This window comes from Grammomys surdaster, unplaced genomic scaffold (assembly GCF_004785775.1).
Source record: "Grammomys surdaster isolate TR1022 unplaced genomic scaffold, NIH_TR_1.0 187, whole genome shotgun sequence".
NCBI lineage: Eukaryota > Metazoa > Chordata > Mammalia > Rodentia > Muridae > Grammomys > Grammomys surdaster.
Genome location: NW_021604632.1, coordinates 5,961,303 through 6,032,287, shown reverse-complemented (window position 1 = coordinate 6,032,287; position 70,985 = coordinate 5,961,303). Strand labels below are relative to the sequence as shown.

At 44.9% G+C, this 70,985-nt stretch overlaps 3 protein-coding genes across 10 annotated transcripts in view; 1 reads left to right on the top strand and 2 right to left on the bottom strand.

Annotated features, from left to right (window-relative positions):
* The window catches only part of Ist1 (IST1 factor associated with ESCRT-III), a 7,435-nt gene extending 4,778 nt beyond the window's left edge, over nucleotides 1–2,657 (bottom strand). The window contains exons 1-3 of the mRNA XM_028768766.1: nucleotides 2,570–2,657; nucleotides 1,673–1,853; nucleotides 1,184–1,271 (exon numbers count right to left, since the gene is read on the bottom strand). Of these exons, the coding sequence (XP_028624599.1) occupies nucleotides 1,184–1,271; nucleotides 1,673–1,853; nucleotides 2,570–2,657 (357 nt within the window). The remainder of the gene's footprint in view (nucleotides 1–1,183; nucleotides 1,272–1,672; nucleotides 1,854–2,569) is intronic.
* A 17,304-nt stretch (nucleotides 2,658–19,961) lies between these two features.
* On the top strand, nucleotides 19,962–39,038 carry Znf821 (zinc finger protein 821). 7 transcript variants are annotated; one of them, XM_028768594.1, is made up of 8 exons: nucleotides 19,962–20,090; nucleotides 21,501–21,563; nucleotides 24,435–24,551; nucleotides 32,300–32,425; nucleotides 35,156–35,304; nucleotides 35,758–35,862; nucleotides 36,953–37,119; nucleotides 38,072–39,038. In XM_028768594.1, the coding sequence occupies exons 3-8, from the start codon at nucleotides 24,512–24,514 to the stop codon at nucleotides 38,724–38,726; spliced, it is 1,242 nt and encodes a 413-aa protein (XP_028624427.1). In that variant the 5' UTR covers nucleotides 19,962–20,090; nucleotides 21,501–21,563; nucleotides 24,435–24,511; the 3' UTR covers nucleotides 38,727–39,038. The 7 variants fall into 7 exon arrangements, with proteins under 7 accessions (XP_028624427.1, XP_028624425.1, XP_028624431.1 ...); XM_028768592.1 differs by lacking the exon at nucleotides 19,962–20,090 and adding an exon at nucleotides 20,716–21,028; XM_028768598.1 differs by lacking the exon at nucleotides 19,962–20,090 and adding an exon at nucleotides 20,716–21,028 and having other exon boundaries at nucleotides 32,300–32,444.
* A 1,689-nt stretch (nucleotides 39,039–40,727) lies between these two features.
* Nucleotides 40,728–52,251, bottom strand: Atxn1l (ataxin 1 like). Of its 2 annotated transcripts, none has more exons than XM_028768714.1 (3): nucleotides 52,150–52,251; nucleotides 49,515–49,576; nucleotides 40,728–48,102 (listed from the first exon to the last, which is right to left on the bottom strand). In XM_028768714.1, the coding sequence occupies exon 3, from the start codon at nucleotides 47,980–47,982 to the stop codon at nucleotides 45,919–45,921; it is 2,064 nt and encodes a 687-aa protein (XP_028624547.1). In that variant the 5' UTR covers nucleotides 47,983–48,102; nucleotides 49,515–49,576; nucleotides 52,150–52,251; the 3' UTR covers nucleotides 40,728–45,918. The 2 variants fall into 2 exon arrangements, with proteins under 2 accessions (XP_028624547.1, XP_028624546.1); XM_028768713.1 differs by having other exon boundaries at nucleotides 40,728–48,099.
* Nucleotides 52,252–70,985: the final 18,734 nt, after the last annotated feature.

Below are 70,985 nucleotides of genomic sequence, written 5' to 3'. Positions count from 1 at the left end.
GCGGCTCAGAACTGCCTATAACTCCAGTTCTAGGGAACCTGAACTCTTGTAGCTTCTGCAGAAACCAAGCATGGACATGATGCACAGATATACATGCAGACTGGCAAACACGCTTACACAGAAAGAGCTTAAAAACAACAACAATAAAAATGTTCTGGAGATGGGCGCAGCTCAGTAATAGAGACCTGCTCAGTGTGTGTGAGTACGGACATAGCTGTGTGAGGGCCTAGGTTTGACTCCCAGCACCACAAAAACAAGATAACAGAAAGCAAAATACGTATCAAGCAAATGAATGTGTCTAATATATGTTGTTCTCTCTGTCCCTCCCCGCACTCCTGTCTCTTGCCTCAGCCTCCAAAGTACAGGGACTATATGCATAGACTACTGCACCCAACTAAAAACTAATTAAAGGTACTATACTGGCTGGTTTTGTGTGTCAACTTGACACAAGCTAGAGTCATCAGAAAGGAAGGAGCCTCAGTTCAGGAAATGCCTCCATGAGACACAGCTGTAAGGCATTTTCTTAGTTTCCTCAAGGGGTGTGGGGGCACTGTGAGTGGTGCCATCCCATGGCTGGTAGTCCTGGGTTCTATAAAAACACAAGCTGAGCAAGCTAGGGAAAGCAATCCAGTAAGCAGCATCCCTCCACGGCCTCTGCATCAGCTCCTGCCTCCAGGTTCCTGCCCTGTGTGAGTTCCTGTCTTGACTTCCTTTGGTGGTGAACAGCAATGTAGAAGTGTAAGCTGAATAAATTCTTTCCTCCCCAACTTGCTTCTTGGTCATAACATTTTGTGCAGCAATAGAAACTCTGACTAAGACAGACAACAACCTTTACATAAATGTAGCCCTTTAGAAAGTTGTTCAAATTCTCAAAACAATTTCTATGCTATGAACATCTGAAAAGTAGTAACTGATTAACAAAGCCTGTTTCAAAGCCAGATGCTATGTACAAGTTACCCAGCTAAATAAACAGACTTTACTAATGATACAAAAGAACTACACAGGCTGGGCATGGTGGCATTTCCTTTAATTCCAGCACTCAGAGGCAGAGAAGAGTAGATTTCTGTGCGTTCTAGGTTTAGATATAAGTGTGAGGCCAGCAAGACAGGCCAGAGACACAATGAGACTTTGTCTACAACAAAACCAAAAACTTACAGACATTATGGAAATTGCTTATACTCACTATTTTCAACTCGGCCACTTCTGACTGCAGCCGAGGAGCAGCCCAGATCAGTGTAGACACAGATTCAGCTAGACCAGAGTCTAGCTCCCTAATGAAAAAAAATACGCAATTTAACATCCTTTAAAACAAACCAACGAAAGCCATCGTCGTTATGTCACATACCAGATGACATCCACAGTTACTTCACAATTGCACTGGCTTCTGGAAACTGGCATTCTAGTGATTTCACTTCCCTATTTTGCTTTTGGAGAAACTAAAAGTAAGTGACACGCCCAAGTGCACTAACCTCAGAGAAGCTGACCCAAGTGAGACTCAAACCTGGGACACTGGACTTCAGAGTCTGCTTTCTTTTCACTATCAGGCAACAGATCCTTGGGTATGTGAAAGAACCTCTCAGTGTTAGCCTGCTGCAGATCCACGTAGACTAAGAAAATACTACTCCATCCTCAAATTGCAGATATGTTTAGCCTCTGAGGCAAGATATCTTACTTCATAGACTGGATAAGGCCAAACCGAGCCAGCAGCAGGTCACAGTACAGCTCCAGGATCTCCATGGCCTCCACAAGGTAGTCTTCCCGGATTATGTGCTCCACACGGATGCGTGCTCGCTCATCCTTCCCAGCAGCCAGATAGTCAGCAATCTCCTTCCTTGCTTTCTGGGCCAGTTCCGCTGGGACACAAACCCCACTCCAGTCACACAGCAGGAACCTGGCCAGGGGGCAGACCTCCACCCACCAGAGGACACTGAGAAGATGGTGCTGGAATCTACAGTATCCTAGCTCATACCCCCTTAGCACATCTACTCTCTTTATTACTGCTCTAGAATCTCCCATCCTGTACAGATAGGACTAGGACACTGGCTGACATTTCTGACTCAGGAGCCATGGCTCCAGGATGCCTATGTATACCACAACAAAGAGGTTTGAGTGCCTAAGACATAGAAAATGGCAAAAAATGTGCACATGATCTATGCTTAGCCTCCTGTATACTTTTAACCTCATTTAAATTACTTATACTGAACTATAGAAATGCTACATAAATGGTTGTTATAATGTACTTTTTGGAATGATGAGAGAATTCTGTACACAGTACAGATGCATTTTTTTTTCCCTCTGAATACTTCTGATCAGCATTCATCTGAATGCATGGATGGGAAACCCAAGGATGCAGAGCATACAAATACAGAGGGGTCAACATTATGTCCCGTTCTCTGCAACAGAGCATCTCAGTTTAACTATATACAAGAGGCAGACATGTATCCTAACTACACAGCTATGAGAAAGACTCCAAAGTACTAGCCTGAAAGATCCATCTTGGGATGCTGGCACCCCATAAAAGAAAGGAGGTTGGGTGGGGGTGTGAGGTTGGTACAGTAACAGTACTCACTTTTTTTCTTCTCCAACAGTTTAAGACGATTTATAACTAATCTCAAATTGACTCGTAAGCGCTCAGCTTTGAAACCAGAGCCCAGCATGTTGTCCTGCTCCTCCTGGAAAAACTATCAGCACAATGAAGAGTCCAAATTAGTTCAGGAACTAGCACTACTTAGAGGCGCATTAATAACCTAGACCAGAGTGGTCTCTTTCCTTTTTTCTTTTTGGTGTTGGGAATTGAACCTAGGGCTGTGTACATGCTAAGCACATCTCTACCCACTGAGCTATCCCTTCAACCCCTAGAGTTTTTCTAAAACAATGACATGATCTAAACATCTTGTTTACATATTATTTTACCACTGTTCAAAGAACTGAGTGAACAGGAACAAGTAGATATGAAATCTAAAAGAATGCACTAAAAGACAAAATCAGTATATAGGCATTGGCCACAGGAGCAGGGTGATTAAAAAGATAAGGTAGCCAGGCATCACCGGTGGTGCACACCTTAGTCCCAGCACATAGGAAGCAGAGGCAGACAGATCTCTTGTGAGTTTGAAGCCAGTCTGGACTACATAATAAGTTCCACGACAGCCATTGCTACAGAGACAGACTGTCTCAAAAACCAAAACAACAAAAACAAGGCAGGAAGTATTCCATTAAAAAAAAAATATCTTTCAGCCAGGCAGTAGTGGCGCACGCCTTTAATCCCAGCACTTGAGAGGCAGAGGCAGGCGGATTTCTGAGTTCGAAGCCAGCCTGGTCTACAGAGTGAGTTCCAGGACAGCCAGGGCTACATAGAGAAACTCTGTCTCGAAAAAACAAAAAACAAAAAAAATAATAAATAAATAAATAAATATTGCTACTAAATCTGAGTCTTTGAGAAAAGTTGTTGTCTGGTACCTCAAAAATGTCATTAGCATTTACTCAGACACAAAGTGCTATACAAGGGCGTGAAAGTACCAACCTGCTTTATGAAGTTCTACAACAGAGTGCTATTTACCAAAACTTGTACCAAGCAGCCATTACAATTAGTGTGTCAGGGCACATACTGTGCATATGCTGTCTCATGACAGTATAATTTCTATTTCTCTCAATTTTATTTCTGGACTCAAAACTTTAAAGTAATATAATATCCAAGCAGAAGCTAATCTGACAAAGTAAATAAGGAAAAGAAAAATAAAACAAATAGTACAAACAGTAGGACTAGTATTTGCTTGTGTAAAAAGCACTGTCAGAAGATAACAGTATACTTTCTTTTGTGAAATGGCCTCCAGAACCTTTATACTACACTGGATAACTTCTATCCAAAGTCAGAAAGTATCTCTGACCCATTATGCTGAAATACGATCCATCCATTCAACAAGAATTTATTGATTATGTGTCAGAACCTAGCTAGATACTGGAAATTAGGAGAGTAAGTACAGCCTCTGATTCACATAAGGAAATTATAGTCTACTAAAGGAAAAAAATAATTAAAATCCAGAAAGCTATCATAGTATTTGAAAAAACAAACCTATAATCCTAGAGTCTCTCAATTGGGAGTGACTGGAGACATCTGCATTGTCATAACTGGAGAGGAAGCTATCAGCAACTAGTGGGCAGAGGCCTAGGATCCCATTAAACATACAAGAATGAACAAGACAGTGGTCCAATATCTGCCCCAAACCTCAACAGAACTAAGACTGAGAAACCTATAATAAAGAAACAACCCGCCGGGCGGTGGTGGCGCACACCTTTAATCCCAGCACTTGGGAGGCAGAGGCAGGTGGATTTCTGAGTTCAAGAGTTCGAGGCTAGCCTGGTCTACAGAGTGAGTTCCAGGACAGCCAGGGCTACACAGAGAAACCCTGTCTCAAAAAAGCCAAAAAAAAAAAAAAAAAAAAAGAAACAACCCAAATTCTTAGGACAATCACAATAAAAGGTCCTCAAGATGGCAAACCCTAAGAAAGATGCATCTGAAAGAACAAACCAGGCATCTAAAAAGGAAGACTCTGCGTCTGATGTGGTAGTACAAGTTGACACATGTCAAGATGCTGTCTCAAACCAAAAACCTCCAAAGCACAAGGAGTTGTGTGTGTAAAACCCAGGTTCCAGAAAACAAGAAGCTTTCTGAGAGTTAGACTCCCAATACTCTACCAGAATATGTGTTGATAGATACAAACAGTATCAATAGTCTCAGGCACTCACAGCAGGGATGAATTGGAAGTAGGAAGAAAGACAAGCATTAACAACTATTACACTTTACTTTCTAGTAACCTGTACCAAGTCAGCCAGCAACAGTGGGTAGAACTGAGAATAAAACTTAAAACACAAGCCAAACATGGCATCTGTACCTCTAAACCCTGAAGAAAGAGGTGGTAGGATTCCTTAAGTTGTAATATTTCCAGCTTGGGCAATACAAGGAGACACACTAAACTAAAAGCTAAATTTATCTGAAACCAAATCCCAGATAAATGATCCATATCATGTACCACTGAGTCCTTTATTGCACTATAAACTATAATAGAGCTCAGATCACACATACAAGGCCCAGGAAAATGGACGTGTGCCCACAGAAGAGGGTGAGGAAGGATTGTAGAAGCCAGAGGGGTCAAGGAACCCACAAGAACATAGCCCACAGAATAAACCAAGCGGGTCTCATAGGAACTCACAGAAAAGGAAATGGCAAACATGGACCCTGTGTGGGTCTGAGTTAGGTCCTCTGCATACACCTTATGGTTGTAAAGCTTGGTGTTTTGTGGGACTTCCAATGACAGGGGTTGGTTCTGACTCTGTTGCCTATACTTAGGACTCTTTTTTCCTACTGGGTTGCCATGTCCAGCCATGACATGAGGGTTTATGGTCAGTCACTGTATCTCATTAGGCCATATTCAATGGAGATTCCTGGGAGGCCTTTTTTTTTTTTTTTTGTAAAGGGAAACAGAGGAATTGATCTAGGGAAGAGGGGAAGTGGGGGAGGAACTGGGAGGAGTGGAGGGAGGAGAAACCAAGGTTAGGATATAATGTATGAGAGAATAAATATTATTTTAAAAAGAAGAAAATGGGGGCACAGTGCGGGTACTGCAGAGACTGCATAGTTGGCAAAGTACTTGCTGCTCAGATCTAACAACCCGAGTTCAATCCCCAGCAACTACACAGAAAGCTGGGCAGGCAGAGACAGGCAGATCTCTGGGCTCAGAGAAGCCAGCCAGCCAGCCTTGCTTACCACATGAGCTCCAGGTTTTCAATTAAGAGCCTGTATTAAGGCCGGGCAGTGGTGGCGCACACCTTCATTCCCAGCACTTGGGAGGCAGAGGCAGGTGGATTTCTGAGTTCGAGGCCAGCCTGGTCTACAGAGTGAGTTCCAGGACAGCCAGGGCTACACAGAGAAACCCTGTCTCGAAAAACAAAACAAAACAAAACAAAAAGACAAGACAGCTACAGTGTACTCATATAAATAAACCTTCTAAAAAAAAAATTGTGATAAGGATGCTAAAGTATATCTCCACAACTGAGGGGGCTTCTGGGAGCAGGGGTCAAGGTGGGAATGTATGGATGGGGAACAGACCTTTTTTTGAGGGGCAGGCTACTGGGAATTTGACTATGCTCCAATGAGTATACAGATAACACAACTGAACTAACGTTGTGTGTTTTTTTCCCCCTTTTTTTGGGGGGGGGGTGTCAGAAGGGTGGGAGCAGTCATGGGAGGATGGGAAGTGTGATGGGGTGTGTGATGATTTGTACATGCTTGGCCCATGGAGTGGTACTGCTATGAGGTGTGGCCTTGTTGGAGTAGGTGTGTCACTGTTGGCATGGGCTTTAAGACTCCCTGAACCTGTAAACCAGCCCCAATTGAATGTTGTCCTTATATGAGTAGTCTTGGTCATGGTGTCTGTTCACAGCAGTAAAACTCTTAACTAAGACAGGGTACATGATGTGAAATTCCCAAATGATCAATATAGACATTATGAAAAAAATCTCATAAAAACGAACAAAACCGTAATTGGAGATGGCTCAGTGCTTGCTGTATAACCATGAGCAAGGGCGTTCTCATCCCAGCATGCATGTACAAAGCCAGACACCCAGCATAGGCCTGTGGTCCCAGCACTGAGCTAAGTGGACTTCACAGCATCCTTGTGTTTATTAAGTCATGCGGCTTCTTGACATTTTCATTTGATAGAAACACGATTTTCTTCCCCAGATTACTTTTTGTAGCCCTTCTCTTTTCTCCCTGGGCCTCTGGTTTCTAACAAGACCTGAGCCTCCTCTAGGATCCTTACGTAGACCCTGATCCACTTAATTTAAGCTACAATCAAGATCAAGTCCCCGTTATATATAACCTGTTGTGGTTTCAAGTAAAACTGCAAAACACTGCAAGACAAAGTGCAGTCTAAGTAAACGATTTCAAGTGGAACCCTTAAATTACTGATGAGGTTTCCTTTTCTTTTTTTCCTTTCAATATTTATTTTTATTTTATGTGTATGGTGTTCTGCCTAGACCCTTTGTCTAGGGTCCCAGGCATATCTGCATCATGAGTGTGCTTGGTGCTTGTAGAGTTCAAACAGCGTTTTAGATCCCCTGGAACTAGAGTTATTGGACAGTTGTGAGTCACCATGTGGGTGTTGAGAATTGAACCCAGGTCCTCTGCAAGTAAGCATCCTATAGGCTAGGCGCTGGACTGAATGAAGAGGAGGAAGGCTCCTGTGATGGCCACGTATTTAGAGGCTCTTGTGACCAAGCCTGATATGAGTTGATCCTCAGTACCTACATGGTAGAAAGAGTACCCACAATTGTTCCACACTTGTACTGTGTCCCTTGCCAACGCATGTGCACACACACACACATACACACAAATAAAATAAGGTTTGAAAATCCTTAAGTTGGCACTCTCAACTGTTTTCTTCACACTCATTACAACAGTTGTTAGTTTTGCTCATGTTCTGTCTGCTAGATTGATGAATTACCAAGGGGAATATATTGAGGCTTCTAACTATAAAATTGTCATTTTTTTTTTGGTACATGTCAATTTTTGTTTCATGTGTTTTGAATCCTTTCTCATGAGAGGCATTCAGAGTTACGGTTCTGTTTTCTTGGTGAACTCACCTATATATAAATGGAGTGGTCATCCAGGTAACAGTAATTAGTTGGTACTTTTTCTTTGGTTCATTGGGAAACTTTTGAGACAGGTTTATTGTATAGTCTAGGCTGGGTTATGCTCACGAGCCTCCTGCCTGTGTCTCATGCTAAGAACCAATATGCACCAGTACTCTGTTTTCCTCTTTTATGTGTATATGTATTTTCCCTCATGTATATCCATATCATCTGTATGCATGGTGCCCTTATAGGACAAAAAGAAGGCATCAGAACCCCCAGGAATGACACAGTTATGAGCCACCATGCAGGTCCAGAGAATACAACCCAGGGTAACGTGGACTAGCAGCCAGTGAATGCTCTTAACTGCCATGATAAGCCATCTCTTTAATGTCCTGGATCACCTGTTGTTCATTTTTTGTTTGGTTGGTTGGTTTGTTGTTTGTTTTGTTTATATGAGTACACTGTAGCTGTCTTTACCAGAAAAGGGCACTGGATCCCATTACAGATGGTTGTGAGCCACCATGTAGTTGCTGGGAATTGAACTCAGGACCTCTGGAAGAGCCGTCAATGCTCTTAAAGGTTGAGCCAACTTTCCAGCCCTTTTGTTGTCGTTGCTGCTGCTGCTGCTGCTTTTAAGAGTCTCATTATACAGCCCAAGCTGGTATGAAGCTTACTATGTAAACTGGACTGGCTTCAAAGTCAGATCCTCCAGCCTCTGCTTCCTAACTGCTGGTATTAAATTCCTTTGCCACCAGGTCTGGCTAATCATCTGTCTTTTAATGGTGTTTTTCCATTCACATTTAGTTAGAGACTCACTGTATATTTGGACGTCTGCTTACTTTTTTTTTTTTTTGGTTTTTCGAGACAGAGTTTCTCTGTGTAGCCCTGGCTGTCCTGGAACTCACTCTGTAGACCAGGCTGGCCTCAAACTCAGAAATCCGCCTGCCTCTGCCTCCCGAGTGCTGGGATTAAAGGCATGCTCGGCCTGACGTCTGCTTACTTTCCGTTTGGTCATTTTCTCACTGTTCCTACTACTCTGCTACCTCTAGGCTATTTGGTCACTTTCTAGTTTCCCAGTGTGTTTTAAAGTAGAGGTGGCTAAGGGGTGAAGGTGAAGTGTGCTTATTGCTTTTCTACACCCCAGTTTTGGTTCCCAGCACCCACTTCTGGTGTCTTACCTATAACTCTAGCTCTAAGGGATCTGTGATGGACTTTTCTGGCCTCTTGAGGACTCCCATCCCCATGTGGCTTACACCTACACAGACAACACATGAACAAAAATAAAAATCTTTAGGAGCTGGAGAGGTGGTGGCTCAGGGGCTAAGAGCACGGACTGCAATTCCAGAGGACCCTAATTCAATTCCCAGCATCCTCATGGCAGCTCACAACAGCCTGTAACTCTAAGATCTGACACCCTCACACAGACATGCATGCAGGCAAAACACCAGTGCACATAAAATAACAGTAAATAATTTAAAATAAACATCTTTAAAGTGTTATTTTGTGTGTGCATGTGTGTATGTATGATATTGCTCTTGACGTGATAGATGTGGCTATGTTTTTAGAGGCTCGGGTCTTATTAGAAACCAAAGGCACAAGAAGAAAAGGGCTACAAAAAGTAATCTGGGGAAGAAAACAGTGTTTCTATCAAGTGAAAATGTTAAGAAGCCGCATGACTTAATAAACACAAGGATACTGTCAAGTTTCCCACCAAGGTCAAAAACCTTCAAGGGTGTGAGATGTTAATAAATGTATCGACTAACGTTTTATTAAAACTGGAAAAAAGACACGCATAAGGAAAACTATGACTGAAACAATTAAACGTAAGTTAGATTGTTTGATGGAGGAACTATACTGTTTTGTTCTCATAATACTAAAATACAAACAAACAAAAAAATAGAACCAAACACCAGGAAGGCATAACAAAAGAAATGACAATCTCCTCCGAGAGCCATTCATCATCAGGCTGAACACAGAAAGCCCCCGGAGCCTCCCTCTGAGATCAGTCTACAACCCTGGTCCGGTCCGCATCCTAGCTCAAGTTCAAGGTACTGAATGCCACGCCTGACCCCAGGACCCGGAAGAGGAGCGCTAACTCGGGCTCTCCTGGTCTGACTCACCCCGCAGGGACCGCAGCAGTGGGGACAAAGCCTTCCTGAGGGTCCCGACCCGACGACACAGCAAAGAGGTGTGTCTCCTCAGAGCTCAGGTCATGCCGGGGGAACAGCGACGCCAGCACCCGCGTCGGCGGTCCCACCTCCTCCCACCGCCCGAGCCCGACCTCAAGCCTGACCCGGACTGACAGGGCTTCCCCCTTTCTTCCGCGCTGACACGGCGCGGATGGCTTGACATCACGGTCCTAACGCCGGCTGGAGTCCCGTAAAAGCAGGGCGTGTGAGGAAGAGAGAGACAAAGATGTCTATGTGTAAAGAAGGCACGCTCACCTGGAGGGATCCAGACGCGAAAACGGAGGCAGCAGACTTCCGATTAGCCGCTCAGCATCCAAAATGGCGAGTCCCTCGACCTCACCACAGCGGACTCGAGCGGAGGAATCCAAAGGGGCCGCGTTGGCCACGCCCTATCTTTCAGGGACTGGCTGTTCCGCACAACACAGGGCGGAGCTGGGGACTATTTCCCACGGCGGAGGCGCGGGACCTACCTTGCGACACCTAACGTCACGCAGTGGGTTGAGTCACTTGCTAGGGGCGCGCCTTGCAATTTGCCGGGGCGAGGCGAGGCGAGGCGGGTGAAGGTTTCTCCTGGAGTCCGTGCCCAGTACCCTTGTTCCAAATTCTTCCAGCCCCTGGAAAAACCGGATGCAGACTGCCTCGCAAACGCCCGCGGCTCCAAGCGGAGGCTGGCTCCCCAGCCTAGCTCAACGGTCGGTCGGTCCTGGGGCTCCGTCGTGGGGAGGTTGGGCCGGATTCAGCGCTGTGGAGCTTTCCCCCACCACCTCTCGGCTTCTGTCTACCGACACTGGTCCTCCCTTCCTCTCCCACGCTGAGTCTGATGTCCGCCCGCTCCTTCACTAATGTTCTCTCCGCATAGCCTCCACTCTCACCTTATTTGTATCTGTATTCAAGGCGTGAAAGAGCCTTCCAGTACTCTTCCTCTTGGCCCTGCTATAGAGGCCACAGCTATCAAGACCAATATTGTGGCTTGTCTTGGGTCAGTCGTAAAACGAGGACTGCGGGTTACCTTGAGAGGATTATATGAATTGAAAATAACCGGCTTGTAACCATGCATGGCATTTCAAAGCGCCAGGATTCCAGGACCTCAGAATACACAGTATTTAGTTCCCTTAAAAATGTTCGGATCGTTCCCCCAGCAAAATATTTGCATGTATAAATTGTAGTTCTGCATAAGATCATGGCATTTGTTGCTAAAACTTTATACACACATACACACACACACACACACACACACACACACAGTCCCAACAACAAAGTACAATGATAGGAAAATTTCCCCTGAAGCATAAATTAGTTTATTGGGCTCATTTACAGGCCATAGGTGACAAGTCACTTAACAGGCATGTGAGTAATCACTCTCCTTCAAAGAAGTTTGCACTGGAACGTTTCTCTAGTAGAAACGAAGGCTTTCCAGCATGCATGGAGGCCATTTCCCTACCGCTCTTTAGCCTACACTCTAGCCCCTCCCCAGGCCACATGCAACTAGAGTGGTATAGATTGCAGGCATACCCAGGTGAGGGTTTCAACACCCCCCGGGCCCCTCCCTCCTTCAACTAAGATGATGTTTGCCTGTGAGCACAGCTAAATTCCTGAAGATGGCTGTTGTTTGACTCCAATGATAGTAAAGAATCTGCATTTAAGGGGCAGATTGTTCAGATTTAAAGTGCCTAGACACCCCAACCAAAAGTGCAAATGTTTGTGGATGTTGTTTAGATAGTTTCAAACTAACCACTCATAAATGACTTTTCTTTTTCAGATGAATGACATTAGATAATGGACTAGGTGATATCAGATATTATTTTGTTACTTTGTATGAAATCTTTTCATGCAAGAAATGCCTATGTATATAAAGGTAAGATGGCGGCCAAAAAGCCTCAGTTGTTTAACCGGAGGTGATGAGTACCGGAGTGGCCTTACTAGCTTTAGTGTGTTTTCAGATACTAAAGTCAGGGCTTAAGAAATGGCACGGTGGCCAAGATTGAACACTGCCCTTCCAGAGGACAAGGGTTTGGTTTCCAGCACCTGTGACAGGTGGCTCACAGCCACCTAATTCCAATCCCAGGGGATCTCACACCCTCTTCTGGCCTTCTTGTGTACCTACAGAGACACAGTCACATAATTTAAAAAAAAAAAATGTTCAGAGTCATTAACCAAAAAGTAGGAATACATTTGCTGGGCTTGGTGGCACATCCTTTTAATCCCAGCACTGGGGAGGCAAAGGCAGGAGGATCTCTGTCAATTCAAGGCCGGCCTGGTCTACCCAGAGAGCTCCGGGATAGCCAAAACTTATTTGATAACTTTTAAGATAATACATTTATAAAACTTAAAAGGAAAAAGGAAAAAGAGCCCACCAGGAATGATGCTGCAGTCCTGTCATCTCAGTGCTTGGAAGGTAGAGGCAAGAAGAGCTGTAGTTTGTTGCTGCCTTTAACTACATAGGGAATTCAAAGCTAGCCTGGGCTAAAGAAGACCCGGGTGTTTTTTTTTTTTTTTTTTTAGACAGAGTTTCTCTGTGTAGTCCTGGCTGTCCTGGAACTCACTCTGTAGACCAGGCTGGCCTCAAACTCAGAAATCTGCCTGCCTCTGCCTCCCAAGTGCTGGGATTAAAGGTGTGCGCCACCACCGCCCGGCGGTTTTTTTTTTTTTTAATGGTTCTGAATTCTCATGATTTTAAATGAGTATATACTATTATATGTGAACCATAATATTTCTCTGAGACTGGGTTTTGCTATGTAGCCCAAGCTATCCTCTAACTCCCTATTTTCCTTTCTTTCTTTCTTTCTTTCTTTCTTTCTTTCTTTCTTTCTTTCGTGTGTGTGCGTGCATGCGCATGTGTGTGTGTGTGTGTGTGTGTGTGTGTGTGTGTGTCGGCCCTGCAGGCATGCACCACCACACCTGGCTTGGACCCTAATTATTTAAGTTCTATTGATGAGCATTCAGGGTATTTCCAATATATTGATTATGAACAAAGCAAGCAAGCAGACATTTACCAGCGTGAACTATACCTACTGGGTACATTCCCAGAAACAAAAGAACTGGGAAAAAGGGTAGGCACGATTTTATTCTAATAAATATTGCCTAATCGTCTTTCACAGAAATATCAGTCTATACAGCTAACACCAAAGCATGTCAATTTCTGTCTCCCCATGCCCATGGCAGCACAGTATAACAGGATAACTTTTAGGGTTGTTGACAGTATAGTAACCTTGACCAAACCCTAGAAGCATATCGACATTTTTTATACCTGTAATCTCAACACTGAAGCAGCTGAGGCGAGAGATTGCCGGGAGTTCCATGTTACTGTGCTGCAGCGTAAGACCCGGCCTTAAAGATGACTGTGAGCATGATGAATGGGGACCGACAGCTTGAGGCCATCCTCCCTGCATAGCAAGTTTGAAGCCAGCCAGCTACTAAAGATGTCATTAAGCTCCAGCCTAGAGTCTGGATTCATTTCAAAAGTAACTTCCTATTTAAGAGTCCTTTGGACTCAGTGATCATTGCCTTTACCTTGGGTCTTAGCAAAAGCCAGCGGTCTAACATTAGAGACTCTATAATATCTCAGTTATGAATTGTACTACAACCAGCCAAGGTGTTCAGGCACTATCTGGAGATGGGGTGGGGAGCTGTGCCCAGCTCTGGCTCAACAGACCAGTTTCACTCAGAAGCTAAATACAATCAAAAGTAAAGGGACTTACTCTTTCATTTGAAAATCTTTTTGTTGTAGGGCAAAAATTAACATATAAGGTTTCTTTTGTTAGCCATGCATTCTGTTTTGTGTAAGTCCTTATAATTGGTGGCTGTAACTAAAATCTTAACACAGTGTGAACTCAAAAAAAAAAAAAGTGACTTTCTCACTAGCAGGCCTGTCAGACCTGTTTTTGAAGATCCCCTCTAGCTAGGATTGGCTTTGTACATTGTTAAAGTGTTGGGAAAGGATGGTGGCAGGGACAGGGGGTGGTGACCTTACCTTTCCACAAAGCCTATTGTTTGTTTATTTTTGAGACAGAGTTTCTCTGTATAGCCCTGGTTGTCCTGGAACTCACTCTGTAGACCAGGCTGGCCTCGAACTCAGAAACCCGCCTGCCTCTGCCTCCCAAGTGCTGGGATTAAAGGCATGCGCCACCACTGCCCAGCTCCCCACCCCCCTACACACACTCACACACAAAGCCTAAAATATTTACCACTGGATCCTTTATAGAAAACATTTGCCAGCTCACACAATAAATGTATTGCACATTGTATAAAAGAAACATGATGGCACAGTTAAATGCATTGGTTTTGATTTTTGTTCGTTTTGTTGTTGTTTTAAGACAGTCTCATATAGCCTAGGCTGACCTCAAACAAAATATGTAACCAAGGATGGGCCTGAACTACTTACTCTTCCTGCTGCTATCTCCTATGTGCTGGGTTACACTCAAGCGGACCTGCATGCAGACCCTGTGCGCCCACGTAAAATGTTAGTGTCGTCTCCCTTGTCTGTGATCCTAGGTAGCAGGAAACAGAGATCAGAGCAGATTTGGAGCTCACTGCCCAACCCAGGTTGGCCAATTAGTAGACACTGTGTCTGGTGGGAGATCCTAGCCCCCCAAAAATAAAGTAGGGGACTGGAGAGACAGCTCAGTATTAAGCACACTGGCTGCTCTTGCAGAAGACCTGGGTTCTGTTTCCAGCACCCATATAGCAGCTTATAATTTTCTGTAATTCCTGTTCTATAGGATCAAGTTCCACAGAGGCTCTACTGGCCTCTGTGAGCACCAGCTACATAGACATAATACAGGCAAAATATTCATACACATAAAATAAATCTGTTTTTAAGTGAAGAACAAACCTGACATCTGATATAAACCATTGACCTCCATATGCACACACTCATATGCACCCATATGAACACATACACACATATTACATACATGCACATGTGTATCCACATGAATACATTACTTACTAAACACATCTGAGTTTTTTTAATGTGAGATTCTTGTTAAGACTATACAAGGCTGTCATAGCCATATTGACCAATGGAATAGAACTGGAAGTCCAGAGATTAAAACCATGTATTTTATGGCCAATTATTGCTAAACAAGGATATCAAGAGAATTCAATGGAAGAAGAAGTCTTTTCCAAAAGTCATCCTAGCTGGGGACAGTGACACATGGCTTTAGTCCCAGCACTTGGGAGGCAGAGGCTAGTGGATTTCTATGAGTTCTAGGTCAGCCTGGTCTACCTATCAAGATACAGACCAAGACCAGCCAAGGTTACCTAGACCCTGTATCAAAAAAAAAAATAGATAGCAAAATCATTTTGAATTTTAGATACAAAGTCTTGCTTTGTAGCCCAGGCTAGCTCAAACTCAAGATGCTCCCGCCTCAGCTTCCAAGTACTGGAGTTACTTCAGGTCTTCAGCAAGGCATCTAGTCACATGGAAGAGAGTGAAGGTGGATCTTTCTGCTTTACACTATACAAACACTGATTCAGGATGGACCAAGTATCTAACTAAAAGCTAAAGTTATAAAATTCTTTTTTTTAAAGATTTATTTATTTTACTTATAAGTACACTGTAGCTGGGAATTGAACTCGAGGCCTCTAGAAGAGCAGTCAGTGCTCTTAACTACTGAGCCATCTCTCCAGCCCATAAAATTCTTTTTTTTTTTAAGATTTATTTATTTTATGTACATGAGTACACTGTAGCTGCCTTCAGACACACTAGAGGGCACCAGATCCCATTACAGATGGTTGTGAGCCACCATGTGGTTGCTGGGAATTGAACTCAGGACCTCTGGAAGAGCAGTCAGTGCTCTTAACCACTGAGCCATTTCTCCAGCCCATAAAATTCTTTAAAGACATTACAAGTATAAATTTTCAGCACTCGGTGACAGTTCCTTAGATATGACAGCTATGACAGCCAAACCACTGCAGTTTAAGGAAAGAATCCCACATGATGGCACACAGCCATCTGCTACTCCAGTTCAGGTGACCTAATGCCCCCTTACGGCCTCCTTGGGCACCAAACATGCACATGTTGTGCAGATATACATGTAAGCAAAATACCCATACACATAGAAATAAAATAAGATGACAACTCAGGCACAGTGGCACACTCTTGTACCCAGCCCTCAAATTTAGGCAGAAGAGGCAGGCAGATTTCTGAGTTTGAGGCCAGCCTGGTCTACAGAGTGAGTTCCAAGACAGCCAGGGCTATACAGAGAAACCCTGTCTCGAGAAACCAAAAAAAAAAAAAATTAGAATGCATTAGGTTACTTGTAACAGTTAGCTTTAGCTGTTTACGTGACATAACCTAGAAGTATCTTGCCAAAGCTGGTGTGGCCCTGGTGGGGACAGTGACGTGGTGAGCCTCCATGAGTGTTGATGGTTGCTGTGGGTGTAAGGCTTGTTTGTAGAATAATCACATATTTTCACAGTCCTCTGAGGAATGTCCTCTCTGTTATTGTTAAGGACTCCATAATAATCTGAGACAGCATGAGTCCAGGAGCCAAAGGTGTGGCTAATTTCTCAGCAAAACAGTAAATGCTGGGGCCTTCAGGACAGGCCTTGAAGCTGTGGAAAAGAGCTCTAAGTACACGAGTTCAAAATATATATGATTCCTCAACTATGCAAAATATAAGGATGCAATATCAATTATGGGGGCTTCATGAATCTAAAGGAACAAAGGCAGCTACACTATGAGCCAGCTTGTCAGAAAGATACAAAGACAGGCAGATTCCTGAGTTCAAGATCAGCCTGGGACACACAGTAAGGTAGGCCCAGGTGTGGTAGAAATGGTAATTTCAGGGCAGAGTCCCACCCAGCTAGCTTATCATTTATGCTTAATGAAGACAGACAGATCTCTGAATTCATTTGCAATGTTAAGGAAAAAATGTATGCTTGCTGTCTCTTAAGAATCAAAGAGCTGGGCTGGAGAGATGGCTCAGCCGTTAAAGGCTAGGCTCACAACCAAAATATAAGAATCAAATAGCTGCCGGGCAGGGGTGGCACACGCCTTCATTCCCAGCACTTGGGAGGCAGAGGCAGGTGGATTTCTGAGTTCGAGGCCAGCCTGGTCTACAGAGTGAGTTCCAGGACAGCCAGGGCTACACAGAGAAACCCTGTCTTGAACCCCCACCCAAAAAAAAAAAAAAAATCAAAGAGCTGGGGTCTCTGGGTGCTGATTCAAAAAATAATCAAAAGGAAACCTGGAGTAAATGACTGGATTGATATGTAAATAAAAACCGGGCTCTGGTCTGCCTGAGGTGAGCTAGCAAAACCGATAGCAGCTCTTTAGAATTTTTACCAGTGAGAGCTGAGCAATCTGGAGATCTGGAGAGCAACATAGCTCTTCAGGAATTTTTTCTTAACAGGATTTCTGACTTGTTCAGAGGATCCAATAATTTTAATAGCAGTATTTCTGACTTGGTCAGAAAAGTCATCAGCTATCCAGATAGCTTTTAGAGTTTTTACTAGCAGAGAGAGCTGTCTCCACCAAAGTTTTTAGAATGGCAAGAAAAAGCTGTTTAGAGCAGAACAGAACACACACTGTCTCTCTCTTTCACACACACACACACACACACACACACACACACGGAGAGAGAGACAGAGACAGACAGACAGAGAGACAGAGTGAGAGAGTGAGAGAGAGAGAGAGAGAGCGCCTGGAAAGCCATCAGAACCTAAGCTGCCAGCTTGGACCTACGATTTGATTTCAAGTCATTTCTTTTCGACACTCCCAGACACCTCTTCTCTCAGAACCCCTCTCCATGCCAAAGATGGTCCTTGGCATTATCTGGGAAGAGAATCTAAACGAATTCTTTAGAAGACATTGGCTTGGCGGGCATGTCTGTGGAGGATTGTCTTGATTGTTAGTAGATGGTGGCACTGCTCCCTAGGTAGGTGATCTGAACTGCATCAGCAAACTAGCTGAGCAAAAACCTGCTTAGGAGCCTGCAAACAGCATCTTCCATAGTGTCTACTGAACTTCTTTGACTGTAAAGTGAATTCCTTGGTCTGAGGTAATACTGTGTGGTAACTATAAGCAGGCCAGCCTTCAAGTTCCTGTTTTGAATTCCCTGAATGATGGATGGACTGTGGTCTGGAACTGTAAGCCAAATAAACCCTTCATTTCTTAAGTTACTTTTGGTCAAGATGCTTTACCACAGCAGCAGAAATAAAACTAGAGTACTAGCCGGGCAGTGGTGGCGCACGCCTTTAATCCCAGCACTTGGGAGGCAGAGGCAGGCAGATTTCTGAGTTCGAGAGTTCGAGGCTAGCCTGGTCTACAGAGTGAGTTCCAGGACAGCCAGGGCTATACACAGAAACCCTGTCACGAAAAACCAAACCAAAACAACAACAACAACAACTAGAGTACTTATCTGTTGCTGAAACAAAACGCCTGACAAAAGCAACTTAAGGAAGGGTTTATTTTTGGCTCACAGTTCCAGGGTACAAGTCCATCTTGTTGGGGAAGGCAGGGAGGCAGGACCATGAGGGAGCTGGCCACTTTGCATCTATGGTTAGGAGGCACACAACAAATGAATGGTCTAAGATTCCAACCCAAGGACTGACACCACTCACATGTAGGATGGAGTTTCCTACTTTAATTAATCTAATCTTGATAATCCCTCAGAGGCATGCTCAGAATTTTTTTTCTTTACACCCAGAATCTAAACCCTATTAAGTTGGCAAGTTTAGCCATCACACAGGGTTACTGAGTTTGAGGCCAGGTCTCATTCTATAGCCAAGTACCAGGGCCAGCTAGGACTACAAAGTTTTGTTTTGTTTAAAAACAAACAAACAAACAAACAAACAGATGGGTAAGAGAGTTAACATGGGCTAACCATAGGTTCAGTCCCCAGTACAGAAATCAAACTAAACAGCAAAAGGGGAAAGATGGATTGGGAAGATATTTCAGCCCTGTGATCAAGATGGCATGACAAGTACTTGGCAAGCACAGTGACAAAGTGGGCAGGGTAAACCTGGGCCCAGGAGATGGCTGTTGGTAAGGTGCTCACTATCCCAAAGAACAATCCTGATAACCTGAGTTCAAATCACAGAACCAACACAAAAGCTGGATGTGGAAGCGAAAGCATCTCTAATGCTAGTACCCCTTGAGGTGGATGCGAGGAAGAGGCAGGAAAATCTCCAGAAGTCCCCAGGGCAGCTTGGTTGACAGAGTGGCAATGGGTTGTCTTGTGACCTGCACATTTATGGATGAGTGCTTGTACTCACGCACAAACCCATGCACCCGCATGTGCCATAGCACAAACATAGTAAAAAAAAAAACCAAAAAACAAAAAACTATCACTCTTTAGGAAGTCTTCCAGATCTAGAATGAGTTTAGGTGAAGCAGAGGTAAAGTGAGTATGCTTTTCACTATTTGATCATGGACCTGAATCACAACATTGTGGAGACATTTTAAGAACACAGGAAACTTACAAGAATAGCATTATTATCCCAAGTTATAAACAGACCAGCACCCCCTACACAATTGTTGTGGAGTGAACCCAGGTCCTGTCTACCCCTGAATTTAAGCTGTCTAACGTTACACAACAATTCAATAATAAACTCAAGACATTTCACTGGAGGCTGACTTTATCAGTCAGCTATTTTCTCGTTGAAAAGGTCTGCCAGGTCAATTTCAAAGTGATCTAACAAGGCCATGCTGCATCTCTTAAGTCTAGGTCATCAAGAATTACTGAGGTCTTAAAATTACTGTTATTTCAGCTTATATTCATACACAAAAGTCTAGAAGCCAGTTTGGTGAGAATATTTCATTTCCTAGGTATGTGTACAAATCAAATTCTTGAATTTGAAATGTTTTCTTGACTGATATTGAATAGTAACTCATATCTAAACATTCCAGTCATAATCAAGCAAGCAAGAGCAATTTACCTACAGCATTGTCAAGGACCAAGATTCTTCAATTCAGCCATTCTAGCACATTCTACAAGATACAGGCAATGGCATCTCGTTGGAGATTTCAGGAAGGAAGAATTTGCAAGAATGCTTTATGCAAATACTTTGACTAGTCATTTTATCAGCAAGAGTCAGCACTCTCGTTTGTTCTGCCTTTGTGAAGCTGCAAATCATAAGAGAACTTGCACAGGGCTTTCAGAGATTGTTTTACATGACTAGCACAACTCTCAAGAGGAGAGGGCCAGAACAGGGAAGTGACTTGCCCGAAGTGAACAGACTGGTCGGCGGCAGAGCTGGGACTGAAAGTTGGGCCTTCTATAAACAGGGCTCCTCTTTTTACTGCTCTACGGAGAGACTTCAGAGGTAGGTTTGGGGTTTCCGTCCAAATAAAGGGAAAGAAGTGAGGGCAACGGAGAAATAATGAAGCAGACAGTAACAGGAGTCGCGTTAGAACGAAGTGAGTCTAACCACGCTCAGCCTTTCCAAATATCCTTTAGATAGCAACAAGGACCACAAGCTACCTAGGTCCTGTGTCTATGACCACCTGACAGCTTAGTCCCTCTCACAGAAGCTGTGGGCCCTCTTTGGTTACATTAAATGCCTCGGGAGCAGAAGCCGTGGGACTTGTATGAGTGAAGAGGGCTTGTGACTATGGGACGGGTGGCTCAGGTTCGGCTACGGAGATGGGGAAACTTGCGGCGGAGCTGTGGTTGGGGGATGTGGGTTTTGTGGCTGAACTCAATGTTGGGAGAGGAAACCAGTGGGGAGATGACAGCCGAGTGGAGTTCACCCGCTCTAAAGGTGCGTGGCAGCGCTAGGGATACCTCCGAAAGCCCCCAGATGCTCGGCTGCGCGTCGCCAGGACGCGGGCGGGGCCCCCCCGGAACGCCCGCGATTGGATGCTCTCTAAGTCCCGCCTTCCCGGACCCTTTCCCCGAGGCCCCGCCCACAGCGCCAGGCGCGCGCCTCGAGAGCCGGGAGGGGTCGGGGCGGCGGCGGGAGGAGAGAGGTGAGGTTCCGGCACGCGCCCCACTCGCTGCGAGAGCGCGAACAGCGCGCTCCCGTCGTCCGCGTCGCCATCTTTTCCCCCTCCGTCCGTCTGTCTGCCGTTGGCTTTGTCTGTCCGCTGCGCCGCCCCTCGCCTCCCCGCCGCCGGCCCGGCCCGCAGCCACCCTCTGCCTGCCGGGGCCCGGTCCCAGGGAGCCCCGGCCCGGCTAGCCCGAGCTGTGGCCGGGGCCCATTGTCCCGCGATCTGTCCGTCCGGAGGCGGAGCCCAGGGACGCGGAGCGCCGAGGCTGCGGGTAAAGCGCCCCCGCGCCGGGAGCCAGCAGCCCGCATAGCTCCCGCCGGCCCGCGCCGCCGCCCGCCTTTTGTCTGCTCGCTCCTGGGAAGGGGCGGGCTGGGTGCTGCGGCGGCTGGGTGCGGGCCTCGCGGGCCGGCGTCTGACAGGCTGGGGTGGAGCTGGGGGAGGGGAGGATGGGCGTGGGAGAGCGGACGGGGCGGGGGGCCCCGGCAGTCCTGGCGCGGGCGGGAGGGCGGAGGAGCTACTAAATTTAGATTTCGGAGAAGGCTAAGTGGTCTGAGGGTTGGTCAGAGCCGCGTCGGGAGACCTCTGACTCCAGTCTGATTACCTGGGATTTCCTGTGCCCCTGTTTGAAAAAGCCAGAGACACCATCTCAATTGACGGCACACCCGGGCTCCAGCTCCGACCCGAGAGGACCCAGGCACAGTGAAACGTCTGTATGATCATCTTTCTTTTCTCCCTTTTGGCAGCTTCACATCACTCGGATTCGGGCGAGTTTACTTTGCTCCGTGGGAACCTCACCAGAGCTGGAGGTGGGAATGCACCCTCTTTTCTTAAGGCTGGAAAAGGGCACACACACCCACACCCACACACAAGTCTGTCGTGTGCCTTGGAAGCTGCATCCTAACACCTGTGAGAGAACAGAGCCAGAATGAAGGGGGGTTTGGGCAGTGCGTCCCTCCCGAGGACTCTTGACTGTGGCTCTATAGATGACAAAAACAAAAAAACAAAATCCCCTGTTCCCTTTAAAAGTCGAATTCCTTGTAGGTCAGATCCTCGTTTTACCGTTCTTCCCAGTTTCCTCCCAGCTGAAGATGTTCAGGCAGCAAGCTATCCAGTTACATCCCAAGCTTAAGTTTCACATTTGGGCAGTGCTGAAAGCAAAAGGGACCGAGTGACCTTTTGTACCGATGAGGTTTTGTTTTAATAAGGTTGCAACCTATAAAACTAACCTCAGATATTGTGTTGTTTGGGTCAGGAGTGGCCTTCCGGTACCATTTGTCTGCTTCCCTATGTATTTTCAAGGATTTCCCTCCTCCTCTGGGCTTTTTCTTTCTAGTGGGTGTTTCAATTATTGTGGCTTGGCTTTGTTTTGTGGGAAGGGAGGGTGTGTGTTTATTTTGCCGTGATCCCTCAGGTGTGAAGTCCCAGGAGGGACCATCTGGTCAGTTCCACATTGGGCCACTAGGAGGACGGTGAGAGGCAGAGGCTCTGCTGTGGCTGCAGGTTTCATCTGTTTGCCTTGTAGCTTTACTATTGCACCGGTGTCTTGCCAAGATGATCTAAACAGAGCCTGGCACTCCTCAGACAGACTTTATTACCTCAGTCTCATAGCTTCCATTCCTAATCTTTATAGAGGTAAATGTAGAGGAGGTTTCATTTGTCACACAGTAGAGAAGTGTAGACAAATAGCCAATCTAGCTGTCACTCAGCTTTCCCTTTGGGAGTCCGAAGACACAGAGAAAGACCTAAAGTGTGCTATTCATTCACAGCTTATATTAAGATGGCTCGGAAGAATAACCCAAGTGTAGTGATACCGCTAATCCCATTTAGTCAGAAGGCTGAGGCTGGAGAGTCATTGAGTCCAGGGGTTTGAGGTCAAGATACAATCTCTAAAAGGGGCAGGGGGAAAGGAATGACCACCCCCTACAACTGGGGGTGTAGCTTAGTTGGTAGAGTGCTTGCCCATTGTGCACAAAGACCTGTCTAGCATGCACAGTGCTTTAGGTGCAGTCCCCAGCCGGCACCATGTAAAGCTGGGCGTGGAGGCAGGGACAGCACCTGCCTGTATTCTGTTGAGGCAGGAATATCAGAAATTCAAGATCATTTTTGGCGATTTATCCAGTTCAAGATGAGTTAAGGATACATGAAACACTTATCTCCAAGAAAAAAAGAAAAAGAAAACTGAGAATACATACCCTCTTATTAGATGTCAGGATGCTGCTCTCTAAAATTTCTTCTGTTGTAGGTATTAGGAGTTATTTTCCTTTTTTTAATGGAAGGTCTGAAAAGCACTGTTTTGGTATGCAGATATGATAGAAGACTGCCTGAAAGCTGCTTCCTTTGCCACTTCCTGTGGAGGCCTGTCTTTGCCATTTGCGGTTTCTTTCTTCTTTTGGTAAGGGGAGGCAGGATCTGATTACAAGTTTGAGGGCCTTCTAGCTACTTAGAGGAGTTAGTTGGCATTTTCAGGTGAGCTTCCTTAACTGGAGTGCACAGTACAACTAGTAATTTGTCTTAAAGCAATGAACTATATATTTCTATATGTGAGTCCAATTTAAGACAGCAGGAACTGAAAGGAAACAGGGAATGACTAAACCCACATCCCTAACTTAGGTAGAAAAAAAGAATTTTACCTCTTCCGTTAACATTTGTTTACTCTGGTGTGTTTGTTTGTCTTGTTTTGTGGTGTTGGGAATTGAACCCAGAGCCTGACACATGCTAGGCAGGCGCTCTGCCAATATAACACATCCCCAGTCCTCATTCTGTCTTGTAAAGAAACGACCACAGCTTCTGCAAGTAATCCACTTCAGAGTCTCTTACAGTGCTATTAGCTGAACCAGTGTTGTCGTTAACAAAGAACCTCCAGGTTTAAGAATGTGTCTGCGTCTCCATCAGAAGGGCAGGTGCACATCTGTGCTGCTCTTCTTGTATAGGGAGCTTTGCTCTTTATTCCTCCCTGGTCTCCTTGCTACCCAGCAGAATTGAGAAGAGGCTATAAAATTAGGACTTTTGACTTCTCCAAAGCATCTGAGCAGGGGCAGTCGGTGTTCTACCTTGGGAGACTGAATTAGTACTCTAGCATGTGAAAGGCATCTACTCTTCTGGTGAGCCTGTCTTGAGTGGCAGAAGTTAGATTTGCTCTCGTGTCATGCTAGGGGCCTGGTAGTGTGCCTGTATTGCAGAAAAGTGATACCTTCACTACCTCTAAGCATCGTTCCTTAGAGAACTATCTAGAGATACAGACTGCAGGCCTTGACTTCCAGTTGCACATGTGACGGGTCAGCTGCTACTGGTCTTCTGTCGTCTTTTTCCTTTCTTTCACATCTGTGGGAGTAATCCTTTTATCCCACAATACTTCTAACCTTGATTGCCTGAATTCGCATCCTTTTCTGTCCTGTGATCTTGCCTGTGACCACTTAGTAGTAGTCTGGATTCCAAAGACGGCTTTATGGAAGAATTCTCATAAGTCTTCTAAAAGTAGTCACCTCTCAAGTTTCTTGGTCCTCCACTTTGGGTTCGAGATTTACTGTTTTCATTTCATTAGCTCAGTTATTTATATCTACTGAGTTTTATATGTTCAAGAGGTATTTTTTAAGGTCCTTAAATGTTCTAATTTTGTAATTTCTGGGAAGAATAACAGGCTAACAATATTGTTCTTTATTTTTTTTTTATTTTTGCAGGTCTGCACCTTATAAGGAGGTAGTGACCTGTCCAGGGGTGAAACTGGGAAAGAACTGAGCTTGTATATCAGGGAAACATGTCCCGTAGGAAACAGACAAATCCAAATAAAGTTCACTGTGAGTACTGGGCTTTGTCTTTTGAAACCTGGGTTGGAATGAAAGAGAAACCTAAATTTTCGGGGAGAGGACTACACTCATTTGTGGAAGAGAAGAAAGGGTTAAAGATTTCCAGTTATGGATTTGAAGTATGAAGTTACTGGAGTGATGTTTAACTTGTCCAAGGAGAATGTATAGGTTTGATTCATCCTTAATATTAATAATTACGGGAAACTTATTTTGTGAAAAAGTCTATTAGGTATTAAGGCTATAAAACAATATAACATAACTATAATGCAGCTACACATACATACACAAAAAACATAAAAATATATGCTATATGCCTAATAAGGGCAGTATAGATTACCACAGAAGTTACAAATAGGATTGTTTCAGTACCTGGGGTAGCAATGGAGTGCTTGATGGAGGAGGCCTAGACCGTGAACTTAAACAGGACCTTCGAGAAGGAAAGGTGGACCTAGAAAGAAAGGGAATGCGCGTGGTCTGCTGGAGAAGGAAGAGAGTTCTAGCAGAGGCTTTATTTGTTCAAAGTCACAGGCTAGGTGACCCAGAGTAAGACCCCATCCAGCTAAATTTTTAACTTGTGAAAAAGACTTAAGGAAAGCTTCAGCAGTGTATAGGAAAGCATCAGCAACAGAAAGCTGATACAAATATAATTGGACAGGGGCCCAAGTTCCAAGCTCCATCAAGCAGCAGAACTGGGCAGTTTTAGCCACATGGGTCTGGCTTTAAGGATATAAGAGAGGGGTTGTGGAATCCTCTCCTCAGCTAAGGAAAGCCCTGAGACTCTGTGTGTCAGTGTGTGTCCCTTCTATATAGTGCGAAACAGCAACAAAACCAAAAACCAAAACAAGTGCTTAGTGTACAAGAATGAGGACCTGAATTCAGGTCTCCAGAACCCATGTGAATAAAAGTAAAATAATTAAAAATAATAATTAAAAAAAAACCCTTAGGGGTCAGTGAGATGGCTCAACAGGTAACCTGCTTTGGCAGCTGATGTTTGGCAGTCTGAGTTTGATTTCTGGGACCAACACGGTAGAAGGAAAGAACCAACTCCTGTAAGTTGTCCTTTAGCCTGCTACATACATGCTCAAGTACATGCTCACATACATGTACAAGCATAATACATTTTTTTAAAAAAGATAGGTGTAATAGTATGAGTTTGTAACCGCTGTGCTGGAGGAGGGGCCAGAGACAGGTGGATTCTGGAGACCTGATGGTCAGATAGTCTAGACTACGCAGCAAGGTTTAGTTTCAGTTAAATACCCTGTCAAAAAACAGAGCAGTAGAGAGCTGCATTGACCTCTGTGCGCACACATACACACACACCAAATAATTAGTTACTATGAGATTGGTGATAATTAGACATTTTTCTGTTTTCAGGCTAGAGAAACATTGCTAACTCAACATTCATGAAATAGACAGGTGGCTAATATGAAGTCCAGTACAGCAGCAGAAAATTCAGAAATGCACGTGACCTTTTTGTGGCTGGCCTTACACATGGTCAGCTGATCTTTCTGTGACTGGCCTTACACATGGTCAGCAGGTACTCCTCCACCCTGCGGCAGCCTCAGCCTGTAAGACTTTCTTGTTAAAGCAACAAGTAAAGAAAAATATTGGAGAAGAGTTATTATGTAAGAATTAAAGTAACTAAAATTTATTGAAAACATTGTGATCAAAGAAGCGATGATAGCTGTGACATCTTACATTAATGATACTGATAATGATATGAAAATACCCAGACTTTCATATATGATCGTTGTTTACATCCTGGAAATGCTGAATAAGATAGATCCAGGCAGGTGCTTCTAGCTGTTACTCTGGGATAGGTAGATTTCCAAGGTTGCTTAATAGAAAGGTGAGGAGTTTAGGAAGATTTTGAAGTTGCTGCTGAAGCAGATGCAGTGTGCCTGCATGTACAGAGACATGGGAAGTGTCTGCTGTCTATGTCACCCACCAAGGCTCAACTGTCCTAAAGCCAGAGAACTAGCAAAGCTTGAGTGCCCTGGGCCTCTGTCTCCATAGCTCCTGACCATTAGGTACATGCCCCTCCCACCTTTGAGAGCCAAAACCAAGACAAATTGGGCTGCTACTAGAGTCAGAAAACTTCAGGCCCTGTCTTTGATTTTTAATTTTTTATTGATATGTTACATAGTATAAAATGGGTGTTTTGTCTATCTGTCTGTGCATCACATACATGCCTTGTGCCCACAAAGGCCAGAAGAGGACATCAGATCCCCTACAACTGGATATAAACAGTATATGTTTTATTATAAACAGTAGGTGTTGTGATTGAAGTATAGCCATTTCTCTAGTCTCTGAGTTAGAGAAGGTGTGAGCCACCATGTGGGTTCTGGGACTCAAACCTGGGTCCTCCAAAAGCAGTGGCAGGCTTCTTTAGCACACACTTTGTTTTTCTATCTAAACCATCCAAACAGCCCATCCCTATCTCCTTAGCAGACTCAATGCAAAATTTTAGAATAAAACCCCAGAATTACTCATTATAAAGAAGTTGCCACTGAGTTGAAACCTTGTGTTTCAGGCCTTCTCCCTTACCTGCTTTCCTGTTTCTTCCCTTTCTGAGCACAAGTCTGTTGACTCTCTGGAGAATTTGAAATCGAGGAAGCCACCAAGTAAAAAACCTCGCTCCCGATACTTGGCTCTCAGGATGCAGGTACTGAGGCTGGAGAGCTACAGCAGAAGCTCTGCGTGTAAAAGCATCCAGGTCCTTTCCTTTCTGAGAAGCCAGAGGGTGTTGTCTCAGTTCATGCTGCTGGCCTTCCTGGGATGGAACTGCTGTTTCCCACATAGATAGCACTACTCAGAGTGCCAGCTGGGAAGGAATCTGCTGTGCGCCTCTCACCACATCCCTTCCCCACCCTCGCTCCCGCACTGCTGCTTTTTCTGAACAGACATCTGCTCACTTAGAGAATATGTTCAACTGGGTAATTTCAGGAAGTCCAGACTTGCATTTATTAAACTATACTAAGGACCCAAAGGAAAAAAGAGCAAAATCTTTGTCCTTCGAAGACTTTTGGTCTTTTCAGCTTTTTCAAACTGGCTTTCATTGCCTTGTTATTCACTGGTCTGTGAATCCCTAGGCAAAAGTAAGATAAACACTCTGCATTTCATATCAAATTTAAAGAGAAAGAAAAGGAGAAAAAAGAGTGCCTGGAGTTAATTGTGAAACCTTGCTATTGATAGGCAGATAAATGCCCACATGTAAGAAGAGGGCGACCCTACATTAATATCTGGGAGCTGGAGAATTTTAACGTAGTCTAACAGTCTCAAGATAGAAATAATAATTTTATATTATAAAAATAGGTAATTCACGGGGCTTGAGAGGTGGCTCTGGCTAAGAGCACTGGCTGCTCTTCCAAAGGACCTGGGTTCAGTTCCCAGCACCCACATAGCAGCTCATAACTGTTTGTAACTCCAGTTCTAGGGGATATGTCACTCTCACACAGACATACATGTAGACAAAGCATAAATGCACCTAAAATAAAAATAACTTTTAAAAAAGGCAGTTCTACATTTCTTAGTCACAAATATCTGCATCATACTAACATATAAATTTCTTAGAGTTTTTTGTGTATGGGGAAGAGAGGGCATGCTACAGTACACACATGAGGACAGCTGCCAAGTGTGGGTCTTCTCCTTCAACCATGTGGGTTCCAGGAATTGAATTCAGGCATAGTGGACAGTGCCTCTAGCTACTGAGCCATCTCATCAGCCCCAGTGGGACACATTTCTTAGCAGCTTTCACTACCTTTTCTCCAAAGGATAATTCTGGACAGTTGGATTTGGAGATTAGATAAAAGTAACTACTGGACAAATCATTTACTCTTGTTAGGAAGTTTGATAAAATCACCTTTGAGATTTAAAAATACAAATATATTGTTTTATGTTGCTATTTAAAATAGGAACAGCCTTAAAGGATAATATTTGTTTTAGGCTTTTCTAGTCAGGAATACAATAAAAGAGTTTCTGAACTGCTGAAAAATAATGTATCCCAAGTTCCCTAGCTGAGAATGACAGAAAGAATCTTAGGTAGGCAGTAGTGAAGAGACCCCCGCTCTGTTCTACAAAGGTCTGAATAGTTAACTTGGTAGAATTTTGAGTTCATGTTGATAAAGATTAAGCTGAATTACTGGCTCATTTAGAAAGATTCATCTGCTTTTAGGTATCTTTTAAGTGTTTTTTTTTGTTTTGTTTGTTTGTTTTGTTTGTTTGTTTGTTTTTCGAGACAGCGTTTCTCTGTGTAGCCCTGGCTGTCCTGGAACTCACTCTGTAGACCAGGCTGGCCTTGAACTCAGAAATCCGCCTGCCTCTGCCTCCCAAGTGCTGGGATTAAAGGCATGCACCACCACCGCCCGGCTTAGGTATCTTTTAAAATTCAGCTTAATTTTATGTGTATGGGTGTTTTGCCTTGCATACCTGGTACCCATTGAGACCAGAAGAAGTGGGTATTGGATCTCTCTTTTTTTTTTTTTTTTTTTTTTTTTTTTTTTTTTTTTTTTTTTTTTTTTTTTTTTGGGGGCAGGGTTTCTCTGTGTAGTCCTGGCTGTCCTGGAACTCACTCTGTAGACCAGGCTGGCCTCGAACTCTCAAACTCAGAAATCCGCCTGCCTCTGCCTCCCAAGTGCTGGGATTAAAGGCGTGCGCCACCAAAGCCCGGCCTTGTTTTGTTTTTTGAGACAGGCTTTCTATGTATAGCCCTGGCTGTCCTGGAACTCACTCTGTAGACCAGGCTGGCCTCTAACTCAGAAATCTGCCTGCCTCTGCCTCCCAAGTGCTGGGATTAAAGGCATGCACTACCACTGCCCGGCGGTATTGGATCTCTTGCAACCAGAGTTTACAGATGGTTGTGAGCCACCATGTGGGTGCTGGGAATCAAACCTGCGTCCTCTAGCTGAGCGATCAGTGCTCTGAACCGCCAAGCCATCTCTACCTTTCTTCTACATGTTTGTCCACAAGTGCAGTATGACAGGAAAAATTGTTATTGTTCATTTCTGGCATGTTTTAAATCCAGCTTCTTTATCGACCTGAGGTGTTCTGATGAGAGTTACTGACAGTAATTTTTTTCTTAGAGCCTGATCTGTCTCTGGCCCTTAGCTCCAAAAACATGAACCAATGTAGAGGAATTCACTATTAGAGTTGGCCATGGTTTTGGTGTTTCAGTGGAATCAACTGGAAAAGTTAAATACTTTTGCAAAGAAGGAAGAGAAACATTCTGTACAGCGTACTTTTGCCTTCTCTTATAACTTATTGTCTTAGTAACTTATAGCCCACGTGTTGCCTTAGAAATTGTGAACACAGGCTGGGCATGGTGGTGCACACCTTTAATCTCACCATTCAGCAGGTAGAGGTGGATATCTACCTGTGAATACAAGCCTAGCCTGTTCTACATAATGAATTGCAGGCCAGCCAGAGCTACCTAGAGATAACCCATCTCAAAAAAAAAAAAAAAAAAGCCAACAACAAAAACGTGAACATGGTTTTAAAGCACCTAATTTTTCTTTTCCTCGAGGTCTGTATACCTAGGGAAGCACTCTGACCCTCTCCACCTCCATTAGCACACAGTCATGACTGTCACCGTGTCAGTGTCTCTAATCCAGGCATGGTGACTCAGGCAGCGCTATCAGAACTCTGTTTTCCTTTAGTCATACTGTGGCCTTGAAAGATGATTTTGATATTTGAGTTGTTGCCTGATCTGAGATTTAGCAGTATTGTGATGAGAGCCAGTCTACCACACGGAGAGCAACCGTGAAGCCCTGTCACATCCAGTTCATACCTCCGCTTCCCAGCACGCGGGAAGTCGGGACTTCGGGGGATAGGGTTATAGCTGAGGGTCAGAAGCGATGTACAAGACTGTAGGCTTTAATGCCTATCCCAAGAGAAACAGACAAATAAAGATCAAGAATGGGAGCCCAGAAAAACATTAGGGTTGTATAGACCTCAATACTTGGTCTCACCATAGACCTTAGTTTTCTTCCATTTTTAGAAAGTGATTTATGTTCAGTATGTGTTTGTTGGTTTATGATCATGTGAGTGCAAGTCCTTTTGGAGGTCAGAAGCATCATATTCCCTGGAGCAGGAGCTATGAGGAACTGGGAACCAAAGTTAGCAAGAGCAGTAATACACACTCTTCACTGCTGAGCTATCCCTCCATCACCAACATACAGATAGTATGGGTATATGGTAGGTAAGTAGGTAGGTAGATAAGAATACCTACCATATAGAGAATCAGGTGAGGGGACCAGATGCTGGTGGGTTAAAGTGCTTGTCATGCAAGCATCACAACCTGAGTTCAATGCCCAAAACCCAGAAAATTGTCCACTGTCCTCCACAGATGCACCATGGTACATCTATACCTCCCTACACACAGGTAATCAAAAGTTACATTTAAAAAAGAGAATGAGCCGGGCGGTGGTGGTGCACGCCTTTAATCCCAGCACTTGGGAGGCAGAGGCGGGCGGATTTCTGAGTTCGAGGCCAACCTGGTCTACAGAGTGAGTTCCAGGACAGCCAGGGCTATACAAAGAAACCCTGTCTCAAAAAAAAAAAAAAAAAAAGGGGGGGAATGAATTAAGGTGAGGACTATCTACATAGTACTTATAAAGCCTGGACTAGCACATACCATGTAGTGATTAATTGACATTTAGTGTTTAGCATATGGTAGCAGTGTTTAAGGATTATTTGTGAATGAGTGAACAAATAAATTACATGGAATTGACTGACTCCTTCATCAGTTTTTACACTGACCAAGAAACAACTTCCTTAACCTTATACTCTGTCTCCCAAATCTTAGCCTGTCTACTGTCCTTTCCCTTTTCAGTAAGAAAGGGCCTGGTCTATAAACATTTCCCTGGGGTTTTTGATTATACTCCCTTGTTGACTGGGGAATTGGGCCTGTAGTTCCATTCTTAATGAGATAAGAGAAACCTATCTCTCTTTTCTCTATATACCTAGCTCCTGGAAATTAAAAGGCTCTTGCAGGTTAACTTTTCAATAACATGGATCACAGGCAGAGTTCATAAAAAGTAAATGCAAAGTCAGGGATGGCCACAAGGCCACACTGACCCAAGCACACTGGCTGGATAAGTAGTATTTGTTGTAGTTAGTCGGTGTGTTTCAGGGATTGGTTTCAGTGAGTTAGACTATTATCTGCTCTCCTCTCCCCTTCTGTCCTCTCCCCATCTGTTACTTAGCCAGTCATGTTTATTGTGGTAGTTCTGGTAGACATTAGAGCAAGGCAGGAGAAACGACCAGGACATAGTTTGGACTGAGTGTTGAAGAAAGATGGGATTGGTGATTTACTCAGGATTGCAGAAGCATTTGTGAGATGAATGAGTTAGAGTGAATTGAAGCTGTGCTAACGGTAACTTAAGATGGGAGTTTGCCCAGTCTCTTGCCATGCCTCCATTCCACTGTCCTTCCTCTTCCCTCTGTCTTCCCAATCCTAATGGAAGGCTGTAGTGGAATTGAGATTCTGCAGTTAAGTTTGTAAAGTAGCGATTAATCACCTTCCAAGGATCAAGAATAGGAAGATTTAAGATAAGCTAACTGCCCAGAAAGAGCAGCTACACCCAGAAACTGTTGGAGCTAGCAGCATTGCTTGGAGATGAATGAAGCCACACAGGGTCCTTGCCTCTCTCCTATCTTTGAATGGTCTGAGCTTCCAACTAGTTTGCCTAGGCATGTACTGCCCAACTGGTGGCCTGACTATTTTTTCTTATGACCACCAGGGGATCAAGTATTTGCTGGGCTAGAGGAACAAGCCCGACAGGCAATGATGAAAAGCGACTTTCCTGGAGACCTTGGCACTCAGCGACAAGCTATCCAACAACTGAGAGATCAGGACTCCAGTAGCAGTGAGTTCTGCACCTTCTGGTAATGACTCGGCAACGGGAGAGGAACTAATAGAGTGTGTGCTGTGGGGTGGGGCATGGGGGTTGGGAGGAAGATCTAAGAAGGTATATTGATCTCAGGTCTGAATATGTTCACTCAGAGAGAGGACAGTTGGCATGTTTCTATAACTCATGGACTCTAGTAATTGACACTGCTGTACCATATACAGATAGTTCCATGATGATTGTGATATAGGACATTCTAAGACAGACAGACAGTGTTCAGGCAGCTTGTGGGCCAGGTCAAATAAAAAAAAAAAAATCCCTTTGCTGTAGGTTTATTTCTTTATAGTTAATGAAGTCTGAGTGGCACTAATGAATTACTGCTTGAGGCTCTGGTTTTACTGTTCTACAGATTTGCTTAGTGACGTGACTGTGTAGCATATAAAATGCTGGAGGCCAGCCTTTCCCACACCAAAGGCCTTGCTAGATTTCTGTGCTTAGGAAATCAAAAGGAAACAAAAACAAAACAAAAATCGTCTTACAAGTTAAGGCTCACGGATTGTGTGTTCCATGATCTGTCTGGATAGACTAATCTGAGCTCTGTCAGTTCCCTGAAAGGTCTCTACACTTTCCTGATTTTATCCACTTGATACTGATTTTTATTAAATGTCAGTTTAGAGTGAAATCTCTGTTTTTGTTTTTGTTTTTAAACCAGTTGAAAACTAGAGGAGAACAAAGAGAAGAGAGACAGTATGTGTGTTCTGAAGTCTATAGAAAAGTCTGCAGTCTTTCCCAAACTAATAATTAAACAATAGCAAGCATGTGTGCAAACACGAAACTAATCAGGTAGAAAAAAGAAATGAACCCTAGAGTTCCTCAGAATCCTATGGAACACAGTAGTTTCTAATAGGCTATTGTTATAAAAGAATAAAATGTTGTGCCATCCTTCTAGACAGCATGCTTTAAAAAATGCTCCTGCTAGAGATAGTCAGGTAATTCACAAGTTACAGCAGAGTGTTTGATGCAGCAGTGCCTTAGTCTAAGCCTACAAGTGTGCCGCACTGGATGCTAGTGAGGAAATGACTTAATCTGGGCCGACCTTCATAATTGAGATGGATTCGAGTGAAAAACAGCTTTAACGAAAACATACCATACTCCTTAGCACCCAAATGAGGTCTACCACATGACTGATACATCTAATATAGACATGCATAGCCACCAGTGAGCCGTCTGGTAGGAATTTTGTCAGTAAAGGAAATTTAACCCAGTGTTGTCCAAAAAGAAATGATCTTGTGTTGCAGATTTAGAAACTATGCAAAACAGAAGAGGAATGAGAAGCCTTGTGAGCAAGAGAACGAGCCTCCCTGTATATGCAGGATCTGTTGAGACTCCTCACAGTAGCCCTAGGAGTCCAGACTCCAAGCAGGAATGAAAGGGGAGGGCTATCACCTATGACTCCTCTCAGGCAGGGCTTCCTCTGTGATTTTGAAAACACCCACACCAAACATCATCTGTTATTGTGGGTGTTTGCTCCCCTCAATTATTTCCCCCCTCAATTTTTATTTACAAATGATGGACAAAATCAGCTCACACAAACCTTGCAGACTCATTAGCCACAGGTAGATTACCTGACAACCACATGCTTCCCTGCTAAACTAAAACAGTTACTTCTGTCTAAGGTGAGGAACAATAGTTCCCCACTTCTTTCACATTTACTTTTCTATTAGGTAAGCCAGAGAACCACCTCAAACAGGTTTTATTAGCTTAAAATATACATTACTAGTGTATTAACAGTGGACATGGTGAGATACACCTTTGATCCCAGCACTTAAAGGCAGACACAGGAAGTTCTCTTGAGTATGAGGCCAGCCTGGTCTACATAGAGTTCCAGGACAGCCAAGGCTACACATAGAAACTGTCTCAAAAGAGGGGACAAGAAAGAGAGAAGATAAACTTGGACACCTTCTACTCCTATAAATATGAACTCTCCAGGGTTGGTTGCTATGCTGATTCTATTTTTCCATTGTAATATATAGCCCTTTCCATATAAACTGATATAATTTAAAACTAATTGATTCTTATATCCTTACTGATAAGAAGAAATAAAATTCTATTACTATATATGGAAGTATGCATTAATGTTTGTTGTGAGAGAAGAGATTGGTGGCCTCAGGGCAGAACTGTGTGAGGCAGCATGGGAAAATTGTATTGGTGGCTGAGGAGACAAGTAAGTAATAAAGTCAGGAAAAGGTGTTGCTGAGTCAGATTATGTGTGTGGGAGTGAGTCTGGAATGGTGTGCTTCGGGAGGTACAATCTCACGTGTTAAGATACTGAGAACCATGAATAAGAATGGTTCTGCCAAGCATGGTGATACATGCCTATAGTCACAGCACTTGGGAGATAGAGGCAGGAGGATCAGAAGTTCAAAGTCATCCTTGAATACATAGTGAGACTGAAGCCAGCCTGGGCTACATGAGACTTTTTTTTAAAAAAAATAATTACTATTTTGGTAATGTAGAAAGATAGTTCACTGTTTTAAATGCAGATTTGCCTCACATCCTCCCTGTAGTGTATACATAGCATAATGAATGGTAGTCAGAGCTGATTTGTGCCCACCAAGCGCTGATACAACTGTATTACCTGAAGTCTGAAAATGTGTTTTTCATTGTATCTGCAAACTGTTAAGTGGACAGCAGCTCAGGATGTATTCTCATAAAAATCAGAACAAGTGACCAGTTTATGTGTTCTAGGTGACAGTGAAGGTGACGAAGAGGAGACCACACAAGATGAAGTATCTTCCCACACATCAGAGGAAGATGGTGGGGTAGTCAAAGTGGAAAAAGAATTAGAAAATGCAGAAGCACCTGTTGGTAGTGGAGATGCACTAGTAGAACGTGAGGCAAGTGACACACAGCCCTCGCTCGGCACGGCAGCTCTGCCTCCATCCCAGCCTGCACCCCTGAAGCTCTTGCTCAGAGCCTCTCACAGCAGCTCTGCCTCCATCCCAGCCCGCACCCCTGAAGCTCTCGCTCAGTGCTTCTCTTTCTCAGGAGGAGGTTTTCAGGTTCAATCAGAATCAGGCTATCTTGTGGAACCAGTTTCCAAATACATTGTATCCTGAGGATTTATGCCAGGAACATGTAGAAGGGAACTACATATCTAGTCTTTTCCCTGCAGAGTCCCGTGTCCTTAGGGCAGAAAGCCTTGAAAATTGAAGAAATTGAATTTCTTTCATTCAAACAATATTTTATCCTTCAGTCTGTAGTGGGAACCTAAGACTATTGAAAGAGGTGGGGGCAGGGAAGAGACTAGTGAAGAGTCTTCACGACTTGCCTGTTTGGTGGATTTGCAGGTCACAGAAAACCTAAATTCTGACCCCTTACTTGAACTCTGCCAGTGTCCCCTCTGCCAGCTAGACTGTGGGAGTCGGGAGCAGCTGATTGCACATGTGTACCAGGTATGGAGTGGGGAGGGTGCTCTGGGACTGAGTGCCAGCAGTTTAGAGCTCAGACGCTGCAGTGGCCTTGGCCTTTGCAAAGGAGGCTCAGGTTATTGGTTCTACTAGGACTCCTTCCAGCCCTCAGAGCATCTTAGAACATAATGGTTGAGTTCCCAGACAGATACACTGTAGAATTAAGTATCATGGTCTGATTTTACTAAATTGTTTAATACAATCAGTAGTGAAATAGAAACGGACTTCTCGTAACAATAATGGCTTTTTAAAGTGGGGTAGGGCCAACATAAATTATATAATGTAAGTCAACAAGATGGCTCTGCTGGTAAAGGCACCTGCTCCCAAGCCTGATGACCTGAGTCTAGTCCTCAGGACCCACACAGTGGAAGGAGAAAACTGATGGCCCTTGTTATCCTCTGACCTCCACACATACACATACTATGGCCTGCACAGGTACAGGCATGCTACAGGCACATAGATAAAACACAGAGTGACATATTTTGGGGTGCCAGTGAAAGTACAAACAAGGAAAGCAACATAAGACATTTCCTACTAATAGGTACACAACTAAGAGTGGGCCTACTCCTGGTGCTCTGTGTTCTGAGACAACAGTACACAGCCCAGGTTGGACCAGGCTTTAGAGATCGTATCTGTAAAGATAGTTGGTTTATTAGAAGTACTTCTTCAGAAGCTCGAGGAAAGACGGTCCATAAATACTTGTTACACACAACTACTCCCGCCCAGCCCCTTCATTGTACTCTGAAAAGGCACTTGTATCAGTACAGTATGAGCCAGGGAAGACAAAACTATCAAGAGCATGGATTCCTCTAAGGCTCTGAGGCGGGCTCTGGAACTCCATTATTCCTCAAGCCATTCATGTGTCCCAGAATATGGCCAGAACTCACAGTATAAAATCTGTGCAATGGTCTGAATGGCTAGGCTCTTCTAGAAATCCACTAACACAACAGGCTGTGCTTTATCCAAGAGCTAAACAAATAGTTCCAAACCCCTTAGTCTAAGAGAAAGAAAAGGAAGGGGTGTAGACTGTCCTGAAGGAAACAAGCAATTGACAGCTTAAGGCTTTGTTTTACAGCATACTGCAGCAGTGGTGAGTGCCAAGAGTTACATGTGCCCTGTCTGTGGACGGGCCCTTAGCTCCCCAGGGTCTTTGGGTCGCCACCTCCTAATCCACTCAGAAGATCAGCGGTCTAACTGTGCTGTGTGTGGAGCCCGTTTTACTAGCCATGCCACTTTTAACAGGTTAGTAGAACACCTAACCTTGTGCTCAGTGCAAGTTATGGGGTATAAGATGCTGCTTTCCCAGATTAAAAGGAACATGAGATAAATAAATCAAATGAACTAACAGAACAATCTGGAAATAAAAGCAATGAGACTCAGCGATACGATAGACGGTATGCTGCTGGGCGGTGATGGCGCACGCCTTTCATCCCAGCACTTGGGAGGCAGAGGCAGGTGGATTTCTGAGTTCGAGGCCAGCCTGGTCTACAGAGTGAGTTCCAGGACAGCCAGGGCTGCACAGAGAAACCCTGTCTTGAACACCCCCCCCCCCGAAAAAAAAAAATCCAAAAACACGATAGACAGTATGCACTAGATATCCCTCAAGGGTAATGAATTGCTTTTTTTTTTTTTTTTTTTTTTTTTTACCCCTGTCAATATTTCCAACTAGAAAGTGATGCAGAACATGCAAAAGCATTCATGATAAAACAGACAGCAGTTGCAGTATGCTGCTGAGAGGATCCTGGTGTAAGGACACACTGCTGTGTTCTAGGAAGACTAAACCACTGCCCTCCTCCCACTGCCTTGTTTGTACAATTCACAAGCTACTTTTCCTTATGGGCAATGTCAGATAGGAGGTGGTAAGGCAGTGAATTAATTGTACCCGTGTGAAGGAAACTTCCACCTCCAGGCCCCTTCACACACCAGACTTAGACCTGCACAGCTCCTTAAGAACCTGCCATTCTGGCTTTGGCTTGCAGGGTTATTCTAGGTAGCCTTCTATGGCAGGTAGCTCAACTGCTAATTGAAGGTAGCCCTTGAAACATAGTAGGTACCCTAGTCCAAAGAAGAGAAGGGGTCTTCCAAGTATTCAAACCAAGCGGTAGACCTGGGACAGTTTGCCTAGTGGCTAAGGAGTAAGGTTACCTACTTGCTACAGGGAAATACTAACCATCAAAAAATCTTTACTCCTCAGTGAGAAACTTCCTGAAGTACTTAATATGGAATCCGTGCCCCAAGTCCACAGTGAGGGTCCCTCCAGTGCTGAAGGAAAGGACATTGCCTGTAGTCCTCCAGTATACCCTGCTGGAATTCTGCTTGTATGCAACAACTGTGCTGCTTACCGCAAGCTACTGGAAACACAGACTCCCAGTGTACGCAAGTGGGCCCTTCGTCGACAGAATGAACCTTTGGAAGTAAGGTTGCAACGACTTGAACGAGAACGCACAGCCAAGAAGAGTCGGCGAGACAATGAGACCCCAGAGGAGCGGGAGGTAAGACGCATGAGGGATCGTGAAGCCAAGCGCCTGCAGCGCATGCAAGAGACAGATGAGCAGCGAGCTCGCAGGCTACAGCGAGACCGTGAGGCCATGAGGCTGAAGCGGGCCAATGAGACCCCAGAGAAGCGGCAGGCCCGACTCATTCGAGAGCGAGAGGCTAAGAGGCTCAAGAGGAGACTGGAGAAAATGGACATGATGTTGCGAGCGCAGTTTGGTCAGGACCCTTCTGCCATGGCAGCCTTAGCAGCTGAAATGAACTTCTTCCAGTTGCCCGTGGGTGGGGTAGAGTTGGACAGCCAGCTTCTAGGGAAAATGGCCTTCGAAGAACAGAACAGCAGCTCTCTGCACTGAACCACACCCTCTTGCCTGACCTCCCATCCACTCCAGCCCACAGGGATTGGTGCTGCAATCACTCAGGAGGCCACAGTCCTTGCTGCCACAGGCGGGTCCAGGTTGGTTGCAGGGAAACCTGTGCACCCTCTGCGTTTGGGAACAGGATGGGGGTCAGGAGGGACCGGGCTCAATGCAGCTCTGGACAAGGGAGCAGGCACTCCAGAAACCTGGACTCGAGCCTACAGTGGCAGGCCAGGATTATGGGACTGTAGGACCCAGTATGCTTCATGAAGCTGTGAGGGCAAATAAATTAATTTTATCTTTACTGGCCCTTGGCCCTGCTGTCTCATTTCTGTTTTCATCCAGTGATGTGTGGCAGTAGAGCTCTACAGGGACTTGTCGGTATTTCGGATGGCTTCTTTTCTGAGGTAGAGTGCTCTTCAAGTTAGGCTGTCCAAGCAGAGGACTAGTGATAGGTGAGCTCGAGTCATCTGTGGTGAAGACTAGAACAGAAGAGCTCCTCACTTGCAGTCTGGCTGCCGTGGTATGCAGAAGATGAGCTACTCATCTCCCTGTGCTGGTACAAGAAGAAGCATACAACTTCCCTTAGTCCACATCAAAGCTCATGTACAGTTTGGGTATTTATAGATCTTGAGGCCCAGAAGGATGTGCCCTAGTTAATCTTTTGCCAGAAAAATAACTATGCCAGGAATGTAGACCTCTTCCAATGACACAGGGACATTTGGATTCCTCCTCCACCTCTGTAGGTCTAAGGCTGTTTAAAAGTGTCAAATCCCAATAAACTATGGGTAAGTCCTCCCTGACCAGCTGAAAAATACTCAGAAGAAATTACATTGAAGCATAGTGGCACACACCTTTTATCTCAGCACTTGGGAGGACAGAAGCAGGTAGATCTTTGTGAGTTCTAAGCCAGCCTGTTCTACAAAGTGAATTCCAGGACAGCTAGGGCAACCAGTTGTTACATAGAAAAATCCTGTCTTGAAAACAAAAAGCCAAAAGCCAAACAAAGAGTTGCACTGAAAAGAGATAAAAGAGATTAAGTCCTTAATTGATCCAAATACCTTCCACAGAGTTTCCTACTGAAGTCTTCCTTGGACTATTTCAAATGACAGGATGCACTGTGTTCCAACGAATACCTTGTCCACTTTACATGGGTTAGCTCATTCTTTCCACAACATTCTAAATTAGTACAAATTCAGGAATTAGATATGTGGGTTCAAAACCCCAGGCCAGTGGTTGCTTGCCTAATATACTGGGGGCCCTAGCTTTGATCATTGCAAAACCAACCAACCCAAATAAGCTAGATGTGGTAGTGCACATTTTTTTTTCTCCCAAGACAGGGTTTCTTTGTGTAGCCCTGGCTGTCCTGGAACTCACTCTGTAGACCAGGCTGGCCTCGAACTCAGAAATCGGCCTGCCTCTGCCTCCCAAGTGCTGGGGTTAAAGGCGTGCGCCACCACTGCCCGGCAGTGCACATCTTTTATCCCAGCACTTGGGAGGTAGAGACAGCCTGGTCTATACAGTGAGCTCAAGGACAGCCAAAAACAAAACAAACCAGTCTTATTACTGTGTAACTTGAGCCAATTATTTAATTCCTGTCAAAAAAATGTTGGTAATACTAGTGATAGACAATTGATAAATCACAGGATAGCTGTGGTACACAGTAAATAAGTGTGCTTGAGTGTCTCGCCACCTAAGGCAGAAGCAGCGGCTATGATTGGGATTACTTCAATGTGTGGCAGTATGCCAGAGAAAAGGACCATGTGGATAAATCAGCAGTTAGGACATCTATGGGTTCTAGAGATTGATTCTGTCAAACTTAATCTACAGGTAGATTTCCCAGACTCTGAAATCCACAGCAGTGGGAGCAGAACATGGTTCAGGTGGGTCCCACCATCTGCCAAGTTTACCAGTGACCCGAACCATCTGTGCTCCAAGTGATCCCACCCGATGGCCACCCACCAAGCTGAGATAGGAAAAAGGCGCAAACACCAAAAGGAAAAGCTAGTAGTTTATATAGATCGATATATAGATATATAGATATTGATATATATTGTGTTTACATAGTCCACAAGTTAAATGCAGGTATCCATAAGAAGAGAGCATTAACAATAAAAATACAATCTGTGTGTAGCCAAGTACAGAGACTTAAAATGGTAAAACAGCAAAAAGGATCTCACAAAAGTACAAATATACAGTACAAATTGATTTATTTAAAACAGTTACAAAAAAGCACAACAAAATAGAGATTATCCTTAGAATTATTAATGCTTTGTTAAAGATCAGGTAGGATTAGAGGGTAAGAAATGGTACTGGGTGGGAGGAGCACCTGACTAGTTCTAAGGCTTTAGATACAATGCAATTGATTACATATTAATTCAGCCATTACATACTGGGGATAGTGGTTGGGGGACCAGTAATTTATCTACAGGGAACTCCTACACAAACCAGATCCATCCAGACCTCCCCAGTGCCATTCTTCTCTATTCCTTAGGACCCTAAAGCCACCTGGATGACAAAATTCCCATCCTTCCTCCACCCCGTTACCTATCCAACTATCTTCCCTCCCCTAAGGTGCTATGCAAGCTGAGAGCAGTCTGCTCTTTGCAGCTGGAACATATACTGTTTTGGCTCCAGGGATCCTGCGTGACTAGGGAGTGTGTAGAGGACAGCCTTATTTTAATACTTCAAGTTTGCCGTTGAGTACAGTCAGTCTCTTCCCCAATCCAATTCAGTGAGTGCACTATGAAGCAGGTGAGGGTCCTCCCTGCCTTCAGCAATACCAGCAGCTCACCCACCCTCACCATTCACAAGCACAAGCAAAGTCCCTGCAGGGTGTGGGGTGGGCAGAAAACCACTGTCATCGGTTCTCTCTCTGAAGTTCCTAAGACCCCCTAACATAAAGACAGACTAAACGCTTGCAAATCTGACATTAGGTAAAGGCACATGGGCTACCGCCACACACACTGCAGGCAGGAACCCAGTCTGGGGCCATCTTTACTGCCAGGCATTTACAGTGGAATGGCTTTGGGATCACACAGACTGTTGAGTTTGCAATCTACTAGGGAAAGATCTAGGCGTAACAGGAGAACTAACAAACCTTTAGTGTGAAAAGTGCATTTATTACTATTATTCCTGCTGAGAAGGTTCAGCAGGGCAAGCCACACCAGCTCTCCCTCTGCTCCAGGAACTGTGCATAGTCTGCAGGTAAGGAGAGAATGCAGCCAACTCTAGCATCAAGGGCCAATGTCATCCTAGGCCCACACCAGACTTTTGGTCCAAAGATGGATCCTAGAGTTGAAAAAACAACTGACAGCTGCAAAGACCCAGATGCTTCTTTTATTATTGCATAATGTGGGAGACCTTTCCTACCCTGGGGAAGCTAGAAGGGGAAGGCTTCCAAGCAAGGGCTCACAACATCCATCCATAGTAGAATTCAGCTCTTCAACTGTAGTGTACAATTTTTCTGATCTAGAAAGTATAGCTTCAGTGTAGTTTAGTAAACTTAGTCCTAGGAAGTTAACACATCTCTACAACATGGCCTTTGTCCTGCTCACTTGTAAGACCGTGGCCGAAGTTCCCATGGCCAATTGGATCAATCTGGTTATCTTTACCCCAATGGCCTGAGCCTTTCCCAATATCCATCTTCAGCTCACACCAGTGTGACCACCCAACTCTTCAATATTCCTGCTCAATGCAGGTTTGAATTATGCTACCATCCTGTTCTCTTAAAAATGCCTCTAATACCCACTGGTAAAAATAAAATAAAATGCAACTTGAGGAGCTATTTCAGCCAAACTTCACTTTCTTAACCCCAGAATCGGGCTAGACAAATGCACTGGGATGCTGCCTCAAGCCCTAACTCAGTTCCTTTTGTTCTGAGAAGTACCATAAAGGAAAGAGAAAAGATCTGTTTGTTTTTCTCTCAAGGCAGGCAAATTTTTGGAGCCTAAGGGTTCCTGAGAGCACTGAAGCTGCCTCCCTCAGATTTACCAGCCCATCAACAGCATTCACACCTGCCTGTTCAATATGACTGTGCTATGCAGTCATACTGGCAGAACACAGGTTAAAAATGGACAAGATGCCTGAGAGTCTACATGGCCAGAGACATGAAGGACAGGAGCTATCATGAGCAACAGGCGGGACAGTGAGCAGACAACAGCAGTGGCAAAGCAGCACAGAGCAAACAAAGGCCATAGTGTTAAGACCAAATGGGACTGTAAGTGTAGAGGGCTCAGTCTAGCTCTTCTTGGGCTCCTCTACTGGGTATAAGCTCTCAGCTCTGAGGACCCAATCTCCTTCCCCACTTCTCATCATCCTTTACCAAGTTCCCCTTCTATATTGGCGTAAGTATTTCTGATAGCTTCAGATAGCAGTTCTTCAAGTTTTGGGAGTGTCCTACCATTCACTAGGACCAAGCTGGTCTTTGTCAATTGCCCAGTCCCCGAAAGCTGACAGCACACCATTGAAATGCTCACTCTAAAAGCCATTCATGTCCCTTTCATACTCGGGTTAAGTACTGCCACAGCTCTGACAAGCATCAGCACACACTTCTTTTCTAGGGTGCATACTTCAGTAAAGGTAGCTCTCAGCAAAATCAAGTTACATATGCATGACGCCACATTAAGGGAGTTGCCATTTTTGTTTTTGTTTTGTTTTTACCAAACAGGGATAAGAAAAGGAACCACAGCAGAAAGGTCAGCGCCCAATTTGTCAAGGCCCTTAACAATTTCTTTTTCCAAGGATTCAGCTACAAGCCGTCCAAGTACAGAGCGATTTGACTTCAAATACTAGCCAATTACATGTTTGCCCCCAGAGGAAGAAGCCCTGTGGTATCCTGGGTAGACACTTCTTGAGCATCTACAGTGCATGTCACTAAACTCCATGATGAACCTTTTGAGGAAAGGGGCCTTGTGAGAAGCCCACACATGCAATAATACCTAGGAATGAGTTGGTCATCTAACAGTCAGGAGATGAGGCCTTCTCCTACAGCTTTCATCTGAGAGAATTCCTCAAGACTCAACCCCACAGGCCCCCACTGTAGGAAACAAGCCAGAGAAGCAGCAGAGAATGGGGGCAGAAGAAGGGGAGGAATGTGCTCTCCAATGTAGCACAAGGCCGGTGTTTGACTCTGACATAACACAGAGACTTCAGTACTTGCGGTCAGGTTAAGCAGCATCCTTTGAATGCCCCCTAAAAGCTCGCTGACCAGGGATCTGCTCTCAAGGTATGAAACAGAATGTAGGATTTAGAGCAAACTAGCCAGTTTCTGTCACTCTGTTCCCAAAGGGAACAACCTTTAGCACCTGAACACTAAGAATGACTCCATTCTCAGAACTCCCCCTCCCCCAGGAGGTAGGTAAGATTATTTATCCCCATTTGGCAGCTGGGGAGGAAGTGAAAAAGAGATCACAAGACTTGCCTTAAGTTTTGCTCATACTTCAGAAGTGTAGGACTCCTGATGACAGGCCATATCCAGATGGCTGGTCCAAGTCTATCTATGAAGGAAATGCCACAATCATTCCCTGGGAGAAGTCTAACTACACAGCTGGGTGGACAATACCCTGAGTTGCCTTCAAGAGTCTAAAGAAAGCTGTCTCCCCCCCATCCCCCCCCCCAAAAAAAAACCTTCACAAAAAATTACTCAACCACTTGAAAGTTGGTGGGGGGAGGGAAATCTAAATCCTAATACCCAATGGAATCCTACAGTCCAAGCTGACACAACTGCAAGCTGTAGGGGAAATGTGGGAATAAGACAGACAGATGTAGCAAATACAACCAAGACAGAAAATACTCTTTCTAGAAGAATCCACCACCATACAAGGAAACATCTGCTAAGATGTTACAGAGACTACTCTAGACTTTCAGAGCTGATACTGAGAGGGAACAACTTAGGCTGAAATGCTGAGAGGCAATGGACTGCAATGGGAAGAGGCCAAGACATCCACTGGAGTGGGAATGCCCAGCCTAGGGCACAGTTTCTTTCTTGTTTCCCCACTATATTGCTGCCAGTGGAAGAGGACATGATTTTGAGTTTCTAAATATAAAAATTATAGCTGATAGGGAAACCAGGGACCCTTATACACCAAAAACTAGAGGTCTTAGTGGACAAAGGCAGTGCAGCTACACATGAGGCCCAGGTCAAGACGCCATGCAGAGGTCAGGCAGCAGAAGGGTAGGAGCAGTGCAGGCACTAAGGCACAACATAGACAGACAATGGAGGAGTGTGGGTGCCTAGGGGTAAAGGCCCTCCAGGTCTTTCTGAAGTTACTACTACAGACTGAATGAAGTATCAAAGCAAGCGGGCCTGACAGGTTAAGTGGGAGCTTAGGTTAGTGGCCTTTCAAAAGCTTTGCCTAAGTTCCATCATCTATCAGTCAAATCTTTTCTCCACAGCCCCGACTGGGTTCCTGGCAAGACAGTCCTTCATTCTCAAACCTGAAGGGCTCTCTCTCTCTCTCTCTCTCTCTCTCTCTCTCTCTCTCTCTCTCTCTCTCTCTCTCTCTCTCTCTCTCTCTCTCTCTCTCTCCTGACCCTAAACTGCTAGAAAGCCTTATAGCGGAATGGTGAGGTGAGATGGTCAGAAGCGAAGGACCAAGCATAGTTCCGTAGATCATGGTGCTGCCCCACCCCAAACCCCCGCCATAAACATCTGTAACAAAACCACCCTTTAAAGTGCACGTCTCTCACAAGAAGAGTTCTGGGTGGGAACCCTCTTATTTTCAACCATTGGGCCTCCTGCCCTCCCACCACAAAGGAGGGGAGGGAGACAGGAAAAAAGAAGGAAAACAGTTTTACTGCTACTATAAGCTGTGATCATCATTGTTGGCTCTTTCTTTTGCTTCCTCCCTCTGCCACCTGCTCCCAAAGCCTGTACTTTCCCTTGCAGGAGCCAGGGATGAGTAGGAAAAAACAGGGAGGCCCTGATTTTGGAATGTTTCTTATCCTATGTGCACTCCTACCCTTTCTTGCTCCAAGTCTGCAATTCCCCATCTCAGCACCCTCTAGAGCTGTCCTGAGAGGATAACGAGCAACACATCCTGCTTTGGGAGGCTGTCTTAACGCCTATTTCCCCCCAAATCTCACTGCCAAGAGAGCCATCCTCTGCTTGGGCTGTGCACATCCTCTCGATGCTCACGGTGAGGCTCACCTCTGGGGAGAAAGCCCAGTCCTGGGTTGGGAAAGAGGTTCATTTTCCTGCATTGGAACGCCCTTCGATGGACAGCTTTACCTCCTGTGGAATGAAAGAGGGCCGGAGCAGCGCAGCCCGTGCCTCCTCCCCTTGCATGCTGTATCTTTGGAAGCTTGGGGCTGGCCAGCAGGCCTGAGCACCAGGCTCAGGCTGGGAGGGCTCTCCCACCCGGGAACCCTCTCCTGAAGGCTGGTTCTTCCCCTCACTGTCACATAGGTCTCTGGGCCCCAAGACTGTCCTCTCAGGCCTTTCTCGGGGTGTACCCAGCTGCCCTGGGGGAGCACAGCTGGCCTGAGAAACTGAGTTACTGTTCAAGCTCTGTAAACTGATAGAGATGCAGACATCTCCCACCTGTAGCCGATGGCAGGGCAGAGAGAAGAGTTGTGCAGTCCGCCCAGGGCTGCAGGAGGACCAGCCCTGGCCATATACAAAAAAGGGGTGCTCAGGGGGCACCTCAATGCTCACTTTGCTCTGCTGTTCACCAACCACGAAATGCAGCATAACAAATCCAGGCCACTGGCTCTCTTGAATATCCACGACTGTGCTAGAGTCAATCTTCAGCCCCCCACTCACTTCGGCACTACGCACAAAATCCTGGGTTTGGAGATCCTCTACCCGCTTCAGCTCCCCTGTAGCCAGCTGAATGATGGCGCCTTTCATGAAATGGGAGGGCACGTGGGAGGAGGTAACAGGAGGTGGCGTTGGCTCCTTGTCTGGGAAGGTGGCTCTAGCCTGCATGTCCAGACTTGATGCAACCAGGATCTCTGAGCCCACAGGCAACAGGCTAGGGTCAGTTCCAGTGGGCACCAGGTTGCCATTGGCTACAACCATTGCTTTGGGTAAAGGTCTGTGTTTTACTGGTTCCTGATGGGATTGAGGGTAGAACACACGGGCCTGACTTTTCTCCACCAGTTCTGCAGGATTCCTGGCTGACCCTCGTCCCTCACCCTGATGGTCAAGGGCATGATGGGATAGGTTAAGAGGGCTGGGTTCATCTTTCCTCTGAGCTGCCACCACACGATAGTCCTGAGAAGCTAAGGCGCCGACTACCCGCTGGACCTCTAGGTCGGTGTCTGGAGTCCCTCGATGCGCTGGCGCCGCCACCTCCACCCTCGGAGTCTGAGAACCTGAAAACAACTGTCCATCCACCACACATTCTACCACCGGCACCAGTCCTTGGCTTTCACCCTTGATGCTGGTGGAGTCAAGGGCTTCACTCTCTCGTCTTACACTTCGCTCTCGTTGTCTCTGTCCATTGGCAGCAGCTGCTTCCAGAGCAGACTGGCCCTCCTGAGGGGTAAGAATGGGGCTGGCACCTGCTGTTGAAGTTTCATGCAAGGTATATCCAGCAGGTAGCCTAGACATTTGATAATAAACGGGCATCCGGCCTGGAGCAAGATCCAGTGGTTGAGTATTCGAGTGATGTGGCAACTGGCCGGCGGGGGAGGTGGCAGAAGAGGATTTGTTAAATGACTGAGCTGGGGATGTGGCCTGTGGGGGAGGAGTAGCTTCTTCTGCTAGGAGTGAGGCATATGGCACAAAGTGTGGAAGGTGAGTGGTGGCAAGGTTGGCAGAAGGAGAGAGGAGAGGGCTGGGTAGGAAATTAGGTGGCACAGCATAAGGAAGGCTGTAAGGAGACCCAATAAACTGCAGTGAGGTGGATGGCAGCTGGGCATAGTGGACTGGGGGATAGGGGATTCCTGGATGCTGAATCAGTGAAGACGCTACATTAAATGTGGGGGGTAAGGGGCTCATGTTCACAACAGATGGGAGGCCAGTTGGTGAGAAGGTGGCAGGTGGCACAGCCACCTTGTACAGCATGCCATACTGATCTACTGTCAGACCAGTGATGGCCTCAGTTCCATCACCCCCAAGGCTGACTCTGGCTCCCACCTGGCTCTGCCCAGCCACCACAACCCCTCGGGACCATTCAGAAGCATCACTGGAGGGTGTGTGGTTTGTAGAGCAGCTGGTAGTTCTCCCCATATCCTCGCTGGTCACAGGGAGGTCTCGTTTCTTTGGTGGAAGGCATTCCTGACTCCGCTCATGAACAGGTTTCATATTGCTTTGTGGTGTTCCCGGAGCCTGGATGGAGTCTGCTTGCTCCTTTGGGCATCAGAAGTGATTTCTCTGTGGTTTCCCTGCACCCCACTCTGCTGCTGGCTGTGGTGCCCACATCTGCTAGGGAATAAACCAGAGGCAGAGAAAAGTAACACAGGGAATCAAGTCAAACCAAGCATCAACCGTACAAAAAGGAGGCATGAGAGGGGGCAGAGAAGGAGGCTGCCTGTTCACCTGTCAGCCTAGAACAAGACAAGAGGCAGGAAAACCACCAAGAGCTACAAGAATGCACAGCCAAGATACATAAGTAACCAGAAGGGCTCCAGAACCTCTTCACTGGCAGCTTCTGGGTTAGTCATGCTTTTTCCTGAGGCCCTTACCTCTTCTCAGTCGCCTCCCTTGATCAGGGTTGGTAGCACACGTCTTTGCTACTGGCTCTTTCCTCAATTTCTCCTTTTGCTATCAAAGATTCATATGCCACCCTCTTTCCCTGAATGTATGACCTCACTCTTGCTTCCTTTCCCCAGGCTAATTTAGGTTATGACCTCACCTTCTCCCATCTCTTCAACCTAAGACTGGCTAAATTCATGTTACTAAGTGCTGAAGTTTGTAAACCTTGTTCCCTAAACATACCATAAAATGGAGTGTTTTTGTTGTTGTTTCAAGAAACTTTGCATCCCAGCTCTGACCCCATGAGAAGAGTGACTGTGTCAGCTTGCTCTCCAGCTTGTTGCTTCTCCAATCTCTCTGACTAGTAACCAAACAATCCTGACCTCATGCATGACTTCCTGTTCTCCAGTCTAAAAGACTTCTTTCTTCTCACTCATCACCTTCAATTTGCCTTCTTTTTTCTTGTTTCTGCTTCCAGTGCCTGTTCACTGCAGCTCTGCTCTGAGTATTATGTCACACAATTCTAGTTCCATGTCTCCACACATGGGCGTTTACTTCTCTCTCTCCTCTCTTAGTGTCACTCTCTATACCTCTCCCCGACTTTTGGGGGGTGGGATGGGGGGTAGATTTGGTTTGGGTTCTTTTCAGACAGAGTTTTTCTATGTAGCCCTGGCCATCGTAGAATTCTCACTCTATAAACCAGGCTGGCTTCAAACTCAGACATCCTCCTGCCTCTGCCTCCCAAGTGCTGGGATCAATGGCGTGTGCTAATACACCCAGCTTCTGTAATCACTTTTATCCACTGTCAAAAAGCATCTTTTTAGAACACCTGTGACGGTGCATGCATATAGTTCCAGCACTTGGAAGACGGAGATAAGAGTTTAGAAGTTTGAGGTCACCGTTAGTGAGACACTGGCCTTAATGAATCAGAGGCCAGCCTGAGCTTACATGAGAACCTGTTTTGGTTTAAAAAAAAAAAAAAATTCAGAAAAAAGGTTCAATGCATATGAACCTTGGCAATAATTTTTCCAATTAGGCTGAATTCTGTTTTTCATTGTCATGTGCCAGGGTTATTTTTTTGTTTTTTGTTTTGTTTTGTTTGTTTTTTTCCTGAAACAAGGAATCCAAAGTGTTTCTATTACCTGAGCTTCTGGTGGTGCCTCTGAGCAGCTGCAGCAAGTGTCCTCCCCTCTGGCTTGGGAGCCTAGAAGACACAAGGCTGACATAAGCTGGAGGCAGAGCTCCTGTCTTCCCCAGGGCCATCATGAAAGGTGATTCCAAAGCCACAAAAACAGTCGAGCAAACAAAAAAATAAAAGTCAATGAAGTCGCCGGGGCGGTGGTGGCGCACGCCTTTAATCCCAGCACTTGGGAGGCAGAGGCAGGCGGATTTCTGAGTTCGAGAGTTCGAGGCCATCCTGGACTACAGAGTGAGTTCCAGGACAGCCAGGGCTACACAGAGAAACCCTGTCTCGAAAAAGAAAAAAAGAGAAAAAGAAAAAAAAAGTCAATGAAGTCTCTAAACTCTTGCTTCATTCTCAACCCAGTGGTAATAGCACATTTACCCCGAGTGCTCAGGAGACTGAAGGAAAAAAACAAAATCCAGGGCTAATGAGATGCCTCAGTAGGTAAATGCACTTGCTGCCAAGACCTGAGCTCCATTCCTGGGACTCTTTTTTGGTTTTGTTTTTGGTTTTTTTTTGGTTTTTCGAGACAGGATTTCTCTGTGTAGCCCTGGCTGTCCTGGAACTCACTCTGTAGACCAGGCTAGCCTCGAACTCTTGAACTGGGATTAAAGGCGTATGCCACCACCGCCCGGCCTGACACAGGACTCCTAAAAGCAAAAAAATCAAAACACAAGAAACAAAACCAAAAAAAAATCTTTTATGCTTTAGTTTATGACATCCCTGGAAAGAAATTTGCATGTGTTAATTTACCATCATATTCTTCATTCTTTGCCCCACACCCCAATGATTAAGCTCATTTCCAATCCAAATTTTGCTTAAATGCACAAATAAAAACGAGACTTAATACTGTCTACATGTGAGCCATGAGAAGCCAGAGTTTCAGATTTACTCAGGGCCTATGACTACAAGGATGTAGAGATTAAATAAGAACGCTGTCACTAGAGGAAAAGGAACAATTATTTATGTTTCTGGGGCAAAAAAGGAGGTCAAGGGGGAGTTACTTAAAGTGAAAGCTATATTAACAGATTTTCTAAGTAAAATTAAAAGAGCTCCTGTGTGTGTGCACGCGCATACACACACACGTAAAATTTTCTGCACGACAACTTCATACTAAGTACTTAGTAAAATGTGAAAGAAAATGAAAACGCCATTTTGATTCTATGTAGCTAACAAATGGGGAACAACACTATTACTAGGCTACCAATATCTGAATCTACACTTGCCAGAAACATCAATAATTAAAGAACATGGCCTTTCAAGATTCCGGACACAGCTCAGTTGGTAAAGTGCCTGACTAGAACGCATCAAGCCCTAGGTTTGATCTCCAGCACCCCACAGATTGGAAATGGTGGTGGACACCTGCAATCCTACTACTTTGGAGGCAGAAAGAAGAGGATTGTAAGTTCAAGGTAATCACCAACTACATTCGATTATACAGTCAGAAGTCGGCCTGTGCTCCATAAGACCCTCTCAGAAGAAAACAAAACAAAAACCGAACATAGTCTTAACAAGTGAGTTAGCGGTATTGACTAGTACAGAGAAACAGCCGGTTCTGTCAAAGTCAGTATATTGCAAGCTCGATCCAACTGAAGGCAACATTTACTTAAGATAGGGACGGTTCAAGGGTACACAAAAGATGGAAATGTGGGAAAACAGATTCCTAATGCCACAAATAAATCACAAAGTGAGTACAAGTCACGCATTCATTCTTCATCAAAAGTTTAATTGAAAGCACTCAGCTTTCTTTCATTTTCTTAATTCCCAAAATGATGCTTGCTCTCTGTAGCTAAAACAAACAAACAAACAAAAAAAGCTAAGGAAACCTGTCTATGGGTCACCGAGGAGTTAGCAAACAGAAGATAATGAAAGGACGGAAAGAGGAAAAAAAAAAAAAAAAAGCCCAGCCTGCCCACCAGGTTCCCACAACGTAAAACACTTCAAAATCTGAAACCAGGGTGTGGGTGTATGGAGCAGCTTTGGAGAATTTCTCATGGGAAATGACACAACTTGTGAACCTAACTGAACTATGGGGCAACGGAACCATTCCAGAGACCTGACAACAGAGCCGAGAAGGCAGCTCCTCTTCACGCAAGGAATGGAATCAGGAGATTGCACACTGAGGGAGACCCAAATTCAGAGGAAGAGGTACGCCCCACAAAAAGGGAGCAGCCTTGGTAGAGAGACCAGGGATGCTGGCTTTTGATGATCCTTGTTCCGACAGGAGGAAAGGCCTGAACTGGGAGATTCTACACTTAGGGAGTCGGGGGTCAGATGTGGAGCTGAGCCCAGGCCCCGCTGGCGACGCTTCCTTGTTTGGGGGCCCCTTCCCGCCCTGAGAACTCGGACATCCTGGCCCGCGGGGACAACACCACCGGGGCATCAGGGCCTGAGGCCGCCTTCTGGGCCAGGCGGGAAGGCAGCATCTAGAGGGCTAGGCACGGCCTCTTTCGCTCTCCCTGCCCGCTGTTTAGGGGGCCCTCGGCCGGGTAAGGCAACGGGCTTCTCTAGGGGGGCCCTTCCTCTAGAGCTCCGAACACAGGCCTGCTTGGCCTCAGGCCAGCCCAGCGGCCACCGCTCCAGGCGACACTCACCGGCCCATCTCACGGAGCTCCCAGGACTCCTCCCGCTCGTCCCGGAGCCGCCGCCACCGCGGCCGCCGCCATCCCCGGCCCCGGAGCCGCCCCACACCCAGCGGCCCCCCCCCCACCGGGCGCCCGGAGATGGCGTTAAGCGCATCCCGCCCCCGACGCGGGGAGATGACGTCACCCGACCAGGGAGCGCCGCCTACCTCACGGAGGAGGAAATTGGCCGCCTGCCCATCATGCCCAGCGCCCCCCTTTGGTGGGAAAATTAATGCCTATCCGTCTGAATGGGTGTAGTGAGTAGGTGATGTTTCCATAAGCTCCCAGGCCTGGATTCCCTAGAGAAGTTTACACAAGCTATCACTAGAAGTCCAGATAGTGGCGATCCCTGGGGAACCCTGTTTAGGAAGCCCCAGAATTTACTGGAATGGAAAGATGGAAGGGTCATTGTAGGGTCAGGGTAAGAGAGAGCTAGGCCCAGACCTTTTCAAGGGTCAAGAGCCTTATAAAGTTAGAAATAGCCTGAGGCAACCAAAAAGTGCACCTGTTCAGGACCTAGAGAAAGATGAAGTACTGAAGACCTGGGAGTGTGTGGGTAATGGGACAAAGGGCTTCTTACTACAGCGGAAAGCAGGTTAGTTTAGTGATAGTGGAGGGGGAGGATTTTTATTTATTTGTTCATTTGTTTGTTTTTGAGACAGGGTAGCAAGTAGCTCAGACTGGATTTGAACTCACTGTGTAGTTTAGGGTGTGCCTGAACTCTCTTAATCCTCCTGCCTCTATTTCCCAAGTGACGGTATGACAGGTGCACGTATTGCTTTTCTGTTACTGTGATAAGACATGATCAAGACAGCTTGCAGAAGGCCGGGCAGTGGTGGCACACGCCTTTAATCCCAGCACTTGGGAGGCAGAGACAGGCAGATTTCTGAGTTCGAGGCCAGCCTGGTCTACAGAGTGAGTTCCAGGACAGCCAGGGCTACACAGAGAAACCCTGTCTTGAAAAACAAAAACAAAAAAAAAAAACCAAAACAAAAAGACAGCTTGCAGAAGAATTTATTTGAGCTTGCAGTTCAATTTGAGAGGGTTAGGAGTCCACTGTGGTGTGGGAAGCACGGCAGCAAGAAGCAAGAAGCAGTCATAGAGGTTGGAGCAGTGAGGAGGGATTACATCTAGACCTGCAAAGCACAAAGCAGAGAGACTGAACTTGGAATTGCCTGTGGTTCTGAACCTCAAAGCCAGGTCCCTAGTGACATATATCCTCTAGCAAGGCCATACTTACTCAATCGTGCCACTAACTGAGCACCAAGAGTCAAACACCTAAGACTATATGGAAACTTCTTATCCAAACCACCACAACAGGCAAGCACCACATTTGGCCAATACTTGATCTTGTGTTCAGATTACAACTATACCGAAGAAGTGGTTATGCCTGTTTTATAAAAATGAACAGAGAAGCTGGAGGGGGGAGTTGTAAAGCTGATACTGAATGGATTTCTTTTTCCCCTTTCAGTGGCTGTTCAATAAAGAAGTAGCTATTGTGTTTGGTGTGTTTAAAGTCCTAGTGAGTTAGGAATGTAGCTTAGTCCAGTGCTTGCCAGCATTCATGAAGCCATAAGTTCATTCTCCAGCACTGAATACAATGGGACATGTAGGGGCACGTCTATAATCCTAGCACTCTGATGATAAAGATGAAGAAGAGGAGTTCAAGGTCAGCCAGCTGGCACTACAGGAGACCCTGTCACCAAAACAATCAAACAACAACAACAACACACAGATTCATTTAACACACACACACACAAAGTACAAGTACTAGCTGAAGGATCTGATGTCTGGTCCTTAATGTTGTCTGACTTTTTTTTTTTTTTGACTACTTTTAGTTCACTATTAAATGTGTGGGAGGAAGATGTAAAAAGAACATCCAAAAAAGCCAAACCTGCGTCCCTATAATCCCAGCACTTGGGAGGCTAAGGCAGGAGGGTTGCTGCAAGTTTGGGCCAGCCCGAGCTACTGTGTCAAAACCAAACAAAGCAAAAACCCTCTTCAAATATTTTGTGAAGTGACAAAAAGTGGCAAGAATGTATAGTATAGTATAGTATAGTATAGTATAGTATAGTATAGTATAGTATCATGTATATAATGTTAAAGGATATACTGTTATATAATGTTAAAGGATATACTGTTATATAATGTTAAAGGATATGCTGCACTTATTTATGTATATGTACAGAGAAACAACCAGCACTTCTGGAGAGGAAAATGGAACTGGACTGATGGTCAAAAAGAAGAAAAGTTTCCTATGTTACTGTTAGAGTTATTGGAAGAATATTATCATAGAAAAAAATGGAAGTGGTATCACATGCCAGTTCATGAGAGGTGGAGGCAGGAGTTTGTCATTACTAGCTATACAGTAAGCTTGAAGCCAGCCTGGATTACGTAAGGGAAACCCCACCTCCATTAAAAACAAGCAAACAAGGCCAGGCAGTGGTGGCGCACGCCTTTAATCCCAGCACTTGGGAGGCAGAGGCAGGAGAATTTCTGAGTTCGAGGCCAGACTGGTCTACAGAGTGAGTTCCAGGACAGCCAGGGCTACACAGAGAAACCCTGTCTCGAAAAACCAAAACCAAAAACAAAAAAACCAAAACCAAAAACAAAAACTCCCCAATCCCTAACTGCCTACCTACTGGTGTGGGGTGTGTGTGTGTGTGTCTGTCTGTCTGTCTGTCTGATATGCGTGTTGGGAATCCAACTCCAGCCCTTTTGCTTTCAGTTTCTGAACCATCTCTCCAGCCCCTCCTGCCAAGTATTTTGTTCCTTTCACCTAGGCTTTGGCTTTTTAAAAACTCTTTATCATTTAGCTATCTTTTACAACCTGAAAATCCTTTATTTTCTTCCTCTGGGTTTTCTGTTGCTGTTGAGGGTTTTGTTGTTTGTTTGTTTGTTTGTTTTTGTTTGTTAAGGTATTTGGGTCATGTGGAACTTCAGTAAGTTTTGTCCACTTCCCATTCCTGGACTCGGTACTGAATTCCTTTGTAGTATGAAGTTGGAATTCTTATGATGGGGGACCTTGAGCTCTGGGGTAGAAATAAACAAGACAAAAACCTTGCCATGCTGGTTATTCCTCTCCCTAAGACAGCAGGAATTTGAAATCCACACTGGTTACCTAGTTCCTCTCTGAGCTCTGTGCACCTGCAGCACAGTCAGAGGAAGCTCAGAAAACTTCCCTAAATCTGTGTGACATTAGAGATAGAACCAGTGAGAACACTGCTAACTTGGGAAAACACCCACATCATAACAGGAGGGGGAGGCGGTGGCTTAGATGGCCCTTTCTGCATGCACTGTCTCGTCTTCCTTTCTGTGTCTCAGGATGTAGTGTCATTTTGGGAAAGGAACTGGTTGGACACCAGTAACAGAAAAAACTAATCAGAGATGTCTATAGAGCATCTGTGCCTGGCACTGTTGTTTTTTTTTCTCAAAAGTTTTTCTCACTGCCCAAGTGCATATATATGCACATATACATACACACACACACACACACACACACACACACACATATATAAATATATATATATATATATATATATATATATATATGTATATCCTGCAAGTTCTTATGTACTTCTCTATGATTCATCCTTTCCTCGTGCTTTTAAAGGTCATGTGACCTCTCCAGGTTGCAGAGAAGATTTCCCTTTCAAATTCATTCAGAGGCTATTTAGGATGTTTTATAATTTTCACTATGATTAATCTGCCCTTGAGGGGAGCGGCTCTCCCCCCCCATCACCTGTTTGCTCATATATTTGCCTAAGACTTTGAACATTTTTGTCCAAAACAACCTTCAGAACTCTCAGAGGTTACAGTAAACACTGATAAAGCCACGAATGCTGGCCCACTCCTGCAGTTCCAGTACTAAGGCTGAGGCAAGAAGATTTCCACTAGTTCAAGACTAACATGGGCTATATATGAGTTTGTGTCCTGACCCAAGCTGCTTCTTCAGTCTGTGGGTCAGGGTCTAGCAAGAGAGAGAGTGGGATGGAGGGGCAAGAGATTCGAAGAATGAAGACAAGACAGATGGTCTGATCAAGTCTCCTTTATTGAAAGGAAATCCTGAGTATTTATATGCTTTTCCACGTGCCTTGCCATCGAGGACAAGCAGGGGAACACAGCTGAAGGCTCTATGTCATGTGCCGCTGGTTCCCTCCTTCCACCATATGGATCCCAGGGATCAATTTTAACCTGCTAACCATGCACAAAATCGGTTTTTGTTTTGGTTTTGGTTTTGGTTTTGGTTTTGGTTTTTCGAGACAGGGTTTCTCTGTGTAGCCCTGGCTGTCCTGGAACTCATTCTGTAGACCAGGCTGGCCTCGAACTCAGAAATCCGCCTGCCTCTGCCTCCCAAGTGCTGGGATTAAAGGTGTTTGCCACTTCGTTTGTTTGTTTGTTTGTTTGTTGAGACAGGGTTTCTCTTTGTAGCCCTGGCTGTCCTGGAATGTGCTCTGTAGACCAGGCTGACCTCAATCTCAAAGATCTGTCTGCCTCTGCCTCTGCCTCTGGGGTGCTGGGTTTAAAAGGAATGGATTCCAATAGGCAGCTCCAGCTTGGCTTTGAAAGCTGCCTTTGTGTTACCTTACAGTAAACAGGTTATCAATTGCTTGAGACTCCTGGTGGGGAAAAAGAAAAGAAAGGTTAAGTAAATATTTCCTCCAACCCTGCTATCTGCCTGTTGGTCATTGTGAAATTCCCAGGGTGATGTATCTTCTAAGACCTAAGAAGTTCTGTAATTTAAAGGAATGTTTCTGGCCTCCGGGAACATTCTAGTTGCTTACTAAGGTGATTCACTTGTTTCAGAGGTCTCCATGGACTGTCCTGTATCTTGACTGGATCAGTGACAATGCTCTGGCTCTAATAGTCCACTCCGGTTTCGCAAGATACTGCCTTTGAGGAAAACATACAGAGAACTCCTGGTCTCTCTGTACTCTTTCTTACAACATGAGAACCACCTGTAAACTCTAGTTATCTCAGAAACAAAGTTTAACTTCAACTTTCCAAAGGTTTAAAATGTAACATGACCAGATTCCTGGGCTTCTTTCTACTGAAACAGAACATTATCTAGTCAGTCTTGTCAAAGTTACAGTACCTATTAATTCTAAAGCCCCAGGGCAAATTTTTCTGAAGCGGCTTCTTAACTCTTTTCAGAAAACGTTTTTCCTTCTGCCAGGTGATAGCTTATGTGGTGTTACAACCATGAGCAAGGAAAGTAAGGTGCCTTCTTCCTGGATTTCCTGTTATCTCCAGTTTCCTCATTCCAATGCTTCACACAAACATTGTTCTCTCAATTCACAGAAAAGCTTAGCATCTTTGATTATGAAGATTGTTCAGGTGAAAGAAGTATTATACTTAAATAGAGTCTGTTGACTGTGTAGACCAGTAATCCAGATACTCAGGAGGCTGAGACAGAAGGGTCACAAGTTCAAAATCGACATGAGCAATTTAGGAAGACCCTGTATCAACAACAACAATAACAAAAAAAGTCTGAAGATGTGCTTCAGGGAGCCCTAGCTTCAACCATCAATACCACAACCAAGAGAAACACAGACAATCCCCTACCTAGAAAAATTGTTCTACTGTCATCTGTTGAAAAGGAGACAGCTTTAACTTTAAAGTGCATTTAAATGTGTATTATTATTATTTATGTTGTATATGTATTGTTATCTATATACACATCTATATGTGTATGTATATATATTTTGCCTTCATGTAGGTACATACATCATGTGTGTATAGTGCCCAAAGAAGCTAGTAGAGGACGTTGGAACCTCTGGAGCTGGAGTTATGGTTGGTTGTGAGCCACTTCCTGGGTGCCAGACACTGAGCCTGGGTCCTGAGGTAGAACAACAAGAACTATTAATTGCTGAGCCCTCTTCTCCAGCTCTGGTTTTAATGCTATTACATTAATTTAATTTTTTTTTTTTTTGGTTTTTCAAGACAGGGTTTCTCTGTGTAGCCTTGGCTGTCCTGGAACTCACTCTGTAGACCAGGCTGGCCTCGAACTCAGAAATCCACCTGCCTCTGCCTCCCAAGTGCTGGGGTTAAAGGCATGTGCTGGCAATTTAAATTGTTTAATTGTTTGTTTATTTTATGTATATGAGTACACTGTTGCTGTCTCAGACACACAAGAGCGCATCAGATCCCATTACAGATGGTTGTGAGCCACCAGGTGATTGCAGGGAATTGAACTCAGGACTTCTGGAAGAGCAGTCGGTGCTCTTAACTGCTGAGTGGATGCCTAAGGGTATGTCTGTATACCACATGTGTGCCTGTGGAAAGGCCAGAAGAAGACATTGGATCCCCTGGAACGGCAGGTACAGTGGGTCTGTGAGCCACCATGTGTGTACTGAGAACAGAACTTGGCCTCCAGCTCCGTTTATTACATTTCTATCTATTTATTTCGAGCTGGGTGGGGGCGGGATGCTCACTAAGGCCTGTAAGTGGAAGTCAGAGGACAACTTTCATGACTTGGTTCTCTCTCTCCACCCCTTGGGTCCTGAGGACTGAACTCAGGTCATCAAGTTTGCTGGTAAGTTTCTTTACCCACTGAACCATCTCACCAATCGCTCCCCCCTCCAAAAGAAAAGACTTTTAAAAAGCACTAATAGAGTGTAGAGGTGCATACCCTTAATCCCAGCACTGGAGAGGCAGAGTCAGGAAGATCTCTATGGCTTCAAGGCTAGGTTGGTCTACATAGTGGGTTCCAGGATAGCCAGTGCTACACAGTGAGACTTGGAGGCCCTGTCTAGAAAGAACAAAAACAAAACATCAAAAGATTGATAGCATATCACTGTGTGGTATGGCCAGGCTGGGCTTATAGGTAAGCAGCACTGAGCACAGCTCTGCAGACAGATCTTTCAGATCGTTGAGCGTTGTCTGGACTCTAGCCTGTTAAGCTCTGGGAGGTCCTACAGGCTTACTCTGAGTCCTCAAGGGTGGTATAGCCCAAGCATCCTTCCACAGGCATATACACAAGAGATAAATATAATAAGCATTACTACCCTACCACCATTTCCCTGCACGTAAGTATCAGATTAGCATATCTTTGTTTTATAGTGCGATAGAATGTTTGGTTTTTAATTTTTCTGTGTGAGGTGGCTGGTGAGATGGCTCAGCAGTTAAGAGCCCTAGGCTGCTCATGTAGAGGAGCCACATTCGAGATTCAGCACCCTCGTGGCTGCTCACAGCTGCCTCTCACTCCAGTTCCAGGGGATCCAGTGCCCTCTTCTGACTTCTACTGGGACCAGGCACACATGTGGTGAACAGACGAACATGGCGGACAAAACAGTCATACGATAAAAATAAGTAAGGATATTTAAAGAATATTTGCTATTTGACACAGAGGCACACGACTAGTCAAATGCAGAAAATAAGTGATGTGGAATGCCCCAAATAGAACACCTATATCACTCCCTCCCCACACAGTTCAGGGCACATGGGGACAAGGAGGGGGGGGGATTAAGAGCCAGAGGTCTGGGAGGACTTGAATGAAACAATGTCTCCTGGACATGACAGGATTCCTGCACTTCTTGATCTCACACCAGCAGAAGCTGCCTAAACAATATCTACACAAGATCAAGCCAGTCAGCATTCCCTCTCACCAGGCCCCACCCCTAGCTGTGAGCTATCAGCCACTGAAGGCTGCTGGAAAAGCTTGAGAGTCAGGTTCTCTCAGGCATGTGACCGTACTCTAGTGTATAGCCCTACATCCGTGTTCATAAGAACAACACTAACTGAACTCAGTGGGTTGTGAAGAGGGAGGGGGAAGAGGAGGAGGACAAGAAAAAATAATAATGGAGTTGGGAGAGTGACGTGGGACAGCCTGGGTGAAGTCAGACTACATTGTATACAGATATGAAACCCTCAAAGGATATATAAATAAACAGAAACAGACCCGCTAGATGACTTAGCAGTTAAAGGCACCATGCACGCTGAAACTTGAACTCAATACCTCGAACCACTGGAGGTGTAGAAGGAGAGAACCAACTCCGCAAAGTTATCCTCTGACCTCCACATACATACTGTTTCAAGTCTGCACACACACACACACACACACACACACACACACACACACACACAAGTAATCACTGCTGAAGTTGCTGACTTGGGTTGCATAAAAAACAATTTGAGTTGGGATTAGGGCTTAATTTCCAACAATTTCTGAACTGACGCTAAACATACTCCTGCTAGTTTTTTTTCTACATATTAATGTAAATCAGCCTTCTTGGCAATTATGAAGTCAAAATACCAGTCAACTCTGAAAAATGTGGGAGATGTTCTATGCTCTGCAGTACCCAGTAGTCAGCTATGATTTCATTATGCAAAAAGAAACTTGGACATGCATCCATGGAGCATGTGTGGTGGTTTGAATGAAAACGGCCCCATGGGCTCATAGGGAATGGCACTATTAGAAAGTGTCACCCTTGTTGGAGTAGGTGTGGTCATGATGGAGAAAGTGTGTCTGTCATGAGGTGTCAAATGCTCAAACTAGGTTCTCTCTCTCTCTCTCCCTCTCTCTCTCTTTCTCTCTCTCTCTTTTCTACTGCCTGAGGATCCAGATGTAGAAGTCTCAGCTCCTCCTCCAGCATCATGTCTGGGTTCATGCTACCATGCTTCCCTCCATGGTGACAATGGACTAAACCTCTAAACCTGTAAGCCAGCCCCAACTAAATGTGGTTTATTTATTTATTTTTTATTTATTTATTTATTTAATAAGAGTAGCTGTGAGCTGCCAGGGGTTCGGGTTAGTTGACACTGTTGATCTTCCTATGGGATTGCAATCCCCTTCAGCTCCTTCAGTCCTTCCCCTAACTCTTCCATAGGGGTCCCCAACCTCAGTCTGATGGTTGGCTGTAAGTATCTGTCTCAGTCAGCTGCTGGCCGAGCCTCTCAGAGGACAGCCATGCTAGGCTCCTTTCTGCAAGCACAACACAGCGTCAGTAATAGTGTCAAGGTTTGGTGCCTGCCCATAAGATGGATCCCAAGTTCGGCTGGTCACTGGTCTCTGCTCCATTTGTGTCCCTGCATTTCTTTTAGACAGGAACAATTCTGGGTCAAAAATAAACCACCAACCAAAGAGCCCCTGCATATATGTAGCAGAGAACTTCCTTGTCTGGCCTCAGTGGGAGAGGATGAACCTAATCCTGTAGAGACTTGATGTCCCATGGAGGGGGTATTACTGGGGGAGGCACCCTCTCAGAGGTGAAGGGGGAGGATAGGGTGAAGAACTCTGGGAGGAGGGACAAGGAGGGGGGCAATATGTAAATAAATAAAATAATTAATTAAAGATAGAATAAAATAATTTTAAAAACTGAAACAAAAGAGGGAGAAATTAGAACAAATACAAATGAAATTTTAAAAATCATAAGGATAAGAAGAAACGGATGAATCCCTAGATATATGCAACATACTAACTTAAACCACGGGCCACACATATCAGCTGTCCACCAGTCAGGCAGGGAATGTTGAAGTGTGTGTTCGTTGCACACTGGCATCTTGAGAGAGATCTTGATCTCGTTCTATTTTTTCCACAGCACCCTTGAGGGAGTAATTAACCTGCAGCCCATAGACTACAGACACTGAGGTCTCCTTAAGGCGCCAAGGCACTCACATGACAATGATCTCATAACAAATTCCATCTACTCCCTGATAAGATATCTCTAAGAATTTTTTTTTTTTGGTTTTTGAAAAAAACTGTACAAGTGGGGAAAAAATGAGGATCAAGTAAATTGAGCACATGAGAACACTTTGCAGCAGCTTTAACTCGTACTTTGTCTCCTGCCAGCCGGTATAGTAAGTATCTTTAGGGCAAAGCAGTCGGTTACCTCCAAATCTACACCTAAGAAGCAAGTAACGGAGCTGGGTGGTGGTGGTGCACTCCCAATCCCAGCACTTGGGAAGCAGAGGCAGGGGGTGAGTCTCTGAGTTCGAGGCCAGCCTGGTCTATAGAGTGAGTTCAAAGGCAGCCACAGCTACACAAATAAATTCTGCCTCAAAAAAATTAGAAAGAAAGAACATATTATGCAATATAGATTATTTCATCATATATGAAAATATGTATGTATACATGATTACACATGTATATGTGTATAGAAAACACACATACGTATTCACAATATGTTTACGTATGGATTTATGTTTAAAAGAATTCTTGCCGAGCGGTGGTGGTGCGTGTACCTGCCTCTCCAGTGCTAGGTTTAAAACCATGCACCCCCACAGTCAGCCTCCGTGAGATGTCTTTAAAGTAAGGAAAAGAAGGAAACATGGAATCTTGGATTTCATAATTTTGTGTTTTTCTTAGAGGACTGGATTCTGGTTTGGCAGAATCCAGATGTGGACTAATCTGGGCAGCTGTTAGGATGGCGGTGCTGGAGTTGGGAATAGTAAGCTAAACCAGTTTGAACTGTCTGGGAAGGGTATCTCTATGGTGACTTGTTTCCAATAGAATTGGGAGAAATCCTTTTCTCTCTCAAAAGGGGAAACAAGCCGGGCAGTGGTGGCGCACGCCTTTAATCCCAGCACTTGGGAGGCAGAGGCAGGTGGATTTCTGAGTTCAAGGCCAGCCTGGTCTACAGAGTGAGTTCCAGGTCAGCCAGGGCTACACAGGGAAACCTTGTCTTGAAAAACAACAACAACAACAAAACAAAAAACAAAAAAGGGGGAAGGGAACAATTATTTTTTTTAATGAGTCTTTAACAGAAAAAAAAAGGACTTTTTGTGGTAATGATGGGAGAAAATGAACAAGCTTTAAAATCAAATGAAACTGGGCTCCTCTTGGGGATAATAAGTATTATACTTTATAAACGATGTGGGATGAGAAACAAGGTTTTAAGTTACACATGTACCAGTACTTAAAAGCAAAGCGTTTGTTGTTATTGTTGTTTAGAAGCTAAAAGAACATCATCCCAAGAGGTAACAGGAAAGTGAGTTTTGCTTTCTTGAGTTCCTTATCTAAAGCAAATATCACATGACTTTTCTCTCACTCTTTTTTGGAAAGATATGATCAGCCATGTGCAAAAGGCATCAGAGAATATGGCCAACTGCGCAGGCCCAAGAGCTCGGAACTGTTAGCACTCGGGTAATATCATTTTCAGAGGCATATACTTCTCTTACGCACCAAATCTAAGAAAAGCTGAGCAAGCTCAGGACATCTAATTTTGCGCATACCAAGCAATGTTTAGGAATAAATTTTCTATAGAAAAACACAGAGACTTGGAAATAAATCTTGGGCTGGAGACTCAGTAAAAAAGTCAAGGGAGATGAGAAGATTTATTTTCAAAGATAGTCTGCATTGCCCTCAATGTAGGTGTCCTGCAATTTGAGATAGGGTGTCAGAGATCTGCCTGCCTGCAACTGGATGGTAACAAATGAACCTTGGTCTCTCTATGAACCTCTAGCTGTCTTGGAACTCTTTATGTAGACCAGGCTGGCCTCAAATTTACAGAGATCCTCCTTCGTCTGCCTGCCATGTGCTGGGATTAAAGGCCTTCGCCACTGTGATGGCTATTCCTGGTTGTCAATTTGATCTGAATACATCTGGAATGAACTACAATCCAGAAATGAAGAACACACCTGTGATCTAGAGCTTGAGGCTGGAAGACACAGGCTTCTGACCTGGGTCTTGACATGGGATGACATACACTTTTGATCCAGATCTTGGGGTGCAGTGGCCATGAAAAGCTTAGGCCCAGGCAAGGTAGTATGCTTCCTCAATCTCAGGAGACAGAGGCAAGCAGATCTCTTGAGTTCAAGGCCAGCCTGGGACAGAGCAAGTTCCAAATTCAGGTGTGGTGGTACACACAGTTAATCTGGGTCACACCTTCTGCTGGAGGTCTACATATGGACAATGGAAGAGGGAAGGCCTTCTTCTTCTTCACCTGCTTGCACTTACTTGCCAGCACATCTGTTGAAACCTGCTTCTCTGGGATTCCATCTTACACAGATGACCAGCTGAAATACCCAGCCTTGTGGGACTGAGAAGCTACTAGATTCTTGTGCTTCCAGTTCACAGCTGCCCATTGTTGGGTAAACGGCAGGCTGCACGTCTTTCTAATAATTCTCTTTACTATATAGAGACATTCCATAAGTTCTGTGACTCTAGGAACCCTGACTAATACAACCACCATGCAGGCTTTCAGAGTATAAATACATGACCACTGCTGCTGTTCAGAGTCATAGACATTCTCATTGTTCGGAGTGGGGGTGTTCATTGTTCAGGCAGTTTTAAGTTACAGAAAAGGGGAAACACTTGATATCTTACTTGACTCTCTTTTTCTCAGCTGTCCTACCCTTCAGTCAGTCTTTCAGCAATCACTGTCACTCTGCCTTCTAAGTGAACTGATATCCCTGCCACCCTCCTTTCCGTCTTTACCACTGGTGGTCCGGTCCAAGGAGTCATCCTCTCCTGACTGAATTATTGCAATTCTCTTAACTGGTCATCCCAGTCAGCTTTCTGTCGGTGTGACAAAAATCCAAGATAAAAGGGGGGGGGAGTTTCTATTTGTGTCCTGGCTAGTTTTATGTCACTTGACACAAGTTAGAGTCATCTAAGAGAACGGAACCTCAACTGTGAAAACACCTTCACAAGACTGGGCTGCAGGCAAACCTGTGGGGCATCTACTCAATTAGTGATTGATGGGCGTGGTGCTGCCCCTGGGCTGGTGGTCCTGGTGCTATGACAGGCTGAGCAACACTTAAGGACCAAGCCAGCAAGCAGGACTCCTCCGTGGCTTCTGCATCAGCTCCTCCCTCCAGGTTCCTGCCGTGTTGAGTTTTCCGCCCTGATTGCCTTTGATGATGAACAGTGATGAGGAAGTGTAAGGCAAAAAAATTTTTCTTTGGTCATGGTGTTTTATGACAGCATCAGGAGCCTTAATACTTGGACTCAGTTTCAGAGATTTCAGTGCATGGTTGCCTGGCCAGTTGCTTCAGGACCCTGGGAAGGTAAGTGCCACAGAGCTAATCTTCACAGCAGGAGCATGTGCTGGGATGTAGCTACTCCTGGTTCATGGCAACCAGGAAGTGAAGAAGAGCTTAGCGGGCTGGTAAGGTGGCTCCCTGGGTAAAGTAAGGGTTATGGCCGCCATGACTGATGAACTGAGCTCGATTCCTGGGATGCACGTGGTGGAAGGAGAGAACTGACTCCCACGAGTTGTCCTCAGATCTTCATACTTGTGCACGACACACACAATCATGCACACAGAAATGAGAGGAGGGAAGTGGGGAGAGGGAGGAGGAGGGAGGGAGAGTCAGACACGGAAGACACAGAAGACACAGAGAGGACCCAAATCCCAGTTATACCCATCAAGGACACACTCAGTGCTTTAATTTTCTCCCACCAGACCTCCTAAGGCTTCCACCACCTCCCAACAGTGCAACCAGGTGAGACCAAGCCTTCAACGGAGGAGCTTCTAGGGGAACATATGACATAGTGTGCAAGCTCGTGACACAATCAGTACGGAGAGTCCTCAACAGGCTAAACACAGAACTACCACGTGATCCAGCTGTGGCCCTACTGGGAAGGTACCTAGAGGGATCTGAGTCAGCGTATCAGAGCAATGCACACCACACACCTACACTGCAGCACTAATCATGGTGCCAAGTTACAGAATCCACTTAGGTGTCCATCAGTGGATACATGGATAAAGAAGGAGATACACGGACACACAATAGAGTTTCCTTCAGCCTTGAAGAAAAGGGAAGGTATGTAATTTCAGGAAAATGGATGTTTTCTTCTCTGTGAGGCCTTCCCTAGTTATTACATTACTGGACTCTGGAGGTCATCAGAGTAAGTGAAGTAAGCTAGGCTCAGAAAGACAAGCAGTGTGTGCTCCCTTTATACGATCACAGACACATGACGGCACTAGGGACTGCTCTGGGAAAAGGAATGGGTCTAATGGGAGGGCTGGGGAAACATGTCATAAGGTGACTATGGTCAAGCATTTGGTACACTTGAACAAAGCTGCCATAATAAAAATTATTACCTTGAATAACAAATAAAAAATAACTTTATTTAAATTTTTTATTTAGCCGGGCGGTGGTGGCGCACACCTTTAATCCCAGCACTTGGGAGGCAGAGGCAGGTGGATTTCTGAGTTTGAGAGTTCGAGGCTAGCCTGGTCTACAGAGTGAGTTCCAGGACAGCCAGGGCTACACAGAGAAACCCTGTCTCAAAAAAACAAAAATAAATAAATAAATAAATATTTTTTATTTAACCATATTTATTTATTTAATTATTCATTCATTTATTTATTATTTATTTTAATTTTTTTAAGACAAGGTTTCTCTATGCATCCTTGGCTGTCTAGAACTCACTCTGTAGATCAGGCTGGCCTCAAACGTAGGGATCCACCTGCCTCCACCTCCTAAGTACTGGGACTAAAGGCGTGCACCACCAACACCTGGCCCCATTTTTGCTTATTTCATATGCATGTATGTATGTATGTATGTATGTATGTATGTATGTATGTATGTGTGTATGTAAGTATGTATGGTGTATGGGTGTTTTACCTCCATGGATGTATGTGCGTCATGTGCATGCCAGTACCTGGAAGGCCTGGAACTGGAATTACAGAAGATTGAGAGGCATCTTATGGATGCTAGCAATTGAACCAGAATCCTCTTCAAGAACAACAAATGCTCTAACCATTGGGCAATCTTTTTATCTCATCTTTCCTTTACTTTTATTATAGAAACTTCATTGTCTAAAAAAAAATTGCGAATAAAAACATCACATCACAATTACCCAGACCCAAAGTCTATATAACTCTAATAATATTTTTTAAGTGGGTGGGATAAGAAGATGTAGAGGCTGGGAAGATGGCTCAGTTGGTAAAGTGCTGGAAGCATAAGCATGAGAGACCTGAGGTTGATGATGTCCCCATGTAAAAAGCTGGGTATAGCAGTCATATAGCAGTCATTGCTTGTAATCCCAGAGGAGACGGGGAGACTGGAGGATCCCCAAGACGCATCAGTGTTCTCCAGATTCATCGAGAGTCGAGAGACGCTGTGTCAAAAATAAGGCGGAACAATCAGGTACCACACACATTTAATCCCAGTACTCTGGTGGCAGAGGCAGGCAGATCTCTGTGGGTTTGAGCGAGGTCAGCTTAGTGTATATAGTGAGTTCTATGCCAATCAAAAGAGAAGGGAGGGAAGGGGAGAGGAAGGCAGAAGAGGAGAGAAGAGAGGAGAGGAGAGGACTTGAGGTGGGCAGGGGAGATGGTTAAATAAGTAAAGGTGTTTGCCTCCAAGCTTAACAACCTAAGTTGAACTCTAGAGATGCACCCGGTAGAAGGAGAGAACGGACTTCTGAAAGTTGTTCTCTACCACCACATGTGTGTCTCAGGACATGGTCATACATACATACACACACAAACACACACGTAAAGTATAGACATATTTTACATTCATATATATATGGTGGCGAGTGCCAGAGGAAGACACTGAGGTTAACCTCTGACCTCTCCGTGCACACACATTAACAATCCACACACTCATGCACTCATGCACACACACACAAAGGCCCAAAGCACATCAATGTGTTTCCTGCTTCTCCCTCGGCTCTGTCATTATCAGGTGCCCAACATGGCGTCAGAGTGCCTCTGTATATTTAAACCAGACCTCCGAATTCCTGCTTTACGAGCCTTCCAACAGATTTTTGGTCTTTTGTCTCACTCCATAGTCCAGGTTGTCCTTAAGCTCACTATGTAGATGAGGTTAGCCTTGAATTCATGTCAGTCTTACCTCAGCCTTCCAAGTGCTGGGGTTCCAAGTGTGTGAGTCACTGTACCCAGTTTTCCTGTGGGTTCTTATTTCATTTAGTGTGTGCTCTTCTGCCTCCTCACCTCTCTCTTCCCTGGGGTATGTGTCTTAGCTATGTAGTTTGAGCTTACTTGGTAATCGTGTTTCTGTCTCCCCCACCAGAATGCCAGTGGGACAAGGAGTTTTCTGTGTTTCCTTCACTCCTGATGGCCACACACTGTTCCTAGCTTGCATTAAGTGGTTAGTAGGTTTAGAAAATGAACTGACTTGTCTCCTGTTCACCACTGCTTCAGTTTGGCGAGCATTTTGTAGCCATAACAACTGCATGTTGACGGATTATTCTCCACTGTGAGTGAACCGCCCTGCTTGGCCTCTTTTGGTATTGAAACAAAGTCTTTGAAAAAGAGTGAAGGAAGACCAGTGAGTGGACTAGAGAGAGGCTGAACTTTGCTTTTAAATATTACAGTTACAGATAATGGAAACAATGTACTTTACATGGAAACCAGTATGAAACTCTCACAACTTTGTATGAAGCTGAAGAGATCATATAGTGAAAAACTAAAGATAACACACACACACCACACACACACACACACACACACACACACACACACAGGTAAAGATTCTTTACTGTTTAGCACAGGGCATAAAATACAAAGTAAAGTCTCCTCATTTTTTTTTAAACCTTGAATGCGTTTCTGATCTCAAAGCTCTCTCCCCCTTTTACTCCATCTTTTAAATTTTTTATTACGTGTATGTACCTATGTGAGTACATGCCAGGTTATGCTGGTGCCTGCAGAGGTCAAAACAGAGAATCAGATCCTCTGGAGCTGGAGTTAGAGGTGGTTGTGAACCACCTGACCCGATGCTGGGAACTGACCCTACTCCTGAGCCATCTTAACTGCTGAGTAGTCTCTTCAGCCCCATTGATGTTTTTTCTCGAAACAGTTTACATTCCAGATGTGAACTATCTCTGAAGTCAAGGTACAGTGGTTCATACCTGCCATCCCAGGACATGGGAAATGGAGGTAGGAGGGTTGTGAGTTTGAGGCTAGCCTGGGCTACATAGTTAGACTTTGTGCTAATAAGATTGAATAGTTAAATGAACATGCTCTATTTTTTTCCCCTCTCGAAATTATTTCTCAGAACTGGACTTTGTATTCTGTTAGTAGGCTCCTACTCTTTTTTTTTTTTTTTTTTTTTTTTTTTTGGTTTTTCGAGACAGGGTTTCTCTGTGTAGCCCTGGCTGTCCTGAAACTCACTCTGTAGACCAGGCTAGCCTCAAACTCTCAAACTCAGAAATCTGCCTGCCTCTGCCTCCCAAGTGCTGGGATTAAAGGCGTGCGCCACCACTGCCCAGCTCTCAGCTCTGACTCTTAAGATTTGAGTCAATCCTAGCACTTGGGGGCAGAGGTAGGCAGATCTCTGTGAGTTCAAGGCCAGTCTGGTTTACAGATTGAGCCAAGGCTAACAGAGAAACCTTGTTTCAAAAAATCAAACTAAACAAACAAACAGAGGGTGCTGGAGAAATGTCTCAGCTGTTAAGAGCAATTGCTGCTCCTGAAGAGGGTGGAGTGTGCTTACTAGAACCCACATGGACACTCACAACTATTTGTAAGTCCAGTGTCAGGGGATCCAGCACCCTCTTCTGACCTCCGAGGGCACCAGGCACTCACATAATTACAGCAGCCATATATGCACGTAAAATAAAAATAAACCTAAAACAAACAAATAAAACAAACAGCCAGGCATTGTGGCACATGTCTTTAATCTTAGCATTCAGAAAGCAGAGACTGGGGGAAATCTCTCAATTTAAGGATAGCCTGGTCTCCAAATGAAGGTTCCAGGACAGCCAAAATTCCATAGTGAGACCCTGTCTTAGCAAGTGGATAAATAGCTAGAGAATGGTGGTCCATACCTTTAACCCCAGCAAGGGGCAGAGGCTCTTTGTAAACTCCAGCCCAGCCTGGTCTCCAAAGCCAGTTGTAGGACAGTCAAGGCTACCCAGAATAACCCTATATTGAAAACAAAACAAAAAAAACAAACAAAAAGGTAAGTAAATAAATAAACGAACAGCAAGCTTTGTCTCGGTAGATTTAGATACATAGTAAATTCAAGACGAGAGTATACGGACAGGCCAGCTGATGCATCCGTTGTCAACAGTAGTTACCACTCTTTATCTTAGCTCAGCTATTTGTTTCTAATATTTCTGGAGGGAGGGCAAAGAAAAGGACAATTTAAAGCAAACTACAGACATTAACAAATCTCCACTGTGAACGTTTCAGTCAGCCACACACCACTTAATGACAGGCTCCATCCCGAGAAATGCATAGTCAGACCATGCCATCATCACAGTGATGTCACAGAGAGCGTTACGAGAGCCTAGAAGGTCCAGGCCGGTCACTTCTCTTGGCTCCTGGATGCAGTCAAGAGGCAGTAAATATGAGCTATGTCACCAAGCTTCCAGGACAAGACAGCAGGCGGGATCATTTTAATTTTTCAACACAAATTTTCTACCTTCTGAGTGCTAGCATTACAGGTGTGTGCTACCGTGGTCTGTTTATGTGGTGCAGGGGATTGAATCCAGGAATTCATGCATGCTAGGCAAGCACCAACCAACGGAACTACATCCCCGGCCCCAGCATGCTGTTTTAAATACACTTAAAGCAGGGAGAAGGTAATGGTGGCATTTAATTCCGGCACTCAGGGGGCAGAGGTAGAGGCAGGTGGATCTCTTGAGTTTGAGGCTAGCCTGGTCTACAGAGTAAATTGCAGGACTACACAGAGAAACTTTTATCTCAAAAAAAGGTCGCCAGGTGGTGGTGGCGAAAGCCTTTAATCCCAGCACTTGGGAGGCAGAGGCAGACGGATTTCTGAGTTCGAGGCGAGCCTCATATACAGATTGAGTTCCAGGACAGCCAGGGCTACACAGAGAAACTCTGTCTCGAAAAAACCAAAAAAACCCCAAAAAACAAAAAAACAAAACAAAACAAAAAAAGGTGTGTTGGGGTGGGGGGGTGGCGAGTGGGGGTAGAGGA

Coding starts and splice junctions, on each gene's coding strand:
- Znf821 (XM_028768594.1), top strand. CDS start 24,512: ATGTCCCGTAGGAAACAGACAAATCCAAATAAAGTTCACT. Junction 32,426..35,155: donor AGATCAGGACTCCAGTAGCA/GTGAGTTCTGCA, acceptor TATGTGTTCTAG/GTGACAGTGAAGGTGACGAA. Junction 37,120..38,071: donor AGCCATGCCACTTTTAACAG/GTTAGTAGAACA, acceptor TTTACTCCTCAG/TGAGAAACTTCCTGAAGTAC.
- Atxn1l (XM_028768714.1), bottom strand. CDS start 47,982: ATGAAACCTGTTCATGAGCGGAGTCAGGAATGCCTTCCACCAAAGAAA.